At 49.0% G+C, this 70,895-nt stretch overlaps 1 protein-coding gene and 4 gene segments (V, D, J or C); all 5 read right to left on the reverse strand.

Moving 5' to 3' along the window:
• Window positions 1–1,557: 1,557 nt before the first annotated feature.
• Window positions 1,558–2,154, reverse strand: LOC115660725. The segment is given in 2 exon segments: window positions 1,558–1,911; window positions 2,078–2,154. Coding segments are annotated over 2 exon segments (372 nt in total).
• A 24,435-nt stretch (window positions 2,155–26,589) lies between these two features.
• LOC115661070 lies at window positions 26,590–27,129 on the reverse strand. The segment is given in 2 exon segments: window positions 26,590–26,915; window positions 27,047–27,129. Coding segments are annotated over 2 exon segments (372 nt in total).
• A 7,840-nt stretch (window positions 27,130–34,969) lies between these two features.
• LOC115661071 lies at window positions 34,970–35,493 on the reverse strand. The segment is given in 2 exon segments: window positions 34,970–35,319; window positions 35,434–35,493. Coding segments are annotated over 2 exon segments (396 nt in total).
• A 5,934-nt stretch (window positions 35,494–41,427) lies between these two features.
• LOC115661072 lies at window positions 41,428–56,126 on the reverse strand. The gene is made up of 6 exons (XM_030583203.1): window positions 56,044–56,126; window positions 55,589–55,929; window positions 51,911–52,068; window positions 43,825–44,107; window positions 41,898–41,994; window positions 41,428–41,753 (listed from the first exon to the last, which is right to left on the reverse strand). Exons 1-6 carry the CDS (start codon window positions 56,087–56,089, stop codon window positions 41,428–41,430), a joined length of 1,251 nt encoding a protein of 416 aa, XP_030439063.1. The 5' UTR covers window positions 56,090–56,126.
• A 3,903-nt stretch (window positions 56,127–60,029) lies between these two features.
• Window positions 60,030–60,556, reverse strand: LOC115661073. The segment is given in 2 exon segments: window positions 60,030–60,379; window positions 60,496–60,556. Coding segments are annotated over 2 exon segments (396 nt in total).
• Between the last annotated feature and the right edge of the window lie 10,339 nt (window positions 60,557–70,895).

Below are 70,895 nucleotides of genomic sequence, written 5' to 3' on the forward strand. Positions count from 1 at the left end.
TTAATCTGCAGCAGGGGAGATTTAAATTAGAAATTAAGAGCTGGAGACTCTTCAGCTGGGCTGTGGGCATGTTCAGACAGCAGGGTGCTGCCAGGCCCAGCAGCCGCACAGCAGAGGGGACTGATGCTCTGCGCTCTCTGTTCCAGTCGCACTCTGGGCACAGCTCTGACCAGCTCAGGGAAGGATCCATCTCAGGCGGGATCGCTCATGGTCCGTGTCACTATTTGAGCATGGATGGTGAGGGAAGGAGGGGGGGGCGTTGGGATGCAAGAACCATATAACTCTGATGTCTGGTGTCTTTTCCTGCTGCGACTGTTGTTCCTGCTGCTGGTACCCTCTGCTCCAAAGGCCTGATCCAATGCCTACTGAAATCAAGGGGAGACTTTCCAGTGACCTCTACAGGCTCTAGGAGCCAGTCCCAAGAGCCGAGTTCATGCCAAGCTCACAGCTTCTCTTTGCATCTCCAAAGGGTAGCCCATTTCTGCTATGTCAGGGGGAGCGACCGATTGTCACCAGCACGGAGGTCTGGAGTTACGAGTCACCCTCTGTACAGCCACATTAATAAAACTGAGCCTTCCTAATCCTCAGCTACCCTGTCCATAGCTCCTCCTTCCGCTGTGCTCACCTACGTCCTCTCATGGCCATGGCCTGCCTCACACACACCTGAGTGTACCCCTGTTCCCTGGTGCTGATCCAGGGTGTTCTCGATGCTGTGCTCTATTCAGGACCTGCTCTGGGATGGTGTCCTACTGTAGTCACACCTTATTTCATTCCACTGGCCAAGAGCTCCATATGCTTAGCTCTGAGGGTTGGTACGAATCTGCAGTGCTGACGGCATTTGCAGTTCTATGCCTGGATTAATTCTTGAAGGGGTGGGTGGAGTTGGGTTGCCCAGCACAGTTTTGAATGTTCATAGAACAATGCAGGGTCTTTCTCTCCAATGACCATTTGCAGGTCTATCAAGCATGAGGCAGAGCTAAGAAGCCCTCTCCCGTTAGCTGGGATAGTGTTAGAGCGGACAGGCCAGACTCTGATCTCACTGCAGTGTAAATCAGGAACAGCTCCAAGGAAGCCCTTTGTGAATTTGCTCACCAGTGGGAAAGGCAGGGCTGCCAAGTGTCCCACACCTCAAATGTCTGCCAGCCTTTGGCAGCCCAGCCACGCCCGCCCAACGACCAGAATCTCATACATCTGGCTGGGCTGTGGCCAGGAGATCTTTTGTGACCACCAGAGACCATTATTGTGCCTGGCACCTGAAACAGGCAGCGGCAGCTGCTAAGGGCAGGTGACTCACAAGGGGTGTCTCTACGGGTATCTGAGAAGGAGCTGAAGGGGGACTAGAGAAGGGGGCAGGAACTGAAAAGGGACAGAAAAGGAATGGGGGGAAATGAGGGAAGCCAGTGCAGGGATGGGGAAATGAGAGAGGCTGTCTCATATCCCTCATACCCCCAGCTGTCACTGCCTCGTTAGCACTGCAGGAAGTCATCCTCCCAGATCAGAGACATGCCCCGTAAACCCTGGCCTGCAGCGGCTATGCTGCCAAAAGGAAGGCTTCATTCAACAGGGAAGTTTTTGTCTCAGTTCCTCATCTGACTGTGTCACTGTGATAAGAGCTAGAGTACCACACAGCACAGTAATAATCCCCCTCGTCCTCGGCCTGGGCTCCAGTGATGTTTAACAATGCCCTGTTACCGTACGTGTCGCCAGAGAAGCGCTCGGGGATCCCCGAGGCTCTGCTCCTAGACTTATAGATCAGTAACCTAGGGGCCTTCCCCAATCTCTGCTGATACCAGGATGGGTAGTTGTCATTAATGAACTGCACCCCTTCCAACGTGCAGTGCAGCTCGGCCGTCTCCCCCAGTTTCACTGCCATGGAGCTGGTCTGAGTCAGCGTACTCTGGGAACTCCAACCTGGAGAGAGCGATAGAAATCAGCCAATCACAACCTGCCTCTCTTATCTGAGAAATGTTCTTCCCAAATCAGAGAGCAAGTCCCAGGGATTTCAACCCAAAGCCCAGTTAGTGATCAGCCCCTGGTCTTGGGATCCATTCAGAGAAACCCCACCCTCCACTCTTACCAATGCAGTAAGCGAGCAGCATAAGGAGGAGAGGGGCCCACGCCATGGTGGGAATCCAGACGAGCTTGGCTTCCTGAAGGAAATGGGTCTCTGACTGGAACCCTGTGATTCTCTCTTAATCCCCCAGTGCTGGAGAACGGCCCCTTCATGCAAATCTGCTCCCTGCTCACTGGCTAGAGATCATGTTCTAGAGAAGAAGAAAAAAAGAAATTGAGGATCAAGAGTCAGCAGAGGAACAAGGCAGCTTGAAGAATGAAGAAGAGGAGAAATTTAAGAGAAGGAAAAAGTCCCCTGAATTACTCATATTTTTCCAACCACGTACCAGACGTAACTGACGGTGGTAGTGCTCCTCCTTGTATTCTTGGAAGTCTTAATACAACCAGGATTTGAATCCAGGCCTCCAGAACACCCAATGGCACAGGAAGCCATTGTGTGCTACAGCCCAGTGATTTAATAAGAAGTCTGACAGCTACAGCTCTATGCAGCGTGATCCAGGGCTACCAACCCTGTTAGTCTTCTCAGTAATACGAGAAGTTTGCATTGCTCTTTAAAACCTGTTAGACTGATATTTAGTGATTCATTAAGGAAGCGCGGATGTTTGGTATCCATTTCAGACAGTGGAGGTTCCTTCGGTGTAAAGTACTTTCTGCTTTAAATTTGTACAACATCTACCCTATGGCCACAAAGACACTGCAAAGACAGCTGGAAGGGATCAAAGTTCTCCCAGTGAATCAGTGCGTTCATGTTTGTTTAATCAGATGCGGGTGCGAGGAATAATATGGACACAACTTGCTGCCCCAAATGGAGTTTCCCAGACACTTCAGTTAAACACACTAGACTAGATAAACAATAAAACAAGTTTATTAACAACAAAGAGAGAGATTTGGAGTACAAGTAATGAGACCTAAAAGTCAGAAATGGTTACAAGGAAAATAAAGATAAAACACTACTGGTGCCTCGCTCAACAAACTATGTTACATTCAAAGCAAACTTCTCTCATCACAGGCTTTCAGCTACCTTACTGACCAAACTTCTTAGGTCAGGAGCCTGCCCCCAGTCCAATGGCTGCTTCCTTTGTCCCTGCAGGTGCCGTAAATTGATGGGCAGAGAGAGGGGGATGGGTGCCTAGGGCTGCTTCCCCTCTTTGAGAAGCATTTCCAGCTGGGAACCAGGAGACAAACAGTATAGGGAGAAGGATGTTCCCTGCTGCTTTTTTCTCACCTGTTTGAGCTTCCTTTGTTTCCTGTCCTTCTCTGTTTACTGCTTAAATGCAAATTAAGCAGGGCAAACATTCCTTGGTTTGAGGACAGATCTGTTTGCCAATTTCTATTTGGGACACCTGTTAACACCACCATATAGTGGAATCTTGTCACTTCACATACAATGTCGCCACACATATTTTACCAAGACAATAATGAGCAGCAAATTATGAGATTTTTAGTGACACCTCCCAAGACATACTTTGTATAAATAAATAATGGAGATATACCTGTCTCCTAGAACTGGAAGGAACCCCAAAGGGTCATTAAGTCCAGCCCTCTGCCTTTAGTAAGAGGATTGAGCACTGATTTTGCCCCAGATCCCTAAGTGGCCCTCTCAAGAATTGAACTTACAAGCCTGGGTTTAGCAGGACAATGCTCAAACCACTGAGCTATCCCTCTCCCCAAATGTCTCATGGTAGTGTGCAGTGTGTGAATACAGTGGTACATTCTACTGGCTTCCCCCTGTATGCTGGGATGGAGGTACACAGGGGGTGATGAAGAATCATCCCTTCAATGAGTAAAAGCCAACTTCAATTGGGACTTGGCCACCCAGGGTCACAAACCCAGCCCCAACCAGACAGAGCTGAGAGGGGAGTCAGGGGATCACTCACTGCCTGACCTTCTTCATGAAGAAAGAACGGACATCAAGAGGGAGCGGGATGCTGCCAGCTAGCCAGCGCCCCGACAGCTGCTGTGTAGGGGGACTGCCAAGTGGAAGGGGAGAGGGAGGAGAACACTGGGGCCCTGCTCTCCAGGCTCTGTCAGTGGCCGTGTGGAAGAGTGTCATCCACATGGTATTTCTGTGTCATGGGGATGTTTGTAAGGAGAGAAACTGTCGCCCACTCAGTGCCCAGAACACCTGTGTTTGCCACTGTGACCCCCAGTGCAGAGACGAAGGGCCCAATCCAGTGTCCATGTAGTCAGTGGAACAGCTCACAGGGACTGCTCTGGGTGGTGGCTGGAGCTGGCCTTACAGGGGTGTGAGTCAATATCTTTCTCCTGTTCATCTACGTGCCTAATGCCCTCTCAGGTTCTGAGCCAGAAGTAGCGACACCGACGTGCCCAGCAAGTTTTGCACTGTTACAGCAGGAGCAGGTCCCGCAGTCACTGTAAGAGGCTCAGTCGTCCATCTGCGCAGCATATCTGGAGGGCGGGGAGAGCGCTGTCCCTGCACAGAGCGGGAGGGGCTGGATTTCACAGGGAACGATACTCAGCTCTCTGATTTGTTCTGTTCATACCCTGGGCTCTGCAGCCAGCACAGCTCCCAGCACGGCACAGGTGGGGAGGGAGGTTTTTGTATCACTTCCCCATCTGACTGTATGACTGTGACGAGCACTCCCAGTCCACACAGAACAGTAATAATCAGCATCATTCTCTGCTATGGTCCCCATGATGGTCAAGGACATGGTGTTACTCGATCTGGAGCCAGTGAAACGCTCTGGGATCCCCGAGGGCCTGGTACTCGTGCTGTGCATGATCAGACGAGGAACATTCCCCAGTCTCTGTTGAACCTAGAACGGGTAGTTGTTATCACTGATGGCCCCACTGCTCAGGCTGCAAGAGGGGTCACGGTCTCTCCAGGAGACACTAACTCGGATGCCTTCAGTGACTGGAGCTGCTGGGAACTGAAACCTGAAACATGAGAAACAAGCTCATCAGAACGCCCCCTCGCCCGGAGCAGAACCTATGTTCTCAGTGCTGCCTGCAGAAAGGGCAGCGCTACAACTTGTTAGAAATTCTTATTTTGCTTCATTCACTGGGTCAGCCCCCCCCTTACCAATGCAGTAAGTGAGCAGCCTGAGGAGCAGAGGGGCCCAGGCCATAGTGAGAATCCAGAGGATCCATGTCTCTCTTCCAGGAATCCTCTGATTCTCTTTTAAATCCCCAGACCTGAAGAATGGCCTCTTCATGCAAATCTCTTGCTCACGCAGTGGCTCCCCCTCCTTATAGCTCTGTCCTAAAGGGGCCGAGCCAACCCCAGGGAGGTTGTTTCACTGGGATGAGAGCACAGATCAGGCCAAGTTCCCTTCTGTGCGCTCTTGGGGTCACTGGGGGCCCTGTTTTAGAGAGTGACAAGCTTCCCACCCCTCTGAGGAGCTGGTGGATTCCCCTGGTTCCAGCTGTGACTCACAGCAGCTGTTAGGACACATTCCCCTGTCCAGCAGCAGGACACATTCCCCTGTCCAGCAGCAGCAAATGTTTTGACACAGAGAAGCCCTCGCTGTCATCCATTCAGCCCCCGCGGCTCAGGGCCCGCTGGGAACGAGCTCTGTGCCCCATTCCATCACCAGTCACTCCGGCTTCAGCCAGACAGGCCATAGGGCTGTTCGGTACAAAAGTCTCCCATTCCAATCCTGACCTGGGAGGCAACAGTTATCCAAGCCGCAGGCCTCTGCCCTGTTTTACTATTCCCGATCTGGAACAGCTCTGCTCTAACAGTCTGAGCCTTTCTTAGGGCAACATTTCCGTTCATTTCTAACCCTGTGGTAGGTTTGCATTTGGTGTAATGGGGACATCAGTGGAACTACCAAACAGGTTTTCAATTGTGACCTAAATCAGGATGTGAACTCATGTCTCCAGGGCCAAAAGATAAATTTTCAAATTATCAGTGTGTGTATTACAGTGACATCTAGAGGCCCTGATCAGGATTGTGGTTGCATTTTGCCAGGTGCTGTACAAAAACATATCTCCAGCTCTCCGTGCAACTAAGTTTTCCCAGCAGTAGCATGAAGAGACCCACAAGCTTTATTAATGGAAGCAGCCTGGCCTGGAGGATTTAGAACAGGTGTTGGAGTCAGGAACTTCTGGGGCTGGATTATCCCATCAGTGATGGGTTGGCAGGTCCCAGAGGAAGGAAAGAGAATTGCAAAACTGACTGGATGGGCAGGTCCTGAGTGGAGATTCAATGCATACAAATATCTGCAAATACTGCCCTGTGTGGACCCCTCCCCTTTTGCCCAGCATGCAGCCAGTTGTGAGCATTTCTCCGGTGGATTCTCCATCACAGCAGACTCCTCTTTCTCTGCCTTGCTCTGCTGAGCCCAGGAGCGGCTCTAGACATTTTGCCTCCCCAAGCACGGCAGGCAGGCTGCCTTCCGCGGCTTGCCTGCTGGAGGTCCACCGAAGCCGCAGGACCAGCAGCCCCTCCACAGGCAAGCGGCCAAAGGCAGCCCACCTGCCACCCTTGCGGCAACTGGCAGAGTGCCCCCTTGTGACTTTCCTCCCCAAGCACGTGCTTGGCGTGCTGGTGCCTGGAGCCACCCCGGCTGAGCCCACTCTGCCCCCCTTCTTCACTCATTTCGTTCTCCTGGGAGATGACAAACTCAGCCCTGGGCAATGATTTCATGCTGCCCATTTTGTATCTGCTTTGAGACACTTGGCTCTTGCATATGCCCAGGTTCCCCAGAGAGGGACCAGTTCCTTGCTGAAAATGGACGGGTAACTCCCTTCGGGGTTTGCCAGCTCCTGGAACACTGCACTGACCCGCTAGGGGTGTGTCCACACGGCATTGTGAAGTGATTCGGAGCCTCCCAGCCCAGGCTGATAGACTTGGGAGCTGGGCCTGCCCTAGCGCTCTGAATATAGCTGTGTAGACAGTGCTTTGAAGCCGAGGCTCAGGATGGAGCTCCGGCTCTGAAGCCCACTCCTCTCCCTCGGCTTCAGAGAACTACATTAGTGCCAACTCGGGACCTGTAAGTTCCCGCCTGCAGCCTCAGAGCGGGGGAGTCACAGCACAGCATATTGGTGCACCTTGCTATTCGCACCCCCAGAATCCGAGCGCCGGGCACTGTAGACATGCCCTGAGTTTAACTTAGGCTGTTTGGGTTTGGAGCTGAAAGAGAATCTGAACAGCCAAGGGAGCCTCTGGTTACTCCCACTCCCCACACAGGGATCTTTGTATGGCTGTGGAGCCAGCACATGGCCAGACAGTTCCAGCCTGCAGAAACCAGCATCCAGGGAGGCAGAGAAAAAACCTGGTACCAGCCGAGAACCTGCCAGGACCAAGCCAGGGAACCAGGAGAGGACCCTGCCCTACCAGGGGTGAAAACACTTTAAGAGGGTGTTTGTTAACCGTCCAATGGTTGCAGCACTGCTACACTCATCTCCAGAATCAGCCTAGACCTTCCATCTGCCTGGGAAGGTGCCGGTGGCAGCTGGGGGTTGTGGTACAGTTGTGAACAGGGGGAGGTGGAGATCTAGTTGTATCAATACTGCGTTAGCATTTATCAGTTAACTTCAATCCTTTCCTTCCCTTGAGCCTCTGTTTCCTGTCCCAGTGAAGTCCCCTTAGTCACCTTGTTACTTTTGGGTGTGACTTTTCTTGTGTTGGGGATTGTATTATTGTGTTTTGTTCCTTGCGTGCTGGGTCCCATTCCTGGTTAAGAGGAGTGGGGTTAGTCACTTTCCCAAGGGACAGCCCCTTCGTGTCCCAGGCAGAGATGAGTCACCTTGCGGGGCGGCACCAGGCATTGCAACAAAAGAACCCAGGACTAGCCTTGTGAGGAGGGGGGAGAAGCCGCTCCAATTAGCAACAGCAAGGACTGGGGGGTGTGAGGGGGAGGCTAGAGCCACGCCTTGGGGGAGGGGCCAGAGACGTTAAATAAAATAAGCAAAAAGAGACAAATCCCCGGAGAGAGGGGGGCAGGGGTCTGCCTGCTGGGGAGCGAGGAGGGAGGAGGGAAAAGCTCTTCCCTGAACAGCGCAAGCAGCTCTCTGCTTCCCTCCAGCTGGGCACCATGCTCTGCAGCCGGCACATTTGTCAGCCTGTCACAGCCTCTGGGGGTTTTGTGTCAGTTCCTCATCTGATCGCACCATTGTGTTGAGCTCCCCCACTCCACGCAGCACAGTAATAACCAGCATCATCCTCTGCTAGGGCCCCAGCGATGGTCAAGGACATGGTGTTACCAGACATGGAGGCAGTGAAACGCTCTGGGACACCAGCAGGTCTGGCACTAGTGCCTTGTATCAGCCGTCGGGGAACATTCCCCGGTCTCTGTTGAACCCAGTGTGGGAAGCTGTTCTCAGTGATGGCTCCACTGCTCAGGCTGCAGGACAGTGTCACGGTCCCTCCAAGAGACACCGACTCTGAGGGCTTCAGGGCAAGGAGCTGTTGGGAACTGGGACCTGAAACAATATTAGAAATAAGCTCAGGACAGCTATTCCTAAGCATCCCCAGCAATATCCCACAGGTAGGCTGGGGGTGACGAGGAGAGGATAATCTGCATGGAAAAGTCTTATTTAATTCCCCCAGCAAATAAACCTTTCTTACACATGCAGTACGTGAGCAGCGTGAGGAGCAGAGGGGCCCAGGCCATGGTGGGGAATCCAGATGAGTTTGGCTTCCTGAGGCAAACGATTCTTTGCTGAAAACCTTCTGATTCTCTCTTAAAGCCCCAGAGCTGGAGAACTGCCCCTCATGCTAATCTGCTCCCTGCTCACTGGCTGAGCTGTCTCCAGCTTCTCCTTGCTGGTCTTGTAAGTGATTTAAAGCTGATGAGGGGGAACCAGCAGTTGATTCATTTCCCAGCTCTAACTTTGCAGAGCGCCCTCCCGCCCACAAATGAACCCGGCGAAATGAATCTGGAAAACTGCCCGAAGGGATAAAGTAGCTGCAGCTTTTACAGAGTAAATGATGCTCTGATCCTGGCTCTGGTTCAGGCCAATCTCTGTTTGCAAGTCTCAGGAGTCCGGTCCCCCAGGAATACGCCTGTTCCTTTCTGTACAGGGGGAGAAGGAGCTGTAGTCGCAGACGTGCTCAGAACTGCTATTAACGTTTTAAGGCCAACATGCACCCGGAGATGGAGGGACCCTTTTCATCCATTCAGCCTTTGCCGTCACATGATCCCAGACCGGCCCTTGTTCACATGGTTTCTGCTGGTGGACAAAGCAGGTTTTAAGCATCTCCCTTCCCCACTGCCCAGCTCCCCTGAGGGCTGAAGAGAAAACGAGCAACCTGGGACTTTTCCATCTCCAGGGCCAGAAGCCTCGACTGTGAGGCTCTAGCCCCAGAGAGCTGATGTACATTCGTTAGACCAGCAGAGCCCTGGGAATGGAAGCAGCAGAGAGCGGCAGGGGTCTGCTCTTTCCATTGAGGCACCATCTGTGGGCCCTCAGTCCCCAGGGAGATCAGCAGCACAGTTCAGCAGCAGCAATCCCAGCCCACCTGCATCTGCTGACCCCACAGATACAGCTCTCAGCTTGTGCCTCAGGAACGCTGTGTCACCTGCTCTTTGTTTGCGGTTGAAATACACTCAATGAGGCCTTTTCCTCTGCCTCATCACTCTGCAGTGGAGATGTACCACAGCTTGTGTGCAGCCCAGTGGTCAAAGCACACCAGTCTGGGGCTCACAAGGTAACGCATTGACCCAGGGTCCTCCCACATTTCCCACAGCTCCTTCTTTGCCTTTGACACTGAGACGGTTGTAAAACTACAGTACAGATGGGCCATTCCATTGAGAGACTAATCGGTTACAGTCAGCAGAGAGGGAAATCCCCACCCCCCGCAGGGTTTGCAGAGTGCACCAGACGTTGTCTGTCCCAACCAGCCTCAGAACAGCTGGCAAAACTGTGGGCAAGAACGACCCCTAGCTGTCACTGGTACATTCTCATTGTTCATCACTTAGCTCTGTGGTTCTCCAATGGCTTCATCATCTGAGCCACTTTCTTACTACAGGGATCTCCCTGGGGCCACCTCCTCTCCTAATTCCCAGGTCCAATCTTCCAGGGGGTCACTGCTGGGGCAGCATTAGGGATAAAAAAAAATGAACCCACTTCATTTTAGTGGCTGGAACTTTCTGCTTGCAGCCCTGCCCCGTTCAGTATCTGTGCCATTCATGTCCTTCCCTGGGATAAGGCTTTACATTTACTGGTGTCAAGTCTCCCCTGATGTCCTGTGCCCTCCAATGATTTATTCTCCACACTCCACTTTGCAGATTGGATCTGCCCTCCCACATGCTGTATCCCTCCAAGGCGTGGGTCAGGTCAATGATATTCTCTGTAGGATTCATCCAAGTTACTCCCCCGAACAGAAAACGTGTCACTGGTGTCCTGGCACCAAGCTGGTGAGTACTTTTTACACTCCAACATCTTGTGCTCTGCAATCATGTGTTCAATCCCTGGGCATTAATAGCGCCCATGGGAGCTACATTGGCACCTAGTACAATCCACTATGACGGAGACACTGCACCCTGTCATGGGTCACGCCCTTCCGACCTTTCCTCCCCAGGTCTGCCCACCTGGGAATTCAAACAGAAGGGACTTTCTGGAACCAAACCTCAGTCACTCCCACAATCATCCCCCAGCCCCTTCCAATCTCCCTGCACCTCCCCACACCTCCAATCTCTCCCCCCTGTATACATTCTTCCCTGTCTATCTCATGTCCATGGAGTAATTCCCTGGCTGGTTCAGTGCAGGGACTGGAGGGGAGCACATGTGGCTCATTGCCCCAGCAAAGGTAAGGAGCACAACAGAGCACAGGCCTTCCCCAGCCGTCTGTCCCATGCCAGCACAATACCCCGCAGCCTGTCTCCACAGGGCGGCAGCATCCCCAGGCCTCCACCCCCATCTCCCTAAACAAGACACCAAGAAGCTACCTCACAGTTTGCACTTTATTTGGGACTTTACCACCTGTGACGGGGGACAGATAGTTCATTTCGCTCCAGGGCCTCAGGCAGGGGGAAGACGCAATGAGACCACAGCAGTGGAACGTGAGCTGCTGTGGGAGGTTTTGGTCTCAGTTCCCCATGGCTCTGTAGCACTTTGGGCTTGTTGCTGCCGTCATGTGAAGTACAGTAATAATCAGCCTCATCGTCGGCTTGGACCCCAGAGATGGTTAAGGATGCAGCACTGGTGGAGTTGTCTGCAGAGCCAGAGAATCAGTCGGAGATTCCAGAGGGTCTCTTGTTCCAGTCATATATAATTAGCTTTGGGGCACTGCCAGGCTTCTGTTGGTACCAGGATACGTAGTAGCTACTGATGCTGCTGCGGCTCCTGGCACAGGAGATCGTAACTGTTTGCTCAGGAGACTCTGATGCTGAGGGCGGCTGAGTCAACACAAACTGGGCTAAGGACCCTGATACAAAACCAGTAACAGAGAGAAGTTGTTAGATGAGCCGTTTGCATCTGTGATTGGCACACGGGGCTGGAAGGGACCTCCTGGGTCATCAACTCCTGTCCCTGCTATCACAGGTGACCCGGTCACACAATTTTGGTCATTACCTTAGCGAGCTCCAGCTTAAAACGAGTTAGGTGCTTTGTCCCTCTTGGGAGGCTGTTTCAGGCCCTCCCTCATTTGATGGTTCGAAACCATCTCATTTGCCGTTTCAGTTTTCCCATGGCTAGTTTATACCCAATTGTTCCGGTGCCAACATTGTGCTTCAGCTTAAATGGCTTTTCACACCCCCGGTGTTCACCCACTTGCTGCATTTATACAGAGCAATCCTATCCCCCCTCACCCTGCTGGAATCAAAGAGGCGATGGAAAGTGAGGATTGTTATTAGCAAAACCGTCCGACTCACCTGAGCAGTAAGTGAGCAGCGTGAGGAGCAGAGGGTCCCAGGCCATGATGGGAATCCAGATGAGCTCAGCTTCCTGAGACAAACAGGTCTCTGGCTGGGACCCTCCGATTCTCTCTTAAACCCCCAGAGCTGGAAAATAGCCCCTTCATGCAAATCTGCTCCCTGCTCCCTGGCTGCTGCTGCTGCCTTGACCTTCCCCACTCCCTCTCTGAGATGGGAGAAGGGCCATAAAGGACATGTGTCTTAGTAACTGACACCCAGCACTGACACCCAGCACTGTAGACCACGGGTTGCTCATTCACAGTACAAAGGAGAATCCTGCACAGGTGGGAGAAGTGATTTTCTGCATTGCACAGAGTCCACTTAAAGCCCTGGATTACTTGTAGGGTTTAGAGATTCAAGCTGCAGCTGTTTCCACCTAGCTGTGTGGGGAAGGAATGGGACGGTGCTGGGAAGCTCTGTGACTAATGGGCAATGAAGTCCAGACATGGCCACAGGCTGTTTGCTGATGGGAGTGTGGAAGGGAAATGTGTTTTCCACTTCACAGCCTGCAGCTGGAATATTGTCATAAGGGATCAGGGTAGGGCTTGGAGCAGTTAATCCAAATTACATGGAATTTGCAGTCTGTACAGACACCGGCCAGTGCATTGCCCTTCCCCAAAGCCAATGGGCCAAATTCTGATCTCATTTACATCACCAATGTAAACCATGAGGGAACTTCACTGACTTTAATTTAATTTCTGTGCATTTATACATAGAAGCGTAAGATCTGATGAAGGAAACTAACAGATGCAGCAATATTTGGGTACAACTGTAGATGAACATAATAGGGGTACAGAAGCCACATCTCACCCATTACAGGGATAAAGACACCTGCCCTGTATTTCCGAGATCTGTGTGTGGATAAGAGAGTCTGGTTCACACCTCCATATGCATCACTTCTGGATTTGGCCCCCACATGTGATACTGCTGTGCCATGCTTTGTATGTGAAGACCATAGGTAAAGAACCTGGGAAATGTCTGTATTATTTTTATGGAAATTAGGTGTGACTCAGGATATGTCTACACTACAGAGACTGTATCACCACAGGTAGGTCGCCGTAGCTATGTCAGCATGATCCCGCAGCGCAAACACACCTACACAGGCAGAAAGGGTGTTTCCATTGGTGTAGGAACAGCACTTTTCTGAGCGACAGGAGTATGCCAGCAGATGCATTCTTCCCTCGACATAGCTGCATCTAACTGGGGGATAGGTCAGCATACCTACGGTGTTCGGGGGGGTGTTTTGTTCACACCCTTGATCAATGTTGTTATGTCAACTTAACTTTTGAGTGTAGATCAGGCCTCAGTTTCCTCACTCACTGTTGTATTGCTATCTACTAGGTCTCAAAGCGTTAACTTCTTTCCAGAAACCCTCCTTGTGCTCAGGAGACAGGAGGGTGCAGGAATGTCCGCCTTTGAATTAGAAAGACAGGATGTGTGAGGTAAGAGCTTTTCCTGGCCCAGCCTCTGCTGCTGAGACAGATAAGCTGTGGAGCTTACACAGAGCAGACCCGAAGAAGAGCTCTGGGTAAGCTCACAAGCTTGTCTTGCCAACAGAAGCTGGTCCAGTAAATGATATTCCTGCCGCCACCTTGTCTCTAATATCCTGGGATGGACATAGCTACAAGAACACTGCCTTTGAACACAGATCGTTGTTAAGGACTTTCAGCAAGTGAACAGGCCAGGCCCTGGCAGAACAAAAGGGGAGCTTCAGCCTAGGTGAAACCAACTCTCTGCAGAGCTCTAGCAGAGGAGCAGTGGAAAATCCCCAGCAGGGGACCAAAAAGAGACCAAGTTCTATTCTACTGTATGGAGGTTCTTATTCTGCATTGTGCACAGATTTCACACACCCGGGAGAAGCTTTTAAGTCACCCTGGAACCTGCTCCATGTTCCCCGCTTAAATTTCCCTCAGCAGAACCATCCAGCGTCTTTATGTAAATCTACACGGCTGTTATTGGCTCTCTGACTAAGTGGCAGGGCATCATGGGAAAATCAAAGCCTGGCAAACTCCGTCCTGCCTTCCAGCCATCTGACCCCAATGTAGGAAGCACCTTTGTAGTCAGTGGGGGAATGGCAACAAACCCCACTGAGCCATGCCATCAGGGACGGCAGTCCCTGGCAGACACAGCTGCAGGGCCAAGGATAGGGATTTCCAAGGGTGTCACTGAGGAAAGAGCCTCTAAACAACGCCAGATTAAGGGGCAGGGCTCGGGGGGCTGTGTTTGTTGTTAGCAACAAAACAGAAAATAGAATGTTTGAAGTAAAATATTTCAGGTATTCCATATGTGGATTCATTTTTCACTGACCTCCTAAAATATCCTGGACCTTTGTAGAATCTCCTGGAACCTTCCCAGACTTTCTGAGAACTAAGAGTGTTTTCAGCCATGTCCTGGCATCTTTCCTGTACTTTGATACCATGTCTTTCCACTCATTCAGATGAGCTCTTTCATTGCGGGTATTTAAGGGGAAGGGGGTCACCAGTCAGTCAGTGAGATATAAGAACAAAGTGAGGTGAAGTTGGAGCCCAACTGCGATATTGTGAACCTTGTTTTATTATGTAATTGTGAAAGTGTACTTGTGTTTTAATACCTGAAGAGTATAAGTAGTGACTAAACAAGTACATATTTAATGAGACACCAGAGATCTCTTTCTAACCAATTTGCTTATATATGGCATCAATAAATACAGATTTACAGATCCTAGCATGCAAATTTATCGTCTTTTATGACAGGGATAATTCATGCCTGCAGATCATGCATCAAAGTCATGAAATGGGCTTCAAATGCAATACAAATACAGTAATCAAAAGTTTAACAAATGTGGGAGTGAGGGCACTGAAGACTCCCCTCACTGAGGGTGCAATTTGGTCTACGGCTGGCCCTGCCTCCAGATACTCTAGAGCAATGTATAGTCTCCAGTTCTACAGCCCTAAGGCCTTCAACTTCCCAAAGCCCTTCCATTGGTACTCAAGTTACGAGGGGGGAGGGGTTTGCTAGTGCTATTAGGAGGTCTTATACTGCCACCTGCTGGTTTGTATAGAGTCTCTGAGGGCTTAGATCCTGTGAGGTCCTAACTGCCCCTTAATTGACCTCAGTCAAGCCCCAACTCTTGTGTCTCTAAACAGCCCCAGTGCTCTCAGCCTCACTGACTCCCAAGGTATGTCTACACTATGGGATTAATCTGAATTTACAGAATTCTTTTTTGGCAACCGATTGTATAAAGTCAAGTGTATGCGACCACACTAAGCACATTAATTCGGCGGTGTGCATCCATGTACCAAGGCTAGCATCGACTTCCGGAGTGTTGCACTGTGGGTAGCTATCCCTTAGCTATCGCATAGTTCCCACAGTCTCCTCTGCCCATTGGAATTCTGGGTTGAGATCCCAGTGCCTGATGGGGCCAAAAACATTGTTGCAGGTGGTTCTGGGCAGCCAGTACACATACCGCAAAGGGTATTTTTCAATGGTGCTGCAAGCACCAGTGGATCACAAGGGACGTTTCACCAGCATCAACGTGGGATGGCTGGGAAGGGTTCATGATGCTCACAAATGGCTGCAGCAAGGGATTTACTTCCCAGACCAGAATATAACCATTGAGTATGTTGAAATGCCTATAGTTATCCTTGGGGACCCAGCCTACCCCTTAATGCCATGGCTCATGAAGCCATATACAGGCAGCCTGGACAGTGGTCAGGAGCTGTTCAACTACAGGCTGAGCAAGTGCAGAATGGTGGTAGAATGTGCATTTGGATGTTTAAAGGGTCGCTGGTGCACGTTACTGACTCGCTCAGACCTCAGCCAAACCAATATTCCCATTGTTATTGCTGCTTGCTGTGTGCTCCACAATCTCAGAGGCAGTCAAAAGAGCAAACAGGATGTTAGGAATCATTAAAAAGGGGACAGAGAATAAGATTGAGAATATATTATTGCCCTTATATAATCGATGGTATGCCCACATCTCAAATACTGCGTACAAATATGGTCTCCTCATCTCAAAAAATATATACTGGCACTAGAAAAGGTTCAGAAAAGGGCAAGTAAAATGATTAGGAGTTTGGAGAGAGTCCCATATGAGGAAGATTAAAGAGGCTAGGACTCTTCAACTTGGAAAAGAGGAGACTAAGGGGGGATATGATAGAGGTATATAAAATCATGATTGATGTGGAGAAAGTGGATAAGGAAAAGTTATTTACTTGTTCCCATAATACAAGAACTAGGGGTCACCAAATGAAATTAATAGGCAGCAGATATAAAACAAATAAAAGGAAGTTCTTCTTCACGCAGCGCACAGTCAACTTGTGGAACTCCTTACCTGAGGAGGTTGTGAAGGCTGGGACTATAACAGCATTTAAAAGGGAACTGGATAAATTCATGGAGGTTAAGTGCATAAATGGCTATTAGCCAGGATGGGTAAGGAAGGGTGTTCCTACCCTCTGTTTGTCAGAGGATGGAGATGGATGACAGGAGAGAGATCACTTGATCATTGCCTGTTAGGTTCACTCCCTCTGGGGCACCTGGCATTGGCCACTGTCGGTAGACAGGATACTGGGCTAGATGGACCTTTGGTCTGACCCGGTACGGACATTCTTATGTTCTCATGTTATGTTCTGTGAGAGTAAGGGGGAGACGTTTATGGCGGGGTGGGAGGCTGAGGAAAATCACCTGGCCACTCATTATGGGCAGCCAGACACCAGGGCGATTAGAAGAGTGCACCAGGAAGCACTGCTCATCTGAGAAGCTTTGAAAACCAGTTTCATGACTGGCCAGACTACGGTGTGAAAGTTCTGTTTGTTGAAAACCCGCCCCCTTGATTGACTCATTCCCTGTAAGCAAACCACCCTCCCTCCTTCAATCACAGCTTGCTTTCAAAGGAAATAAAGTCACTATCATTTAAAAATCATGTATTCTTTATTAATTGATTATAAACATAGGAAGAGAACTGACAAGGTAGCCTGGGTGGGGTTTGGGAAGCGGATAGAAGGGAAGGAAAAGGCCACTAAAAAAGTTCAAAATAATGACAGCCTTTTGCTTGGGCTGTCCACTGGGGTGAAGTGGGCGGACGCATGGAGCCACCCCAGCCCCCGCCCCACATTCTTACACATCTGGGTGAGGTGGCTATGGAACATGGTGAGGGGGGAGGGTGGTTATACAGGGGCTGCAGCAGCACTCTAGGATCCTGCTGCAGTTCCTGAAGCTCCACCAGATGCCGGAGCATGTCAGTTTGATCACGCAGCAGCCCTAGCATTGCAGCCTGCCACCTCTCATCTCGAGCATCCCTCATGGCCTCACGTTCCCTGGCATCTTTCCTGTACTTTGATACCATGTCCTTCCACTCATTCAGATGAGCTCTTTCATTGCAGGTCGATTTCATGATTTCCCAGAACATTTTGTCTCGCATCCTATTTTTTCACCACCTTATCTGAGATAGCCTTCAGGATGGAGGAGGGAGGCTTGAAAAATTTGCAGCTGTAGGAGGGAGGGAAAAAAGGGAGAAAAGTATTTTAAAAGATACATTTTACAGAACAATGAGTATACTCTTTCTCGGTGAACAACGCTATTCACATTACATAGCACATGTGATTTTGGTACAAGGTCGCATTTTGCATCTTAATATTGAATGCCTGCGGCTTTGGTGTTAGAGATCACAGACGCAGGTCTGGGCAACAGAATTCAGCTTGCATGAGGCCATGGTAAGCCATTGTCTTTTGGCTTCTGCAACCTTCATAAAAGCAGTGCCTCCTTTCTCACATACCAAGCAAAGCCTGTTGAGTGCTGTGTCTTTCCTGTTAACATGCAGCAGCAGAAACCAAACTAATTCCCCCCCATCCAATTCTCTGGGATGATCTCTTTACCCCTCCCCCCACCGTGTGGCTGGTATCAGGGAAGATCTCTGCTAGCCAAATGCGAAAAGCTCAGCTCCAATGACCCCACCATCCCCCACTTGGCTAACTGTAGGGAAGGATTTCTTTTCAACCACAGGCAAACAGCCCAGTAGGAACGGCCACCTCTGTACCGCTTAATTATATTCCCATATTTCAATTAGGTTATCATGAACTATATCACTCTCCTGAGGATAACACAACGAGATAAAGAATGGATGTTGCTTGAATGCCAGCAAACACCAGGACCGTACACTGCCAGGCTTTTTCATCCAATGATGCCAGATTACTTGCTACTAGCATGGCGTGGTCAAGTGTCCTACCAGGGAGGACAGAATAAGGCTGCCCTGCCCAGAAACCTTCTGCAAAGGCTTTTGGAGTACCTCCAGGAGAGCTTCATGGAGATGTCCCTGGAGGATTTCCGCTCCATCCCCAGATACATTAACAGACTTTTCCAATAGCTGTACTGGTCGCGAATGCATCCCAAGTCCTCAGGGCAAATTAATCATTAAAAAATGCTTTTAAACAATGTTTTATATTTACAAAGGTACACTCACCAAAAGTCCCTTCCATGGCCTCATTTTCTGGGATAATGCCTTGGGAGGGTTGGGAGGGTACTTCAGTCAGGCTGAGAAAAAGATCCTGGCTGTTGGGGAGAACGGAGTGCTGTGTGCTCTCCGCAAGCTCGTCGTCTTCCTTCTCTTCATCTTTCCTGTCCACAGAACTCTCAGGCATGGCTGAGATTACCCCCTCCTCGGAATCCACGGTCGGGGTGGGGTAGTGGTGACGGATCCCCCTAGAATTGCATGCAGCTCAGTGTAGAAGCGGCATGTCTGTGGCTCTGACCCAGAACAACCGTTTGCCTCCTTTGTTTTTTGATAGGCTTCTTTGAGCTACTTAACTTTCACGTGGCACTGATATGAGTTCCTATTGTGTCCTCTCTCCATTATGCCCTTGGAGATTTTTTCAAATGTTTCGGCATTTTTGGAATGTAGTTCTGCTAGCACAGAATCCTCTCCCCATATAGCGATCAGATCTAGTACCTCCCGTACGGTCCACGCTGAAGCTCTTTTTCGATTCTCGGACTGCATGGCTACCTGTGCTGATGAGCTCTGCATGTTCACCTGTGCTGATCAGCTCTCCACGCTGGGCAAACAGGAAATGAAATTCAAAAGTTTGTGGGGCTTTTCCTGTCTACCTGGCCAGTGCATCCGAGTTCAGATTGCTGTCCAGAGCAGTCACAATGGTGCACAGTGGGATAGCTCCCAGAGGACAATACCGTCGAATTGCAGTCACACTAACCTTAATTCGAAATGGCAATGTCAATTTCAGCGCTACTCCCCTCGTCAGGGATGAGTACAGAAATCGATTTTAAGAGCCCTTTATTTCTAAGTACATGGCTTCGTTGTGTGGATGGGTGCAGGGTTAATTCAATTTAACACTGATAAATTCGACCTAAACTCATAGTGTAGACCAGGCCCCAGACACGCTTCCTGTTGTTGCTTCCGTCACAGCTCAGAGGCCCGGCACTCTGCAGAGACCTGATTTCTACTGAGAAGGACTTGGGCAGTGTCGTTTCACTGGTTTGGAAAGTGTGATCCCTTGTATGGGGGGGTCCCCATTAGACGATCCCACACTCTAAGGCCCAAGCACATCGGGGCAAATCCACAGCAATGATCCCCTTGGTCATGCGCCGCAGCATCCTACCCACCTAAGCTCCATGAGCCCAGAAACCACGTGTCCTGCTGGCAATTAAAGGGAAAACTGGAAATCCAATCCCTTACTGCTCACACTGGTGTGTTATCGTAGGGTTGCTCAGGAAGGATGGCTTTGTAAAAGGAATGTTTTAATGAATATTGGGGATTATTCTGAAAATCAAAAGTGAAGCATTAAATGATCTTTACAAACAGGCATAAGAAAAAAGCAGCAGAGCCCACTGGCCTCCCGCCTTGGCATTGTTTCAAAGGAACAAAGACCAAGTAAGAACTTTGCGGCTCAGCTGGAGAGATATTGCACCTGGGCAAAAGACTCCAATGACAGCAGCTCTAGGTCCCCTTGTCTGTACTGGCTTTGCTTTACAAACATGCAGTACATGGAGCTTCGGCACTCACTGGCCCCAATCCTGGGAAGTGCTGAGCACATGCAGCTCTGGGGGAAGTCAGTGGGAGCCCTCAGCACCTGAGACATAGGTTCAATCTCTCTATTTGCAGGAGGACAGCTCCATGCAAACAGGAAACATCAGCACTAGCATCTGTGAGTGTGCTGTAGGAGAAGGAAGGAAGAGCTATGTGAATATTTCAAGGTCTGGCAAACACTAATCGTAGGCTGAGTTACTTTATCTCTCACTATTTAGCTTGTCAAAAAGAAGGTTAAGAGGTGTCTTGATCACATTGGAAGAGCAGATACTCAGGGCTTTTAAACTAGCAGAACAAGGCAGAACAAGATCCAATGCCTGGGAGCTGCAGTTAGAAAACTTCGAACAGGAAATGACATGCACAGAAATTAAGCACTGGAGCAGATTACAAAGGGCTGTGGAACATGAAGCTAGGAGGTTTTTCTAAAAGAAATGGGTGAGTTCAACCACATGTTTCTGGGCTTGAGGCAGGAATTACTGGGTGAAGTTCTATGCCCTGTCTCACACACATGGTCAGAAGGGATGATCACAATGGTCCCTTCTAGGCTGCAACTCAGCAGAACTACGATCCGGAGCTAGAAGGGTAATAACTGTACCAGCCATTAGCCAGAAGAGCTCTTCAAAAACCAGCTTCGGCTGGTCCAATATCACAGCATAATGCCTACTGGTTGGTATCTTTGAAGCTGTGATCCTTACTGCCGTGGTTTGATTCCCTTACTGCCTTTAACTCAGTCTGTGCATCAGGGCAGTGATGTTGTGTCAGAACACAGGTGAGTTCTTCTTCCAGAAAAGCCCATAGCTTTGAAACGCAACGAGGACTGACAGGAATTGGAGATCACACTTAGCAAGGAGCCAATCCACTGGGCCATCTCATAGGAACAAGAGACACGCAGGTGGGCTCCAGGTGCTGTGTCACTATGGGTGAGAGGGGTTTTTGTTCCTCTTCTCTGTGCAGCTGTATCACTGTGTACTGGTTAGCTGGGCCATCCCAGTCTGCGCAATAGTAATCAGCATCATCCTCTGCTTGAGCCCTGCTGATTGTTAAAAAGCAGGTGTGCCTGGAAGTGTCTTTAGAGGCAGTGAACCTGTCAGGGACACCAGAGCCTTTACCCTGGGTAGAGTCATCCTTGTAATACAGCAGGTATCTTGGTTTCTCCCCTTGTTTCTGCTGGTACCAGCGTATGTAGCTATCGCTGATGCTGACTTCCCTGCTCAGAACACATGCGAGTTGGACAGTTTCTCCTGGAGTCACTGACATAGCGAGTGGCTGAGTCAAAGTTAACTGGTAGCTGGAACCTGAAACAACACAGAACCACAGGTCACCATTGTGTCTGTAAATGTGGGTGTGCCCTGCACTGGGCACACTTCCTGACCTAGCTTCTGAGATCAAGCATGCAATTATATTTACCTGCCCAACAGGCTACCAGAACCAGCAGTGTGGTCACCCAAGCCATCCTAGGAACACCACACCTCAGCCACAGGGGTCTCTGAATTCAGTGGTGCCTTCTCCGCTAGCTTCTTAAATCCTGTGATTTGAGCAGACATCCTGAATGCAAATCTGGATGTCTCTGATAGGCTCCAAGTTATCCTCAGCTCACTGGCACCCACCCCACAAGCATCTGGGGACAGTTGTGTTGCTGGGCTAGGAGTAAGGGATGACGGCCTCAGCTATTTTTATCCCATGAGGACACCCTTGAAAGATTTTTCCACCAGATTCCTCCTGGGCTGTTCAATTAGTTTGTTGCACTGTACAATGGGAGGGACGGACAATGGATTCCCCTGACTCTGGAACACTGGAGTCACTGCTGAAGGCAGGACACTAGCCCAATGGGACGGATAATCTGTTCAAGGGTCATTCACTGACACAATTTATTCATGGCTCTGGTCTCCAGTGTGTTCTCTGCATTATCCCCCACAAGTGTAGACGTTCAGCACTTTGCTCTGCATGGGGTGGAGAAAGTTGTTAAGGAGCTTGAGAAAGCCATTATCTGCCTCTGCCTAATTATCTGTATAGAGCAGAGAATGATAAACTGGCCATAGAGAAGCTGCATCAGGTGCTGCTCAGCTTAACCAGCAAGGAGCAGCAAAGTAAGTAGCCACCCGTCTGCAGAAGTCTAATGAAAAGCCTGTGTTGTGGAGGCCTCCCTGCATTTCACACACATTTCCAGGGCACCATTAATAACCACTATGCTAATGAGCTCCTGGGAGGTTTTCAGGAGCAAGAGCCCTGCACAGCTGCAAAGCAGTCCTGGCTCTGCTGCCAAAGTAAAGGGATGTTTTAGGATTTCCAGGCCTGGGACATGGACAAGTCAACGTTCTACTTCTGGCAGTGTCAACATCTCAGCATTCTGGGATAGCGCTGAAAACAGAATCAACCTGCCATTACCTGGAGGTTTTTGTTCTGGATTACATGGATATTATCTAGGAAGTTTCTGACATTAACAAGATGTTGCTGCTAAGGGCATTTTTATTGCAATGAGAGGGATCTTTCAAAAATGAAAATCCATTTATTCCTTTGTTAGCTCCCGCTGAGTTCCATTGATATGGCAGGTGAAGTGACTTGCTTAGTTTAGAGAAAACAACTTTTCAGTGTGATAAGGGGATACATGGTGTCAGAGCCAACCTTTATAGGTGTTTATGACAACTATGCATCAGTTCTTGTCATCAGCTTCAGCATTTCTGACTTCCCCTGTAACAACACCTATTATTAGGCTTGGCACCATTCAGTTTTTTAATATAATTTCAGCAGATAACATCAATGTTTATTTTTAAACTTTTTTCTATTTTTATCAATTTAAATTTTCACAGTTGCGGGAAAGTCTGGGTGGGTCAGACAACAATTATTCAGTGACAGTAGATGTTGAGATTCAAAATGCTAAAGCTTTATAACCATTAAAACAGAAATGATCAACACCACATGCCAAAATACACAAAGTACATATCCTATAACCAAACTTTCATAAGTTCTCAAGTAGCATTTTCTTGCTTTGCCTATCTGTAAAATTTGATTATTACTCTTGGAAATATTTTTTGTTGTTTTTGGTGTATGCTCTGAAATCGACATTTACCACTAAAAATCAAATCCTTCCAAGCCTACTCCATTTCTAACAACTGCTTTCAATCTTTTTAGTGTGTGTACCTTTCAGTATCGCCAGCCACAAGTGTTCAAAAGTCAGCAGTCAGACATTAAAAATCCTGAAACTGGCTTAAAAATCATGATTTTTTATTTTTTTTTTAAATGTGGGGTACTTTTTATTTGCTTTCTGGTTCCTGAGTCTTTAGGATTCCCATTTGCTAGCTTTTCTCCAAAGGATGAGGACTAGAAAGTTATTTTTAAAAAATAGTAAACGCTGAGATTCTCAGGTGATCAGTTGTCTCCAGAAGCTCGGGCTTCAAGGAAAATTCCAAATATCATGAGATTTGCAATAAAATCATAAGTTGGTAACAACACTGATCTTTTTTATTTTTGTAGTGATTTCACTCCTTTTATTTTTATTTCATCTGCATAATGTGTCTGATATGTTTTCTTTTATCAAAGTCCTAAACATAGCAGTGCTTCAAGTAAGAACCTCTTCTGTTATGGGAACTGATCACATACTACTGCATTCCTAGTCTGAAACCCCCCCCATCTCATTAAACAGATTCTATGTTATTTATTGTTAACGTGGGACTCATTTCACTGAATCAGGAAAAAAAAGCACTGTAAGCAGAGACTCTAGATCAATGAACTAATAATTCAGACTGAGCATTATGCACCTCCATCCCAGGGCAGGACAATATGCATCCTGCCATTTGATGTGAAACCAGCCAAGTGCCAGGCGTGGCATGTACGGTGCATGAAAGGAGAACAGCACCTACTCCCATGGACATCTAATATAGTAAGGAAGTTACCACTGGGGATAATGGGCTCTGGTAGATTTGCCATTTTGAGTGGGGGTGGAGGGTGGTAGTATATTAGGTGACTGACCATTGAGGCCGTTCTGCTTCCCCTCTGCTCTGAGGCTATTGCAGCAAAGCTCCCTTCACTTAGCAGGTTGTTTTACCGTCTCTCTCCCCTCCATTCACCTCCAGGAGAAGAAAGTGTTGGGCTTGGACAGAGCTTTGTTTTTAATACACCCCCATGGAATGGATGGTTTGAACCTGTTTATCTCTGGATTTATAGTTTTTGGTCAAAATCCGGCCCAAGGGAGCTTCCCCCCTTCTGATAATTGCACACACAGGAATGCTGCTGTCTTGGAACAATAGAATAGATGTGGATTGTTTTTAAGCAAATGGGTAAAAAATTCAACACTGTCTGTGTGTGTGTGTGTGTATGTATAAAGGTGTAGCACGATCAATTGCTTTACACCGCACAGACTCACTCCCAGTAACCCACTAATCCAGGGGTAGGCAACCTATGACACGTGTGCCAAAGGCAGCACACGAGCTGATTTTCAGTGGCACTCACACTGCCTGGGCCCTGGCCACCGGTCCAGGGGGGGCTTTGCATTTTAATTTCATTTAAAATGAAGCTTCTTTTACATTTTAAAAACCTTATTTACTTTACATAGAACAATAGTTTAGTTCTCTATTATAGACTTATAGAAAGAGACCTTCTAAAAATGTTAAAATGTATTACTGGCACGGGAAACCTTAAATTAGAATGAATAAATAACGACTCAGCACACCACTTCTGAAAGGTTGCCGACCCCTGCACTAATCCCTCTATTGTTTTGCTGGCCATTTACCACTGATTCTGCTTTATACTTTTGCAAGCAATTTTTGTTATTGTTGTTGTTGCCCTGGTGCTGCAGCAAGCCAAGGAAGAGCAGAGAAGATGAAATGCCCTGTAATAGGGAGGACAGTCCTCCTGTGGGAAAGTTATTGGTGGAAAAGCAAAAATAGCAATTTACAAACAAAACACAGAGATGAAGAGCAACAGCCACTACACTGAGCTCAGCTACGACTAGATTAGAACTAGACCAATCTCAACATCTGGAAATATTTCACTCATGGTGGTGAGTGAATGTTCTTGTCTGTGAACTCGCAAACTTGCTCACTCAGTTACCTATTTGAGATTGCTCTGGTGGGGGTTTAGCCCCATAATGGTTTGTCTCTTACATACCTGACAGGCCAAGCTCTGGCACAGGGACAGCCTCACCTCTGAGACCAGAGATCTGGACCCACTAAACCAAGCCAGAAGGCTCTATCCTTTTCTAGCTCTCCCTCCTCCCAGAATGCACAGGGCCCCTCACTCAGCCTAACCCTCATAACAGACTGACCCACCCCTGTTCCCCCTTCTTACAGTGCCTGGTTTCCCCAGTAACGAGCAATTAGCTCCAGCTGAACCCAGCCCCTGACTGGGCTCCTTAGCAATCACTGCAGTGAAACCAGACACCTGCTGAAGATTCTCTGCTCAGGGAGAGGGTTTTAATCCTCTCCAGGTATGCTGGGGCGGCTCCAGGCACCAGCACGCCAACTGCGTGCCTGGGGCTGCAAGCCACGGGGGGCACTCTGCCAGTCACCGTGAGGGCGGCAGACAGGTTGCCTTCCGAGGCATGCCTGCGGAGGGTCCGCTGGTCCTGCAGCTTCGGCGGACCTCCCGCAGGCTGCCACCAAATCTGCAGGACCGGGGACCTCCCTCAGGCAAGCCACTGAAGGCAGCCTGTCTGCTGTGCTCAGGGTGGCAAAATACCTAGAGCCGCCCCTGCAGGTATGGCCAGTGCTTCTCCCCAACCCAGGCCTCTCCACTGCCCCTAAAAAGGCAGTTTGGATACAGGTCAATAGCTATCAAAACTACCAAAGCACAGATGGGGTGGTCCAAGTTCACGCTGTCCAAGAGCTCCCTTAGAAGTGACTGGTCCCCACTGCTCACAACAATGGACCCAGGGCTTTGTCGCTGGCTTTCCTCACTTAAGGACACCTCCAAACCTCACTGAGTATCATCGGCACACGGCCTGACAGGCTGTACTCGGTATTGGGGCACAACTGTGCAAAAAGCCCCACGAGCGCTGGGAAAGCCCCTGGGGGATGAGGAATTTCTCTGCACTCACGCGTGTCATGCACAGCTGCAGGGGAATGTGGGAGATTCTGCAGAGAGGAGCATTGTCCTGTCACACAAACCACTGCATGGGCCTGATCCTGTTTTCTAAATTGTAACTTGGCCAAATCAAAGCACTGAAAGCCACGTGTCTGACCAGGGGATCCTGCTCTTTGTGATGCACTTTACTTAATGGGATGGGAACAGATCCCTCTCCTAATCCCCCGCCATCCCACCCCTCTCTCCATGGGGCAGGCTGGCGGGAGGAGGTTGGCGAACCAGCTGATGGACTCTCACAGAGAGAAAAGGACGTCACTCCCCACACAATGGAGATGGGGGAATGGGTTCCCCAGACTGGTTTGACTGAAGGGGAAGCTGGTCAGTCCCAAACTAGGAGAGGAGGCCAAGTGCACAGCTCAACCTCTGCCCCTCCACCAGGTCAGAGTGACAGAGTGGGAGGGAAGGAGCTGCCTTTCCCACACACACACCTCACGCACCCCCTCACAGGGAGTGAAGGGCACAAACCCCACTGAGGATTAGTCAGGCTGCAGGGGGAAGTCTGAGGCCAAACTGCAGCCTGGGCAGGTCCCAGCAGGGCACAGGCTGCAGAGCAGAGCAGATGGGAGGCAGGTTTGGGTCTCAGTTCCCCATCTGAGTGTCTCACTGTGTAGCCTTAAAAGCCCCTCCTTGATAGTAGTGAGTGAGGCAGTAATAATCAGCGTCGTCCTCCGCCAGGGCCCCACTGATGGTTAAATAGGCCGTGTTACCAGAGCTGGACCCAGAGAACCGCTCGGGGGTCCCTGACACTTTCACGTTAGCGTCGTAGATGAGGAGGCGAGGCACCCCGCCCCCCCGCTGCTGGATCCAGTACGGGTAGATGCTGCTGATGTCAGATACGATGCTCACCCGACAGGAGAGTTTGACAGTCGCTCCAGGAGACACCAGCAAGGAGGGCTCCTGAGTCACCACGTACTGGGAGCGGGTACCTGGAAAGCACAGTACAAACAAAGCCATGAGACCCGCCCTGCGGCATGACATGTTTGTGTGAAATTCCTGATAGAGGGGGAAGGTGAAACCCAGTCAAGGGCTGCCCTAGCGCCATGGGCCCCTCTCTCACCTGAGCAGTAAGTGAGCAGCGTGAGGAGCAGAGGGGCCCAGGCCATGGTGGGAATCCAGACGAGCTTGGCTTCCTGAGGCAAATGGGTCTGTGACTGGGACCCTCCAATTCTCTCTTAAGCCCCCAGTGCTGGAGAACGGCCCCTTCATGCAAATTTGCCCCTTGCTCACTGGCTGCTGCTCTGGGCACCTGCATCACCCCAGGACAGGGCAGAGACATACAGAGGATCTTTCTTACATTTGCTCTGACTGTAAAGTACTGAGCTATACAGGATAAAATATCAATAAACTCCAGGAATCTGCTGGATTAGGAGGAGCCCTGCCTAGTTCCCTCTCCCCCCAGCTTCAGGGCTATTCCCAGTCCCATGTTGGTACCGCAGGTTTGCTGATGAGTTTGTTTGTGATGCAATACAGAAGGGATGATCCTCACACTGCCTTCCCCTGAGCAGTACCTCCCTGAGCCCAGTGCCAAGTTCAGCTCTGCTGAGGGAGGCCCGTGTCCAAGGATGGGAAGCAGAGCTGTAATGATCTGATTCCTCCATTCTCGGCTGCAGTCAGCCTGTCTCATTGGGATGATCCTGTTCTTTTCTCACCTGGGAGCCAGTTTGGATAATTCTGGGGCTCTCGCGCTGCCTGCTTTGACGTTTCCACACACACACAAAGCCAAACACGTATTTGGCCGTCTAGATGACTTATTTGAAGGAAAACAGCAAAGAAAGAACAAATGCCAAGTCTCCAGGAGAGAGCGCATGCACTCGAGAGCGAGTGAGCGTGCACAACGCTTCCCTCTACAACTGGAACACAAAAGGCTGCTGATGCACCGCTGCCATGGCAACAGCAGGGAGTCCATATTTAATGGTGCAAAGCCCAGAGAACAGACTGATGATGTCTGCGTTTAGTTACAAGGCCACATTGGTCGCATCTGTCTCCTGTGCCTTGCTCTGCTGTAGTTTGTGTCCTTCTGCCCCAGTATGGGCTGCGTCTCCCTCCCACCAGCCCTCGGCTCAGACCAGCAGGGCTTGTGGGCCTGATCCGGTGAGGTGTGGAACATCCCCAGTTCTCACTGGCTTCAGGTGGGAGACGAAGTGCTCGGCCCCTCCGGGAGGCCCTCAGAGTCACACAGGTTCAGGCCGTAGGTCGGTGGACAGGTTTCATTTACTGGAGTTCCTAAGAGCACTTGGACATTTATCAGCAGCCCAGTGGGCCAGAAGCTGAGTGTGGTGTGTGGCCCATCTGTGCACTATTAGAGCCCCTGTGTGAAGCCCTGGCACGTCTGGTTCTCTGCCATAGGGAGGCTGCATGTGCAGATGGGCCTGTGTCTGAACCAGAATATCGCAGCCAGGGCTTCATTTGTAATAAAAGACAAGCCAGTGTTCAAGCCTTTTTTTTTACTTTCATAACTGACGTGGCAAGCTCAGAGGTTCCGGGGCTACGAACTGCCAATCCCAGAGGGGCCGGGGCTAGGTACTGCTGAGCCCAGAGGTGCTGGAGCAATGAACTACCAGGCCCAGAGGTGCCGGGGCTATGAACTGCCAGGATCAGAGTTTCTGGGGCTATGAACTGCTGATCCCAGAGGTGCCAGGGCTCAGCCCTGGCAGGGCCTGGCACAAATTAAGCACTGATTAGATCCAAGGCACACTTCTTTCCACTGTTCTCCCAACACTCACCGAGCTCGCAACCCCTTTAGCAAGACACCCTTCCCCCCTGTGGATGTTCAGGGTAACAGGGGGTTGTGCCATATTACAACCCACATAAAGTTCCTTGTGGCCTGGCAGACAGCTTCTAATTATGGAGGCATTCCAGGCCATGAAACTTCCCTCCTGAGCAAAACAGAGTCTTATTCAGTATGTCCACACAGCATTTGGACAGACTCAGGTGAGTGGAACTCACGCTAATGCTTTAAAACCAGCTGTATACACAGCGCTTTGAAGTTGCAGCTTGGGCTAGGGCTCAAAAATAGTCTCCTCTTGAGCCTTTTCGCACCCTGCGCACGACATCCACTGAGCACTAAGGTATCCCAATAAACAGATAAAGCCCAGTTTGGCCCTGGCCCCTGCCTCCAGCTCCAGGGGAGAAGAAAGGTGGCTGCTGTTCTCTGTCAGCGTCAGGAGGATAAAACATACACGAGCCCCATCCAGTGGAATCAGACCGAAATCACCCCTCTTGCTCGCTGTGGTGTCCTGCTCTCTCAGTTTGCACAAGTCAATGTTCATTAGGTCACGCGGTCTCCCATGGGGGCAGCCCAGCTGCAGAGAAATAACTGACTTGGGTTTCCAGGTGCCCGAGCTAGAGTCACAGTCACACTCTGCTGGGTTTTGCGGCTTAGAGTGAATGGAGAGTTACCAGGGACAGGAACACTACTCTGTCCCCCTCTCCTGACTGCAGTGACCTCTCCCTGCATGGATTAGCTCTGAAGCAGAAGGGTTTGGTCTTTGCTGCATCTGCCAGGGGATTTCAGCTCCCAATTTGCCTTGGAAAGAGAGTTGTGCATTGCATCCCAGGGGAGCCCCTCCTCTGCAGCAACCCTGCAGAATGCAGCCAACATGCTAGTGTTGGCTGTCCCATGACCAGACACTCCTGCAGCACAATTAAAACAACAACATAAAAAAATAGGATTAGAAGGCAAATCAGGATTATAATCATGACATGCTCTGTACCACAGAACATCAGGAATGTGGGGAGAGCTCTACAGACAGGCACCAAGGCTCCGGAAGGCTCTGAGAAGAGAGCGCTGAGATGTGGGAAGTTCTTATTTAATTCTTTTTGGCCATTTGATATTGCTTTCTCCAGAGTCTGTGGCATCTGGTTCCTTGAAGCGTTTGCTATGATTTATGTATTACTGCATAGCACCAGCAGTGCACTAGACTGTAGCCACATCTCAGAGATTTTCCCCTCCCACATTCTCTGACTGCTCTTTCAGGCCTGGTCCACACTAAGCAGTTCAACTGATTTTAACAGCTTTAAATCGATTTAACGCTGTACCCATTGTGACAAAGTTTCTCCTCTACTTTAGTGGGTCCTGCGCTTATTGGCGGATTTGTTCACCATAGTGATCTTCCCCTCTTGTGGAACCCACAGTCTGGGTCAGCTCCTCCTGTATCTGATCAGGAGTTGGGAGGTTTGGGGAAAATCTGGGCCCGCCCTCTACTCCGGGTTCCAGCCCAGGGCCCTGTGGATTGCAGCTGTCTATAGTGCCTCCTGTACCAGCTGCATGACAGCTACAACTCCCTGGGCTACTTCCTCATGGCCTCCTCCAAACACCTTTTTTATCCTCCCCACAGGAACCTTCCTGCTGGTGTCTGATAACACTTGTCCTCCTCAATCCTCCAGCAGTACACTCTCTCACTCTCAGCTCCTTGTTCTCTTGCTCCCAGCTTCTCACACACGCTCCTTCTCCTCTGGCTCCTCCCTGCCTGACTGGAGTGAGCTCCTTTTTAAACCCAGGTGCCCTGATTAGCCTGCCTTGATTGGCTGCAGGTGTTCTAATTAAAGTAGCTATCTCTACTGCCTTCTAGAAAGATCTTAATTGGCCCCAGGTGCCTTGATTAACCTGGAGCAACTGCCATTTGGTTACCAGGGTACTAGGGATTTGTTTAGACTGGGGCTAACATACCTGTTTCTCAGTACTTTACTGTAGCCATCTGGCCTTGCCTCATCACACTGTCCACACTACAATGCACTTTATATCTATTTAAAGGGCTCTTTAAATCGATTTCTGTACTCCTCCCCAACGAGAGAAGTAACACTAACATTGATATTAACATATCAGTTTAGGGTTAGTGTGGCCGCAAATCGAAGTTATTGGCCTCCGGGCTGTATCCCACAGTGCACCTCTGACTGCTCTGGACAGGTATCTGAACTCGGATACACTGGCCAGGTATACAGGAAAAGCCCCGCGAACTTTTGAATTGCATTTCCTGTTTGGCCAGTGTGGGGCTCTCATCAGCACAGGTGACCATGCAGAGCTCATCAGCACAGGTAACAATGCAGTCTCTTGAGAACAGAAAAAGGGCACCAGCATGGACCGCACGAGAGGTACTGGATCTTATCGCTATATGGGGAGAGGATTCAGTGCTAACAGAACTCCGTTCCAAAAGACAAAATGAAAAAATATTTGAAAAAATTTCCAAGGCCATGATGGGAAAAGGCCACACCAGGGACTCAGTGCAATGCAGAGTGAAAGTGAAGGAGCTCAGACAAGCCTACCAGAAAACCAAAGCAGCAAACGGAAGATCTGGGTCAGGGCCGAAAACATGCCGCTTCTACGCTGAGCTGCATGCAACTTTAGGGGTCTGTGCCACCACTACCCCCCTTGTCCGTGGATTCTGAAGTGGCGGTTATAATCTCAACCATGGCTGAGGATTCAGCGGAGGGGGAAGATGAGGAGGAGGATGAGGAAGAAGAGGACGACCTTGCAGCGAGCACACAGCACTCCGTTAGCCCCAACAGTCAGGAGCTTTTTGTGACCCAGACAGAATTACCCTCCCAGCCCTCCCAAGCCACTAGCCCAGATAGTGAAGCCATGGAAGCGACCTCTGGTGAGTGCACCTTTGTAAATATAAAACACGGTTTAAAAGCAAGTGTTTTTTAATGATTGATTTGCCATGAGGGCTTGGGATGCATTCACAGCCAGTAAAATTACTGCAAAAATTTGTTAACATGTCTGGGGACGGAGCGGAAGGATAGCGCTGAGCTTTTTAGCGTTTGGCCAGCAGGAATCTTCCCAGCTACCAGCCACACGGTGGGAGGGGGGAAGGGGGCTGATTAGCAGTGATCTTCCATGATACCAGCCATGCGGTGGGGGGAGGGGTAAAGCAATCCTAGAGAATTGGATTGGGGAGGGGAGGGGTTGGCGTCTGCTGCTGCTTGTTAACAGGAAAGAAGCATCAGAGGGCACTGTGTATATGAAGGCTGGAGAAGCTATGGCTTACCATGACCGCATGCAAGCTGAATTGTGATGCCCAGATCAGAGAGTGTGAGATCTGTAACACCAGAGCCACAGGCACTCAATATTAAAAGTTTCCAAATGCGACCTTGTAGTGAAATCACATGTGCTATGTAAGGTGAATAGTATTGTTCACTGTGAAAGAGTATAACCATTATTCTGTAAAATGTATCTTTTTAAATACTTCTCTCCCTATTTTCCCTCCCTCATGCAGCTGCACATTTTTCAAGCCTCCCTCCTCCATCCCAAAGGCTAGCTCAGATAAGCGGAGGAAGAAGAGGACGCGAGATGAAATGTTCTCGGAAATCATGGAAGTAACCTGCAATGAAAGAGCTCATCTGAAGGAGTGGAAGGACTTGGTAGCAAAATACAGGAAAGATGCCAGTGAACATGAGGATAGGAGAGACGCTCGAGATGAGAGGTGTAGGCAGGAAAATCAGCAGTGGCGGGATGCAACGCTGGAGCTGCTGCATGATCAAACTGATATCCTCCAACGTCTGGTGGACCTTCAGGAAGAGCAGCGGGGTCACAGAGTGCCCCTGCAGCCCATGTTTAACCACCCTCAGTACTCACCATGTTCCATATCTTCCACACCCAGACGTGTAAGAACGCGTGGGGGAAGGCTTTGCGCACTCCCCCACTCCACCCCCGTGGACAGTCCAACCAAAAGGCTGTCATTACATTGAAATGTGCTTAATGGCCTTTTCCTTCCCTCCTATCCTCCTCCCAAACCACACCCGGGATACCTTGTTAATTCTCTTCCTCTTTTTATAATTACATGCTTTTTAAACAATAGTGACTTTATTTCCTTAAGCAAGCTGTAATCGAAGGGGGAGGGTGGGTTGCTTACAGGGAATGACTTTTAATAAAGAATACATGCTTTTTAAACGATAGTGACTTTATTTTCCTAAGCAAGCTGTAATCGAAGGGGGAGGATGGGTTGCTTACAGGGAAGGAGTCAATAAAGAGGGGGAGGTTCATGAAGTGGAAACAAACACAGAAGTCACACCATACCCTGGCCCGTGATGAAACTCATTTTCAAGGCTTCTCTGATGGGTACTGCTTCCTGGTGTGATCTTCTAATTGTCCTGGTGTCTGGCTGCGTGTAATCAGTGGCCAGGTGATTTGCCTCAGCCTCCCACTCCACCATAAAGGTCTCCCCCTTACTTTCACAGAGATTGTGGAGCACACAGCAAGCAGCAATAACAAAGGGGACATTGGTTTGGCTGAGGTCTGAGCGAGTGAGTAATGTGAGCCAGCGCGCCTTTAAACATCCAAATGCACATTCTACCACCATCCTGCACTTGCTCAGCCTGTAGTTGAACAGCTTCTGACCACTGTCCAGGCTGCCTGTGTATAGCTTCATGAGCCATGGCATCAAGGGGTAGGCTGGGTCACCCAGGATAACGACAGGCATTTCAACATCCCCAACTGTTATTTTCTGGTCCGGGAAGTAAGTCCCTTGCTGCAGCCGTTTAAACAGAGCAGTGCTTCTGAAGACGCGAGTGTCATGAACCCTTCCCGGCCATCCCACTTGGATGTTGGTGAAATGTCCTTTGTGATCCACCAGTGCTTGCAGCACCATTGAAAAGTACCCCTTGCGGTTTATGTACTGGGTGCCCTGGTGCTCCGGTGCCAAGATAGGGATATGGATTCCATCTATCTCCCCCCCACAGTTAGGGAATCCCATTGCAGCAAAGCCATCTACTATGACCTGCACGTTTCCCAGAGTCACAACCTTTCGTAGCAGCAGCTCAGTGATTGCTTTGGCTACTTGCAGCACAGCAGCCCCCACAGTAGATTTTCCCACTCCAAACTGATTCCCGACTGATCGGTAGCTGTCTGACGTTGCAAGCTTCCAGAGGGCTATTGCCACTTGCTTCTCCACTGTGAGGGCTGCTCTCATCTTGGTATTATGGCATTTCAGGGCAGGGGAAAGCAAGTCACAAAGTTCAAAGAAAGTGCTCTTACGCATGCGAATTGTCCCACACCTGCAAAACTATGCGGTCCCACCAGTCTGTGCTTGTTTCCCTGGCCCAAAATCGGCGTTCAATGGGTAGAACCTCCCCCACTACCAGAAAGAGCTCCAAAGCGCAGGGGCCCGCTGTTAGGGAGAATTCAGTGTCCATGTCCTCATCACTCTTGTTTCCGCGCTGCTGTAGCTGCCTCCTCCTGGCCTGCCTTTGCAGTTCATGGTTCACTATAGACAGCACGAGAATGCGCGAGGTGTTTACAAGGTCCATGATTGCTCTATTGATCTGAGCAGAGTCCATGCTTGCAGTGCTATGGCGTTTGCTCAGTTCGCCAAGGCAAAAGGTGCTAAATGGTTGTCTGCTGCTTTCAGGAAGGGAGGGGTGAGGCTGTACCCAGAACCACCCGCAACAATGATTTTTGCCCCATCAGGCACTGGGATCTCAACCCAGAATTCCAAGGGGCAGGAGAGACTGCGGGAACTATGGGATAGCTACGGAATAGCTACCCACAGTGCAATGCTCCGGAAATCGATGCTAGCCTCGGACCATGGATGCACACAACCGAATTAATGTGCCTAGTGTGGCCGCGTGCAATCGACTTTATAATATCTGTTTTATAAAACCAGTTTATGTTAAATCGAAATTATCCTATAGTGTAGACATAGCCTTAGATACTCTTCCTGTAAAGAGCTGATTACAACTGACATTGCCCCAGCACTTCAAACCAACCTGGGTCAACACTTACCAGCCCCTCATTCAACAGGGTTTGCAAGAGAAGAGGGCAATGTAGAGATCACCGTGAAGCAGGCCCCAGAGCAGGGCAGACAGACAGTGCCTGGGTTCAGGGGACAATGATTCCCCAAGGAATGATCAAAGGCATCTCTCTGGGTTTGTTGGCTTGTCTTTTTCTCTATTGTCTGTGTCGGTGTCTCTAGGAAGTTCATGGTCTGACCCTCACGTGGGAACAGGCAAACGGGCTGTGACAGAGAGTTTAGGTCTTGCTTCTCTATCTCACTGTATCACTGTGATGAGTCTTACTACGACCATCCCATGTGGCACAGTAATAATCAGCCTCATCCTCTGCTTGGACCCCAGAGATGACTAAATTCCAGAGGTTGTTGGAGGTTTCAGGGGAGACCGTGAATCGTGCTGGGATCCCTGTGCCCCTGCCCTGGCTATTGCTAGCTTGATAGAGGTACACGAACCATGGGGCTCTGCCTGACTTCTGCTGGAGCCGTTCCACCCTGTAGCTGGGACTGCTGTACCCTGAGGGCATGGTGCAGGCCAGTCTCACATTCTCTCCGGGGGACACGGATATCGAGGGCGGTTGAGTCAGCACAGGCTGCGAGCTGGAACCTGGAATGAGATAGGAAAGAACTGAAATGTGGCTCTGCCTGTGTGAAACCTGTGAGACTGAACCATCGTCAGCATCTCAGAGCAGAGAGAGTCAAGTGCATCTTTCTACCGTACCTGAGCAGTAAGTGAGCAGCGTGAGGAGCAGAGGGGCCCAGGCCATGGTGGGAATCCAGCTGAGCTCGGCTTCCTGAGGCAAACAGGTCTGTGGTTGGGACCCTCCAATTCCCTCTTAAACCCCCAGAGCTCAAAAACGGACCCTCCATGCAAATCAGCGCCCTGCTCATTGGCTGCTAAATGCACCACAGCACATGGGAGAAAGGCAGAGACACCATAAATTGGAAGAGTTCCCAAAGGGCTTATAAAAAATGCTAATTACCCCACTGAGATTGTCAGGGTCTCTGGGTAGGAGTCAGCCCCCAACTCTCCCTCATAGCCCCATCCAACCCTGTCATAAATAGATAGCTAAGGGTTAATGTCTCTTTCATCTATAAAGAGTTAACAAACGGTGACCTGCAAACACCTGACCAGAGGACCAATCAGGAGACAAGATACTTTCAAATCTCGTGGAGGGAAGCCTTTGTTTGTGGGTTTTGGGTTTGGCTTTGTTCTCTCTGGGTCCTGGATGGGGCTAGAGGTGCAACCAGGTTTCTGCCAATCTCCCTGCTACAGTCTCTTATCTATTCAGAATTGTAAGTAAGAAAAGGCGGTCAGAATCTTTTAATTTGTTTTTTTTTTCATTTGCATATGTGTACTTGCTGGAAGTAGCTTAAATTGTGTTTCTGCTGGAGAAAGTTTCTTTCTATTGATTATAAGTTGAAAGACTCTGTAACTGTTTACCATCTAAAGTGCAGAGATAAACCTTTTACTTTTTTCTTTCTTTTTTATTAAAAGTTTTGCTTGTAAGACCTGTTGATTTTTTTCTCCTAGTTAAGGTTCAAGGGAATTGGTGGGGAGAAGGGAAGGATAATTTTTTTCTTTGTGTTAGATTCACGCAGCTTGAATCTGTAGTGCCTCTGGGTGAGGGGGAAGGTAACACTACTTCTCCCAAGAAGTTGAATCAGGTAATTCAGGTGTTGAATCTCCTAGTATTCCCAGGGCAGGAAGGAGCTGGGAGGAAGAACGGAGGGGGAAGGGAATGGTTTATTCCCCTTTGTTGTGATACTCAGAGAATCTGGGTCTTGGGGTCCCCAGGGAAGGTAGTGGGGGAGACCAGAGTCTATCAGGCGCTCTACTCTAAGTCCTGATTGGTGGCAGCCTATCAGATCTAAGCTGGTAATTAAGCTTAGGGGAATTCATGCTAGTACCCATATTTTGGACGCTAAGGTACAGATTTGGGAATTATACTATGACAAACCCACACAAAATCCTGAAACTAAAGTTAATTCTCTGCCTCCCATCTTGACACCACCTTCGTCCTGGTATCCCTCTTCTCTGCCTCTTCAAGTGTAGTCTGCTTGTTCTTTCCCACAAAGCCCTACAGAACTTCTCTCAGCTTCAATATCTGTCATAGCCTCTTGTATCTCCCTCCCAGCAGTTCCACTCTGCCAGTAGTACCAGCCTCGGTGACCCCTCTCTGTCCACTCCTCCCACAACCGTCTCTGTGCTGTCTGCCAAGTTCCTCCCCCTATGCAGGGAATGCCCTGGCAATTCTGGGCTGCCAAGCCATCCCCTCACCTCACTCCAGCCCCTCCTGGAGACCCGTTTCTTCCACAGAATGACCCCCCGGCAGAGCCAACCCCCGTTGTCTATCCATTTACAAAACCTTTAAACCAGGACCTGCGCTGGCTGCCCATTGGCTCCTGAGCAGAGTCTAAGGTGAGATTTCCCTTGTCTGTGCTACTCAAGGGACCACTCGATAGTGTGTCCAGGTCTGGGGTATGCAATTGTAAAAGGCCGTTCACAAGTAACAAAGGGTTCAGAGAAGAGCTACTTGGATATTTCAGTGTCTGGCAAACACTAATCGTCGGCTGAGTTACTTTATCCCTCACTATTTAGCTTGTCAAAGAGAAGGTTAAGAGGTGACTTAGCTGCGTTCAGAGTCAACCGAAAGACACTGAACTCTGCGCTGGGCTGTGCACTGAAAGGCAGAGGTGCTGGAGCCAGGAGGGCTGGGGGGGGCTGTCACACCCCCTGACTTGAAGTGGTTCCATTCTATGCAGGGTTTATAGTTTGGTTCAGTGGCTCTCAGCGCCCCCCACTATAAGAATTGTTCCAGTGCCCCTGCTGAGAGGAAGCCGGGCCTGGCAAACTAGCCACCGGTACCACCAGACACCAGGGGATTTCTGCAGCTCTAGTAACCTCTTCTGGCCAACCAACAGATCTGTGAGCTGGGCAAAAGTTTCCTTTGCCTCAGGTTCCTCCTAGGGGAACGTTAGGGGCTCAGCCCAGAGCACAGGGGCTGCGCTCCCAGGGCTCTATCAGTGGCCGTGTGGAAGACCTGCTCAGGAAATGCAGTAAGAGAGAGGCCCCTCTCACCATGAACATTATTATTGGTTACCTGCACTGGGTAGCACCTAAGAGCTTCTGGCATGAACAGGATCCCGTTGTGCCAGGCTCTGTACAAACCCAGAACAACATGACAGAGCAGCGTGAGGAGCAGAGGGGCCCAAGCAACGATGAGGAATCCAGACAAGCTCGGCTTCCTGAGGGAAATAGGCCTGTGACTGGAAACCTCTGATTCTTTCTTAAACCCTCAGAGATTGAGAGTAGTCTCCTCATGCAAATCTGCTTCCAGCTCCGTGGGTGCACATTATGTTCTAGGGAAGGGAACGTTTTATATAAAAAAAAACGCTGAGGATGAAGAGGAGTCAGAGGAACAAGGAGCATGAAGAAAAGGAGAAATCTGAAGAACGGAAAGGAAAAGGACCTGAATTACTAATATTTTTCTAGCCAAGCACGAGACTGAATTGACAATAGTACAGATCCTAACGGCAATATTTCAAGGCCTGATGCAGATCTGAATCCAAGTCTTTAGAAAATATATTAGCACATTAACTCATCATCTGATACAGCCCAGTGTATTTATATTAAGAGATTTGACAAGTACAACACAGTGTGCCACTATCCGGGGGAATTGGCCATGTTTCTTTTTTTGGCAACAAATGAAGTTTGTCTTGTTTTTTGAAATCCTTGCACTGATATATAGGGATTCACTAATGTTACACAGCTTGGAAGATGTTTGGTGTCTATTTCAGGCAGTTTCGTCTCCTTCAGTTTGAAGGACTTTGCACTTTCAATTTGTACAAACATCTAACCTGTGTCCACAAGGCTTTTCAAAGACGGCTGGAAGGGACGGAACTTTTCCCAGTGAATCAGTGAGTTCCTTTGTTTAAATGGACTCGTTTGCAAATTCTGCTGTTGCTGAAGAATCCTTCCTGCAATTCAGGCTTCGCAGGGTCTGCATGTTCCTTTCCCCTCCCCTTTGCAGGGGTCAGGGCAGGAAGAGCCCAGGGGCTCCCTGGGTACATGTACTTGGCACCACAGAGGGTAGGGGATGGGCTGCAGCACAAGGCTAAATATGGAGAGTGGGGAAGTCCTTTGGGGGTGTAGAACGTACATTGCTCAGTGTCCAGGAAAGGCTGCTCCGACTGATTCCATCTGCAAATGCACTACAAGGAGTGTCTCCCCCTTTGGCCTCTGCAGCCCAGTCACTCCCTCATTCCTCTTATGGGAAATGCCTGGCCCCGAATACAGCCTGAGCAAATGGACAATGTGCAGGAGGGACATGGAACTTTCTCCACCCCTCACCTGCAACAGAAGAAGGGCAGCAGAACTGCTCCATCGTCCCCCGTGTGGATCTGCATAGCCTGACATACCCAGGTACAATCCAGAGTAATGAGCAGCTGTGTCACCCTTGCCCTTCAGGCTTGGGTGCCTGACAATGCCTTGCTGAAGGAGCTCCCGGCTGGGCCACACACAAACAGTCTTCCAGCCTGCTAGCTGCACCCTGAGTGTCTGTATGTAACTGCAGCCTGCCAGCCATGCCCAGGTTACATTCAGTCTCTCCCCAGCCTTGGTTATCCCGCAGGGTGACCGCAACACACCCCCGCTCTTAGATTTAACCCCGGAAATGTATATCCTGTACTGCCCAGCCCTCTCCTGCACTGTACAAGCTGTACCAGGTCTGTCATTTCTTTAAAAGGAATAATATGGACACAATTTGCTGCCCCAAATGGAGTTTCCCAGACACTTCAGTTAAACACACTGGACTAGATATAACAATAAAACAAGTTTATTAAAGACAAAGAGAGAGATTTGAAATGATGATTACAAGGCAAATAAAGATAAAACACTACTGATGCCTCACTCAACAAACTATGTTACATTCAAAGCAAAGTTATCTCACCACAGGCTTTCAGCTGCGTTACTGACCAAACTTCTTAGGTCAGGAGCCTGCCCCCAGTCCAACGGCTGCTTCCTTTGTCCCTGCAGGTGCAGTAAATAGATGGGCAGAGAGAGGGGGATGGGTGCCTAGGGCTGTTTGCCCCTCGTTTTTATAGCTTCGCCTCTTTGAGAAACATTTCCAGCTGGGAACCAGGAGACAAACAGTCTAGAGGGAAGGATGTTCCCTGCTGCTTTTTTCTCACCTGTTTGAGTTGCCTTTGTTTTCCATCCTTCTCTGTTTACTTCTTAAATGCAAATTAAGCATTTAATTAGGGCACATATTCCTTGATTTGAGGACAGACCTGTTTGCCAGCTTCTGTTTGGGACACCTGTTAATACCATCATATAGTGGAATCTTATCATTTCACATACAATGTTGCCACACATATTTTTCCAAGACAATAATAAGCAGCAAATTATGAGTTTTTAATGACACCTCCCAAGACATACTTTGTACAAAGATTCTCACAGTAGTGTGCAGGGTGTGAATACAGAAGTGCATTCTGTCACACAGAGCCACGGATCCACTGGCTTCCTCATGTACCTGAAACTCCCCTGCATGCCGGGATGGAGGTACACAGGAGATGTGGGGAACGTATCTGTGCAGGCTCCCTGTGCCCTGCCACCTACATGCAACAGGGTCTCTCTGGGTTTCCTATCAGGACTCTGCACCCCTCTGCAGGTGATGAAGAATCATCCCTTCAATGAGTAAAAGCCAACGTCAGTTGGGACTTGGCCACCCAGCATCACAAACCCAGCCTGAACCAGAGAGAGCTGAGATGGGAGTCAGGGCATCACTGTGATGGAGTAGATGGAGTAAGGTCTGTCTGTGTGGGGGATGGGAGCACTGGGGGTGTCTTTAGGTGAGGGACAGGTTCTTTAAGCCTGTAACCTGAGCCAGGTAGAGGGGAGAGGGTTAGCACCTTGGCCCGGGAAGCTGGACAAAGGAATCGGCTGGCTGGAGGAGGGGCAGTTCAGTTTCGGTTTTGGGCTGGGTGAGGGGAATTCAGGGGATCCTATGCTGGACCCAAGTATCCTGAAACTCCAGAAGGACTCTATTGAGGGGTCCTGACTGTGCATACAAGCTCTGCTGTAACCTGCCTTCCTGTTGTCCAATAAACCTTCTGTTTTACTGGCTGGCTAAAAGTCACTGTGGGTCCCAGGAAGAGGGGTTCAGGACCGGACTCCCCCACACTCCGTGACAATCATTCACTGCCTGGCCTTCTTCATGAAGAAAGAAAGGATGTCAAGAGGGAGCGGGATGCTGCCAACTAGCCAGCGCCCCGACAGCTGCTGTGTAGGGGGATGGCCAAGTGGAGGAGGAGAAGGAGGAGAAGGGTGAGGAGTGAAGAAACTGGAGCTGCCCCAGAGATGGAATTTCATCTAACGGCTCCTGCTCCTAGTTTCTTCTCTTCCCTTTTAGGTTTCTCTTTCCTCTCTGTCACTCCACCTGTCTGCTTCTTCTAATTGTTGTTTGCCATGTCGTAGCCATGTTGGTCCCAGGATATTAGGGAGACAAGGTGAATGAGACAATATCTTATCCTTTCTAGCTAACTGTGGCAATCAGCTGGGATGATGCTGGGCAACCCTGCAGAGAGGGAAGAGATGGAATTCACAGGGAGAGATGCTCATCTTTGCAAAATACCTCACTTATATCCTAGGATCTGCAGCCACCACAGCTCCCAAGAGGGCACAAGTGGGGAGGGAGGTTTTTGTATCACTTCCTCATCTGATTGTACTGCTGTGACGAGCACTCCCTGTCCACACAGAACAGTAATAATCAGCATCATCCTCTGCTATGGTCCCCGTGATGGTCAAGGACATGGTGTTACCCGATCTGGAGCCAGTGAAACGCTCAGGGATCCCCGAGGGCCTGGTACTGGTGCTATGCATGATCAGCCGAGGAACATTCCCCAGTCTCTGTTGAACCCAGAAGGGGTGGTTGTGATCAGTGAGGGCCCCACTGCTCAGGCTGCAGGAGAGGGTCACGGTCCCTCCAGGAGACACTAACTCGGATGCCTTCAGCGACTGGAGCTGCTGAGAACTGAAATCTGAAACATGAGAAACAAGCTCATCAGAACGCCCCCTCACGGAGCAAAACCGATGTTCTTGGCGCTGCCTGCAGAGAAAGCAGCTACAGCTTGTTAGAAATTCTTATTTTGCTTCATTCAATAGATCAACTCCCCACCTCTTACCAATGCAGTAAGTGAGCAGTGTGAGAAGCAGAGGGGCCCAGGCCATGGTGAGAATCCAGAGGATCACGTCTCTCTTCCAAGAACCATCCGATTCTCTCTTAAATCCCCAGAGCTGAAGAATGGCCCCTTCATGCAAATCTCTTGCTCACACAGTGGGTCCCCCTCTTTATAGCTCTGAGTTGCTGGTGGATTCCCCTGGTTCCAGCTGTGACTCACAGCAGCTGCTAGGACACATTGCCCCATCCAGAAACAGCAAATGTTTTGACACAGTCCTGACCTGGGAGGCATCAGTTATCTCAGCTGCAGGCTGCCCTGTTTTACCATCCCCGATCTGGAACAGCTCTGCTTCAACAATCTGAACCTTTCTTATGGCAACATTTCCCTCATTTCTAATCCTGTGGTAGGTTTATATTGAGCAGAACTGGGGTCGCTGGTGGAACCACCAAACAGGTTTTCAGTTGTGACCTAAATTGGGATTTGAACTTGTGTCTCCAAGGGTGAAAGAAAAATTGTCAGATTATCAGTGTGTGTGTTACAGTGACATCTAGAGGCCCTGATCAGGATTGTGGTTACATTGTGCCAGGTGCTGTACAAACACATATCTCCAACTCTCTATGCAACTAAGTTTTCCCAGCAGTAGCATGAAGAGACCCACAAGTTTATTAATGGAAGCAGCCTGGCCTGGAGGATTTAGAACAGGTGTTGGAGCCAAAAACTTCTGGGGCTGAATTATCCCATCAGTGGTGGGTTGGCAGGTCCCGGAGGAAGGAAAGAGAATTGCAAAACTGACTGGATGGGCAGGTCCTGAGTGGAAACGTCTTCGTCCAGTAGTTTTGACTAATACAGATATCTGCAAATGTTTCCCTGTGTGGACCCCTCCCCTTTTGCCCAACATGCAGCCAGTTGTGAGCATTTCTCCGGTGGGATTCTCCATCACAGCAGACTCTTCTTCTCTGCCTTGCTTTTCTGAGCCCACTCTGCCCCCCCTTCTCCACTCATTTCGTTCCCCTGGGAGCTCACAAAGTCAGCCCTGGGCAATGATTTCTTGCTGCCCGTTTTGTATCTGCTTTGAGCGATGTGGCTCTTGTAGATGCCCAGGTTCCCTGGAGAGGGAACATTTCCTCTCTAAAATTGGATGAGTAACTTCCATAGGGGTCTGCCAACTCCTGGAACACTGCACTGATCCGCTAGGGGTGTGTCCACATGGCATTGTGAAGCGATTTGGAGCCTCCCAACCCGAGCTGATAGATTGGGAGCTGGGCTTGTCCTAATGCTCTAAAAATAGCTGTGTAGACAGAGCTTTGAAGCTGTAGCTCAGGCTGGAGCTCGGACTCTGAAGTCCACCTCCCGCCTCGGCTTCAGAGAACTACATTAGTGTCAACTTGGGGCCTGGAAGTTCCCACACACAGCCTCAGCACGGTGGAGTCACAGTGCAGCATGTTGGTGCCCCCTGCTGTTCACACCCCCAGAGTCCGATCACCAGGCACTGTAGACATGCCCTGATTTTAACTTGGGCTGTTTGGGTTTGGAGCAGAGAAGCAGAACAGCTGTGTTATCAAAGAGAAGGTTAAGAGGTGACTTTATCACGGCAGAAGAGCAGGTACTCTGGGGCTATTTAATCTAGCAGACAAAGGTAGACCAAGATCAAATGTCTGGGAGCTGCAGTTAGAAAAATTCAAACTGGAAATGACATGCACAGGAATTAAGCACTGGAGCAGATTACAAAGGGCTGTGGAACATTCTCCATGAGTTAGGGTCTATACATCGAGCCTGGGGGTCTTTCTAAAAGAGATGGGCGAGTCTAACCATGGTTTGGGCTTTAGCCAGGAGTTACTGGGTGAAGTTCTATGGCCTGTCTGCAGAGGGAGCGTTTTGTATCACTTCTCCATCTGAGTGTAGTGCTGTGCTGAATGCACACAGCCCACACAGAGCAGTAATAATCAGCATCATCCTCTGCCAGGGTCCCCGTGATGGTCAAGGACATGGTGTTACCCGATCTGGAGCCAATGAAACGCTCTGGGATCCCCGAGGGCCTGGTACTGGTGCTGTGCATGATCAGCCGAGGAACATTCCCCAGTCTCTGTTGAACCCAGAAGGGGTGGTTGTGATCAGCGAGGGCCCCACTGCTCAGGCTGCAAGAGGGGTCACGGTCCCTCCAGGAGACACTAACTCGGACGCCTTCAGTGACTGGAGCTGCTGGGAACTGAAACCTGAAACATGAGAAACAAGCTCATCAGAACGCCCCCTCGCCCGGAGCAGAACCTACGTTCTCAGTGCTGCCTGCAGAGAGAGCAGCACTACAGCTTGTTAGAAATTCTTATTTTGCTTCATTCACCAGACCAACCTCCCTTACCAATGCAGTAGGTGAGCAGCGTGAGGAGCAGAAGGGCCCAGGCCATGGTGGGAATCCAGATGAGCTCGGCTTCCTGAGGCAAACTGGTCTGTGGCTGGGACCATCCGATTCTCTTAAACCCCCAGTGCTGGAGAACGGCCCCTTCATGCAAATCTGTGGCTCACTCCAAGGTTCCTGCCTCTCTAATCCTAGCTCTGTTGTAAGGGGGCAGAGCCAACCCAAGGGAGGTTGTTTCAATGGCCTGAGCTCACAGAGCAGGCAGAGTCCCGCTCTGTGCTCTCCGGATAACCTTGTGCTCTCTGATCACTCTGGCTGCAGTAAGATACATAGTGGGGATGTCCTGACCCTGCTTCTCCCATTCCAATCCTGTCCTCTCAGGCCTCTGTTGTTCTAGCCACAGAGTTCCCTGGACATCTGCAGCATTTTTGCTTTTCCAGTCCTGAGCCTCTGTTGGGTCAAGATTTCCAGTCATTTGTACTGGGCATAAAAGGGGACACTGGTGGAACCACCAAACGGATTTTTCACTTTGACATCAGTCACACTTTGAACTCCGTTCTCCAGAGGGTAATGAAAATGGGTCAGATTATTCCAACGTGTGTTACGGTGATACCCAGAGACCCAGACAGAACCATGGTTCCATTGTGCCAGGTGCTTTACAGACTCCTGTCTTCAGCTCTCTTTGTCATCAAGTTTTATACTAGTGGCACAAACAAATCCCCAAGTTGATTCCTGCACACTCTGGACGAGTTAGCACAGGTTTGGGAGCCAGGAACTCCTGAGACCAGATTATCCCAGAGATGCCAAAGGGAGTTACAAACCAGCATGGTCCCGAATCCTAATATCCAGTTCTCCCATTGTCTCAATGTCAGTTCATGTGCACAGCAAACAGAAACCAGCTGACCCTTGCCAGCCAACTCAGGCTCACAGAGCTCAGGCTGCAGGGCTGTTTCATTGCTGTATAGGGCTCGGGCTGGAGACCAAGCTCTGAGACCCTCCCACCCCACAGGATCCTAGAACTGGGGCTCCAGCTTGAGAACGGAAATCTACATAGCAATGAAACAGCCCTGCGAGCCCTTGTCAGTCGGCATTAGCCACAACCAGTGTCTAGTTGCTGTGTAGACACACTTTGTGTGGCATTAGATAAATCACTTAACTTCATTGTGCCTTATTTTTCCCAGCTGTAAAATGGAGGTAATAAAATACTACCTAACCTCCCACTGGTGTGGTGACAATTCATCTGTCACTGTTTGCAAAATGCTTTGAGGCTCTACAGTGCTCTCAGAGCACCAGATACCAATAATGTTCATTCCTCTCTAGTCCATTCTTATGTCATGTTTCCTGCTCTGTATGATTGAAACCTCACAAAAAATAAATGTGAAATCAATGTTCTCTGAAATTGTCTTGGTCTATGTCAGTGGTTCCCAGTCTGAGGTCTGTGAGGCACAAGCTGGTGATCTGTGGAGAGCGGTTTGGTCACATGGTCCTGCTGCCAAACTGTATCAGAGGAGGCTAAGAATGCTTGAGCTCTTCCCAATGTTGGTATTCATGTAAGCAGGTGGTGGTGTTGCCAGGGAGATGTGATGTCATGGACAATGGAAGTCACCATGGGCCATATGATTGTGAATGGGAGGCAGGTCTCATCATACAATTCTAAGTAAAGGTAGTTTATTAAACTTCTGATCATTGGGTAGAGGAGAGGCTGAATCTGTCCATTCCAGTAGCCTTGACTTCCACATATTGTCCCAGAGCTTCAGGGCTTGCTTAGGGTCCCTCAGTTTTGAGACTGGAGACACTTTCATCCAGCAGATGCAACACATGAAAATATCTGCAAAGACAGCCCCATGCGGATTCCTCTCCTCCAGCCCAGCAGGCAGCCAGTCATGAGCCTTTCCTGCATAGAAATCTCCAACACAGGTGATTCCTCTTTCCCGTCACATGTCTCTTCCACCCGACATTTCTATGATTCTCCCACTCCATTATTTTCCTTTATCGGATGACAAAGTCAGCCTGGGCAATGATTTCGGTGCCCTCTGATTGGTCCAGAATCTGCTATAAGCTCCTCAGTCTCCGAAGAGGGAACAATTCCTTGCTCAAAATGAGAGTTAATTCAAAGTTGAACAAAAAATAAAGCAAGTAATCCCAGGAAGGAGCAGGGAAGGGCAGTTCCTCCCCAGAGAGGATGAAGGGGGGAAGGAAAACCTTCACCTCTGCACACAGAAGCAGCTCTCTGGTTTGCTCACCTAGGAACTGTACTTGGCAGCCAAAAAGTCTGCCAGCCCGTCACAGCCTATGGGGTGTTTTCCTCTGTTCCTCATCTGATCACATCATTGAGTTGAGCACTCCCACTCCAGCAGCACAGTAATAACCAGCATCATCCTCTGCTACGGCCCCACTTCCTGACCTATCTTCTGAGATCAAGCATGCAGTTATATTTACCTGCTCAACAGGCTACCAGAACCAGCAGTGTGGTCACCCAAGACATCCTAGGAACACCACACTCAGCCACATCAGTCTCTGAATTCAGTGGTGCCTTCTCCGCTAGCTTCTTAAACCCTGTGATGTGAGCAGACATCCTGAATGCAAATCTGGATCTCTCTGATAGGCTCCAAGTTATCCTCAGCTCACTGGCACCCACCCCACAAGCATCCGGGGTAGTCAGTGCATTGCTGGGCTAGGAGTAAGGGATGACGGCCTCAGCTATTTTTATCCCATGAGGACACCTTTGAAACATTTTTCCACCAGATCCCTCGTGGGCTGTTCAATTGGTTTGTTGCACTGTACAGTGGGAGGGATGGACAATGGATTCCCCTGACTCTGGCTACGTCTGCACTACAGGATAAATTCGAATTAGCTTAAACCGATTTTATAAAACAGATATTATAAAGTCGATTGTGCGCGTCCACACTAGGCACATTAATTCGGGTGGTGTGCGTCCATGGTCCAAGGCTAGCATCGATTTCTGGAGCGGTGCACTGTGGGTAGCTACTGTAAAATAAGGAGGCCAATAACGTCAATTTGTGTCCACACTAACCCTAATCCGATATAGTAATATCGATTTTAGCCTTACTCCTCTCATTTTGTAGGAGTACAGAAATCGATTTAAAGAGCCCTTTAAATCAATATAAAGAGCAGTGTAGTGTGGACAGGTGCAGCGTTAAATTGATTTAACGCTGTTAAAATCGGTTTAACAGCATAGTGTAGACCAGGCCTCTGAAACACTGGAGTCACAGCTGAAGGCAGGACACCAGCCTAAGGGGATGGATAATCTGTTCAAGTGTGGCAGGGTCATTCCCTGACACAGTTTATTCATGGCTCCGTTCTCCAATGTGTTCTCTACATTATCCCCCACAAGTGTAGAAGCTCAGCACCTTGCACTGCATGGGATGGAGAAGGGGAGGTGATTAAGGAGCTTGGGAAAGCCATTATCTGACTCTATTTATCTGTATAGAGCAGAGAATGATAAACTAGCCATAGAGAAGCTGCATCAGGTGCTGTTCAGCTTAACCAGCAAGGAGCAGCAAAGTAAGTAGCCCTCACAGACTTACAGGGAGAAGTAGCCACCCTTCTGCAGAAGTCTAATTAAGCCTGTGTTGTGGAGGCCTCCCTGCATTTCACACACATTTCCAGGGCACCATTAATAATCACTTTGCTAATGAGCTCCTGGGAGGTTTTCAGGAACAAGAGCCCTGCACAGCTGCAAAGCAGTCCTGGCTCTGCTGCCAGAGTAAAGGGATGTTTTAGGATTTCCAGGCCTGGGACTTAGCCCTCGTCCAGACTAACCCGTGGCATCGGCAGGTTAAAATCGATTGCTCGGGGATCGATATATCGCGTCTAGTCTGGACGCGGTGTATCGATCCCCGAGCGCGCTTACATCGATTCCGGAACTCCATCAATCCGAACGGAGTTCCGGAATCGACACGGAGAGCCGCGGACATCGATGCAGCGCCGTCCAGACTGGTGAGTACCTCGATTTTAGAAATTCGACTTCAGCTACGTTATTCTCGTAGCTGAAGTTGCGTATCTAAAATCGATTTTAATCCCTAGTCTGGACGTGGCCTTAGACAAGCCAATGTTCTACTTCTGGCAGTGTCAACATCTCAGCATTCTGGGATAGCACTGAAAACAGAATCAACCTGCCATTACCTGGAGGTTTTTGTTCTGGATTACATGGATATTATCTAGGAAGTTTCTGACATTAACAAGATGTTGCTGCTGTGAAAGTAGAATGAATTAAATTGTAAAAATAAGAATGGATTAAAGAAATGCTGTATGTACCTTTCAGCAGAAATAAGAAATGTTGACATACAGGTGCCAGGAAAAGAAACATTAGGCATAAACAAGGGTGCTAATGGCGAAACATTAACAGAGGATCGGTAATAGTTAGTAAGGAAATAAGATATGCATGCCTAGCCCAGGTAAACATATGAGATTCTGCTTCCTTTGTTATCTTGTTAAGTGCTCGCCCTTTTATCTGTATAAATAAGATAATGTGAGCACCAGGCAAGGCACAAACTATCTGGGTGTTATTAGCAGAGCGCTGTGCTAATAAAACAGAGTGGTCCGACAAACTGTGAGTCCTGAGTCTAACTTTGACACTGCTACAAGCATTTTTATTGCAATGAGAGGGATCTTTCAAAAATGAAAATCCATCAATTACTCTGTTAACTCCAGCTGAGTCCCACTGATATCGCAAGTGAAGAGACTTCCTTAGTTTAGAGAACACAACTTTTCAGTGGGATAAGGGGATACATGGTGTCAGAGCCAACTTTTATAGGTGTTCATGACAACTATGCATCAGTTCTTGTCATCAGCTTCAGCATTTCTGACTTTCCCTATAACAACACTAATTATTAGGCTGGGCAACATTCAATTTTTAATATAATTTCAGCAGATAATATCAATGTTAATTTTTAAACATTTTTTCTATTTTTATCTACTTAAATTTTCACAGTTGCAGGATTTATGGGTGGGTCAGACAACAATTAATCAATGACAGTCAATGATGAGATTCAAAATGCTAAAGCTTCATAACCATTAAAACAGAAATTATCAACACCATGTGTCAAAATACACACAGTACATATCCTGAAATCAAACCCTCATATAAAAATAAAAGCTGAGATTCTCAGGTGATAAGCTGTCTCCAGAAGCTCGGGCTTCAAGGAAAACTCTAGATATCATGAGATTTGCAATAAAATCATGGGTTGGTGTCAACACTGATCTTTTTGCTTTTTGTAGTGATTTCACTCCTTTTATTTTTATTTTATTTGCATAATGTGTCTGATATCTTTAATTTTATAAAAGCCCTAAACATAGCAGTGCTTCAGAAGAGAACCACTTCTGCTATGAGAACTGATCACGTACTTTGACTAATCTTACTGCATTCCTAAGGACACTGAAAAAAAACCTCATTAAACTGTTTCTATCTATTCTATCTCACTGATCAGGAAAAAGGCACCGTAAGCAATGACACTAGATCAATGAACTAATAATTCAGCCTGAGGTTTATGCACCTCCATCCCAGTGCAGGACAATATGCATCCTGCCATTTGATTTGAAACCAGAAGTAAGCCAAGTGCAAGGACGTGGTGTGTATGGTGAATGCAAGGAGAACAGCACCTACTCCCGTGGGCTTCTAATACAATAGGTTTGTTATTCACACATCCTATGGAATGGATGGTATGAACCCATTTATCTTAAACAGAATGTGCTAAATCCAGGAAAACGCTGGGATTAGCTGAATGGAACAGATCACTGTTCTAAATTCTCTTCCTCTTTGAGCATTACTTCACTAGCAGCCTGCTGCCTCACCTCGCTGCCAGTGAGAGGTGGAGATGGAAATCTAGACAAGTCCTTTGCTGATGAAACTAAGATCAGGTCTGTGCAGTTTAGGGGCAAATCCTCAGATTTCTGAGCTGGCTACTCTGGATTTATAGTTTTTGGTCAAATTCCTGCCCAAGGAAGTTTTCCCCCTTCTAATAATTACACACATAGGAACACTGCTGTCTTGAAACAATAGAATAGATGTGGATTGTTTTTAATAAAACAGCTAAGAAAATCAACTCTGTGTGTGTGTGTATAAAAAGGTGCTTTACACTGCACAGACTCACTCCCAGTAACACACAAATCCCCTTTAATGTTTTGCTGGCTGTTCACCACTGATTCTGCTTTATCCTTTTGCAAGCAATTGTTGTTGATGTTGCCCTGGTGCTGCAGCAAGCCAAGGAAGAGCAGAGAAGATGAAATACCCTGTAATAGGGAGGCACAATCCTCCTGTGGGAAAGTTATTGGTGGAGAAGCCAAAATATCAACTTACACACAAAACACAGAGTTGGACAGCAACAGCTCCTGCTCTGGGTTCAGCTACTAGCAGCTGAGATTAGACCAGAACTAGAGTAAACTCATCATCTGGAAATATTTCACTCATTGTGGTGTCCGAATGTTCCTGTCTGTGAACTCACAAACCTACTCACTCAGTTACCTATTTCGGATTGCTCTGGTGGGGGTTTAGCCCCATAATGGTTTGTCTCTTACATACCTGACAGGTCAGGTAAACCAAGCTCTGGCACAGGGACAGCCTCACCTCTGAGACCAGAGAGCTGGACCCACTAAACCAAGCCAGAGGGCTCTATCCTTTTCTGGCTCTCCCTCATCCCAGAATGCACAGGGCCCCTCACTCAGCCTAACCCTCATAACAGACTGACCTACCCCTGTTCCCCCTTCTTATAGTGCCTGGTTTCCCCAGTAATGAGCAATTAGCTCCAGCTGAACCCAGCCCCTGACTGCGCTCCTTAGCAATCACTGCAATGAAGCCAGACACCTGCTGAAGATTCCCTGCTCAGGGAGAGGGTTTTAACTCTCTCCAGGTATGGCCAGTGCTTCCCCCCGATCCAAGCCTCCCCACTGCCCCTAAAAAGGCAAATTGGATACAAGTCAATAGCTATCAAGACTGTCAGTGCACAGACGGGGTGGTTTGAGTTCACGCTGTCCAAGAGCTCCCTTAGAGGTGATTGGTCCCCACTGCTCACAACAATGGATCCAGGGCTTTGTCTCTGGCTTTCCTCACTTAAGGACACCTCCAACCCTCACTGAGTATCATCAGCACACGGCCTGACAGCATCTACTCGGTATTGGGGCACAACTGTGCAAAAAGCCCCACGACTGCCAGAAGAGCCCCTGGGGGATGAGGAATTTCTCTGCACTCACGCGTGTCATGCACAGCTCCAGGGGAATGTGGGAGATTCTGCAGAGAGGAGCATTGTCCTGTCACACAAACCACTGCATGGGCCTGAGTCCTGTTTTCTAAATCGCAACTTGGCTAAATCAAACCACTGAAAGCCACGTGTCTGACCGGGGGATCCTGCCCCTAGATGCACTTTAACTAATGGGATGGGGACAGATCCCTCTCCTAATCCCCTGCCATCCCACCTCTTTCTCCATGGGGCAGGCTGATGGGAGGAGGTCTTTCCCCTACACATACACCCCCAATGCGTCCCCTTGCAGGGAACGAAGGGCACACACCCCACTGAGGATTAGTCAGGCTGCAGGGGGAAGTCTGAGGCCAACCTGTAGCCTGGAAAGGTCCCAGCAGGGCACAGGCTGCAAAGCAGAGCAGATGGGAGGCAGGTTTGGGTGTCAGTTCCCCATCTGAGTGTCTCACTGTGTAGCCTTAAAAGCCCCTCCTTGATAGTAGTGAGTGAGGCAGTAATAATCAGCGTCGTCCTCCGCCAGGGCCCCGCTGATGGTTAAATAGGCCGTGTTACCAGAGCTGGACCCAGAGAACCACCCAGGGGTCCCTGACACTTTCACGTTAGTGTTCTAGATGAGGAGGCGCTGATGATGTCAGATACGATGCTCACGAGACAGGAGAGTTTGACAGTCCCTCCAGGAGACACCAGCAAGGAGGGCTCCTGAGTCACAACGTACTGGGAGCGGGTACCTGGAAAGCACAGTACAAACAAAGCCATGAGACCCGCCCTGCGGCATGACGTGTTTGTGTGAAATTCCCGATAGAGGGGGAAAGTGAAACCCATTCAAGGGCTGCCCTAGCGCCATGGGCCCCTCTCTCACCTGAGCAGTAAGTGAGCAGCGTGAGGAGCAGAGGGGCCCAGGCCATGGTGGGAATCCAGACGAGCTCGGCTTCCTGAGGCAAACGGGTCTGTGGCTGGAACCCTCCAATTCTTTCTTAAGCCCCCAGTGCTGGAGAACGGCCCCTTCATGCAAATCTGCTCCCTGCTCACTGGCTGCTGCTCTGGACACCTGCGTCACCCCAGGACAGGGCAGAGACATACAGAGGATCTTTCTTACATTTGCTCTGACTGTAAAGTACTGAGCTATACAGGATAAAATATCAATAAACTCCAGGAATCTGCTGGATTAGGAGGAGCCCTGCCTAGTTCCCTCTCCCCGCAGCTTCAGGGCTATTCCCAGTCCCATGTTGGTACCGCAGGTTTGCTGATGAGTTTGTTTGTGATGCAATACAGAAGGGATGATCCTCACACTGCCTTCCCCTGAGCAGTACCTCCCTGAGCCCAGTGCCAAGTTCAGCTCTGCTGAGGGTGACCTGTGTCCAAGGATGGGAAGCAGAGCTGTAATGATCTGATTCCTCCATTCTCGGCTGCAGTCAGCCTGTCTCACTGGGATGATCCTGTTCTTTTCTCACCCGGGAGCCAGTTTGGATAATTCTGGGGCTCTCGCGCTGGCTGCTTTGACGTTTCCACACACACACAAAGCCAAACACGTATTTGGCCGTCTAGATGACTTATTTGAAGGAAAACAGCAAAGAAAGAACAAATGCCAAGTCTCCAGGAGAGAGCACATGCACTCGAGAGCGAGTGAGCGTGCACAGCGCTACCCTCTACAACTGGAACACAAAAGGCTGCTGATGCACCGCTGCCATGGCAACAGCAGGGAGTCCATATTTAATGGTGCAAAGCCCAGAGAACAGACTGATGATGTCTGCGTTTAGTTACAAGGCCACATTGGTCGCATCTGTCTCCTGTGCCTTGCTCTGCTGTAGTTTGTGTCCTTCTGCCCCAGTAAGGGCTGCGTCTCCCTCCCACCAGTCCTCGGCTCAGACCAGCAGGGCTTGTGGTCCTGATCCGGTGATGTGTGGAACATCCCCAGTTCTCACTGGCTTCAGGTGGGAGACAAAGTGCACAGCCCCTCCAGGAGGCCCTCAGAGTCACACAGGTTCAGGCCGTACGTCGGTGGACAGGTTTCTTTTACTGGAGTCCCTAAGAGCACTTGGACATTTATCAGCAGCCCACTGGGCCAGAAACTTAGCGTGGTGTGTGGCCCATCTGTGCACTATTAGAGCCCCTGTGTGAAGCCCTGGCATATCTGGTTCTCTGCCATAGGGAGGCTGCATATGCAGATGAGCCTGAGTTTGAACCAGAATATCGCAGCCAGGGCTTCATTTGTAATAAAAGATGAGCCAGGGTTCAAGCCTTTTTTTTACTTTCATAACTGATGTGGCAAGCTCAGAGGTGCCGGGGCTATGAACTGCTGAGCCCAGAGGTGCTGGAGCAATGAACTACCAGGCCCAGAAGTGCCGGGGCTATGAACTACCAGGACCAGAGTTTCTGGGGCTATGAACTGCCAGTACCAGAGGTGCTGGGGCTATGAACTGCTGATCCCAGAGGTGCCAGGGCTCAGCCCTGGCAGGGCCTGGCACAAATTAAGCACTGATTAGATCCAAGGGATACTTCTTTCCACTGTTCTCCCAACACCCACCGAGCTTGCAGCCCCTTTAGCAAGACACCCTTCCCCCCTGTGATGTTTGGAGTAACAGGGGGTTGTGCCAGGATTACAACTCACATAAAGTTCCTTGTGGCCTGGCAGACAGCTCCAAATTATGGAGGCATTCCAGGCCATGAAGAAACTTCCCTCCTGAGCAAAACAGAGTCTTATTCAGTATGTCCACACAGCATTTGGACAGACTCGGGCGAGTGGAACTCACGCTAATGCTTTAAAACCAGCTGTATACACAGCGCTTTGAAGTTGCAGCTTGGGCTAGGGCCCAAAAATAGTCTCCTCTTTAGCCTTTTCGCACCCTGCGCACGGCATCCACTGAGCACTAAGTTATCCCAACAAACAGATAAAGCCCAGTTTGGCCCTGGCCCCTGCTTCCAGCTCCAGGGGAGAAGAAACGTGGCTGCTGTTCCCTATCGGTGTCAGGAGGATAAAACATACACAAGCCCCATCCAGTGGAATCAGACTGAAATCACCCCTCTTGCTCGCTGTGGTGTCCTGCTCTCTCAGTTTGCACAAGTCAATGTTCATTAGGTCACGCGGTCTCCCATGGAGGCAGCCCAGCTGCAGAGAAATAACTGACTTGGGTTTCCAGGTGCCCGAGCTAGAGTCACAGTCACACTCTGCTGGGTTTTGCGGCTTACAGCGAATGGAGAGTTACCGTGGACAGAAACGCTGCTCTGTCCCCCGCCCTGACTGCAGTGACCTCTCCCTGCATGGATTAGCTCTGAGGCAGAAGGGTTTGGTCTTTGCTGTGGCTGACAGGGGATTTCAGCTCCCAATTTGCCTTGGAAAGAGATTTGTGCATTGCATCCCAGGGGAGCCCCTCCTCTACAGCCACCCTGCAGAATGCAGCTAACATGCTAATGTTGGCTGTCCCATGACCAGACACTCCTGCAGCACAATTAAAATAACAAGAAGTTAATAAAAAATAGGATTAGAAGGCAAATCAGGATTATAATCATGACATGCTCTGTACCACAGAACATCAGGAATGTGGGGAGAGCTCTACAGACAGGCACCAAGGCTCCGGAAGGCTCTGAGAAGAGAGCGCTGAGATGTGGGAAGTTCTTATTTAATTCTTTTTGGCCATTTGATATTGCTTTCTCCAGAGTCTGTGGCATCTGGTTCCTTGAAGCGTTTGCTATGATTTATGTATTACTGCATAGCACCAGCAGTGCACTAGACTGTAGCCACATCTCAGAGGTTTTCCCTCCCCCATTCTCTGACTGCTCTCTCAGATACTGTTCCTGTGAAGAGCTGAGTACAACTGACATAGCCCCAGCACTTCGAACCAACCTGGGTAAACACCTACCAGCTCCTCACTCAACAGGGTTTGCAAGAGAAGAGGGCAATGTAGAGATCACTGTGAAGCAGGCCCCAGAGCAGGGCAGACAGACAGTGTCTGGGTTCAGGGGACAATGATTCCCCAAGGAATGATCAAAGGCATCTCTCTGGGTTTGTTGGCTTGTCTTTTTCTCTATTGTCTGTGTCGGTGTCTCTAGGAAGTTCATGGTCTGACCCTCACGTGGGAACAGGCAAACGGGCTGTGACAGAGAGTTTAGGTCTCGCTTCTCTATCTCACTGTATCACTGTGATGAGTCTTACTACGACCATCCCATGTGGCACAGTAATAATCAGCCTCATCCTCTGCTTGGACCCCAGAGATGACTAAATTCCAGAGGTTGTTGGAGGTGTCAGGGGAGACCGTGAATCGTGCTGGGATCCCTGTGCCCCTGCCCTGGCTATTGCTAGCTTGATAGTGGTACACGAACCGCGGGGCACTGCCTGGCTTCTGCTGGAGCCATTGCACCCTGTAGCTGGGATTGCTGTACCCTGAGGGCATGGTGCAGGCCAGTCTCACATTCTCTCCGGGGGACACGGATATCGAGGGCGGTTGAGTCAGCACAGGCTGTGAGCTGGAACCTGGAACGAGATAGGAAAGAACTGAAATGTGGCTCTGCCTGTGTGAAACCTGTGAGACTGAACCATCGTCAGCATCTCAGAGCAGAGAGAGTCAAGTGCATCTTTCTACCATACCTGAGCAGTAAGTGAGCAGTGTGAGGAGCAGAGGGGCCCAGGCCATGGTGGGAATCCAGATGAGCTCGGCTTCCTGAGGCAAACGGGTCTGTGGCTGGGACCATCCGATTCTCTCTTAAACCCCCAGAGCTGGAGAACGGCCCCTTCATGCAAATCAGCTTCCTGCTCACTGGCTGCTGAAGGCACCGCAGCCCACTGGCAAGGGCAGAGTCCTCCTCACCCTTGTGTGCTGCCCCGACATCAAGTGGTACCTGCTGCCACCTGGTGGGCCAGCCATTACTCTACTCTGGTTTCACAGCCCACCAGGGAGATCTGCTGGCAGCTCCTTGGCAGAGCCGCAAGCCTGGTTGTGTAATGGGTACGGATCACAACTTGCCTGAAAGCTGTCCTTTCTGCTGTGTGAGGGAGACCCCGGCACACATCTATGTATGACGTGTCAGGTTGCAGCCCCTGTTCCAGCTCCACTTCCCCACACTGAGGTTCTGGCTGATCTTTCTCCCCGCACATCCTGATTTCCCCACAACCCAACCATAGTTGTGAAACCTCCTTGTCAACCTCCTCCTCACACTGGCCAAGATGGCATCCAGCACAGCAGGAGGAGGAAAGACAGCGAGTAAGGGGATGAGAAAAAGTCTTTAGCTCTCAGAACCCAACAAGAAACACTAGAACAGTTCTCTTGAGAGGTAACTACAGAAAGCAGTTGCATTAGCATCCTTTTCCATAATGCTCAGTTGCTGACCAAGAATGCAGGCCCAGTCTTCTAGCCAAGGGTAGGCTGGTGCACCCAGCTGGGGTTTGGGCTGCAGGCATCTCATCCCTTGTAAAATCTCACAGACAACAGCAAGAGTGCACTGGTCACTTTGCAGGGTGGGAATCTGCTGAGAGATCAGGCTCTGTACTGAAGGCAGCTTGGTGGTACAAACACCTGACCATCATGCCCATTCCCTGGCTGGATTCAACCCCCTCCTCACACAGCTGGCTTGTCTGTAACACAGAACTTCATCTTCTTGGCAAACTCAATACACAGGGGGCATCAGGCGTCACAGAGGGATGGGAAGAAAATTATGTTACTATTGATGAAGTTCCCATTTGCAATGATTCTGGGCCACTTTATCGCTTCTTACTGGTGTATTGGAGTCCTTGAAGTTATTCACTGTTCATTACTGCGGCTTTCACCGTTTATTACCAGCAGTTATCACCTTGTATCACCCACCAATCTGCTAGACTGTACCCAACAGAAAGAGATTTCTCACCGTCCACCCAGCCTGCCCTGGTCAATTCCATGAGGATTTATGTGCACCAGACCTGTGCAGCTCAAAGGGTATTTAATCCAGTCCTGAAACAACCCACAAGGAATGTAAATATTGTTCCCCTGGCTCTGAACTGCCCCATTCCATTGGGTCATTAATGCACATGCGATGGGAGGGCTCAATGGAATCACTTTATTGGCCTAAAGTCGTGAATCATTGAAATAGTCACCACCTGAATGGCCCTTATTCCCCGCATCCTGCCGGCTGCTCCATTTCACCGCACAAAGAACGTGAAACACAAAGTTAGTGGATGTGCTTTTCCTTTCTGCAGATCACAGAACCGGTTTACAGTGGAAATGCAGGATATTCCCCTCCACACCTGACTTGACTTCGGAATCTAATGCCAGCCAAGAATGCTAATTACCAGCTGAAATGAGACCAACTGAATACAGAACTGACAAGTCTGTACCCATAATGATTTGTATTATAGCAGTGTCATACTCCCCCCCTGCCCTTAGGGGCCCTGACTCCCTGCCGCACTGGCCCCCTGCTCACACACTCAAGTGTCACAAAACCTTCTCCCCACCAGCCCACTGGGGCTGATCAGCAAGGGGAGATTCATCCCCACTGACAGGCCATGAGGAATCGAGATAAAATCAGCTCAGTCCCTGCTCCAGGACAGGGATTTCCTTCTACCGTTTAACCACCACCACAAAATCTCACAGAGAAGCAGAGGATTAACCCCCTATTTGAAAGGGCCTCTAGCCCTGGGATCTCCTCTAGCCAGCCCCCTGCTTTCCTGATGACCAGGGGGAGGCCTCTTTCACATAGAACTGAGCTGTATCAGGCTACTGAGCCCACCTGACTGGATCGCAGGGTCACTAGGAAACTCTCATTTCCCTTCATCCTTGAAAAACCAGAGAGGGAGGAACTTCTGCCGACCCTACTTGCTGCAGGCCTCTCTCACAGACCAGATCATGGTTGAGATCCAAGACAAATCCCCTGGGAGCAGGCCTTGGCTTCCTGGGGAAACATCAAGGCGCTGTAAATACCTCACCATCATGTACAATGATGGTGGGAGTTGGTGGTGTGTAGAAATTGAGGTGGCTTATGTCCGGCATGAGTGGCAGTGTTACCCACTCTCATGATACTCTCATGAATCTCCTGATATTTGGTGTGTATCTTAACGCTCCAGTTCCTGGAGTCATAGCAATCTCAGCTTTCATTAAAAAAATGAAAGTAAGGTGTCATAAACAGATAGTTAAGGGTTAATGTCTCTTTTACCTTTAAAGGGTTAACAAACAGTGAACCTGAAACACCTGACCAGAGGACCAATCAGGAGACAAGATACTTTCAAATCTCAGTGGAGGGAAGCCTTTGTTTGTGTTTTTTGGGTTTTGTTTTGTTCTCTCTGGGTCCTGAAAGGGACCAGATGTGCAACCAGGTTTCTTGCCAATCTCCCTGCTACAGTCTCTTATATATTCAGAATAGTGAGTATTAAGTAGAAAAGGCGGTTATAGTCTTTTGATTGTTTTCTGTATTTGCAAATGTGTATTTTGCTGGACGGATTTTGATTGGTATTTGTGCTGGGGGGGAGACTTCTTTCTAGTGTTTATAAGCTGAAAGACCCTGTAATATTCCATCTTGATTTTACAGAGATTTCTTACTTTTTTCTTTCTTTTATTAAAAGCTTTTCTTTTTAAAAGACCTGATTATTTTTTTCCCTTGTTAAGGCTCAAAGGAACTGAGTCTGTACTCACTAGGGAATTGGTGGGAGAAGGCAAGGCGTGGGGAAGGAAAGGTGAATTTCCTCTGTGTTTTAGATTCACGGAGCTTGAATCTGTCTATCTCTCCAGGATAGCCCAGGGAGGGAAAGCCTGGGAGCGGGAGAGAAGGGGGAGAAAAAACTTGATTTCTCTGTGTTGTGATTCAAGGAGTTTGAATCACGGTGATCTCCTAGTGTACCCAGGGCGGGAAAGATCTGGGAGGAAGAAAGGAGGGGGAGGGGAAATGGTTTATTCCCCTTTGTTGTAAGACTCAAGGAATTTGGGTCTTGGGGTCCCCAGGGAAGGTTTTTGGGGGGACCAGAGTGCCCCAAAACACTATATTTTGGGGTGGTGGCAGCCTATCAGATCTAAGCTGGTAATTAAGCTTAGAGGAATTCATGCTGGTACCCCATCTTTTGGACTCTAAGGTTCAGACTGGGGAATTATACCATGACAAGGTTTTTGGCTTCATGACTGTGGAGAAGAACTGAAAACATGAGCCCTCATGTGATCCACCTGGTCATGAAGCAGAAGGCAAAGAAAAAGGAGCAAATTCTGGTTTATGTTTTAAACCAATCTGATAATTTTGGGGGGCCTGACTCATGAATTTTGAACATCTGGGGTTGGTAGTGCTGTGAGCACAGGAGACATGATGAGACATGGTGCTGGCAGAGGTCAGGCCTGTCAGTGATAAAAGACACTGACCCAGCTCTCAGATGCTCTTTCTGTTCAGATTCCAGCCATAACTCACCTACCCCAGCATTTAAAGCAAACCTGCATCACTGTCTACCAGCCTCTGCAGCACTCTCCAGAGCAGAACAGACAGCTGGTGCCTGGGTGTAGTGGACAGTGATTGTTCAAGTAATCTCCAATGGCGTCTCTCTCTGTTCGTCAGTGTATGTTTAGGGATGTCATGGTCTGACCTTCAGGGGTGCAAAGAGCTGTGACAGAGAGTTTAGGTCTTGCTTCTCTATCTCACTGTATCACTGTGATGAGTCTTACTACGACCATCCCATGTGGCACAGTAATACTCATCCTCATCCTCTGCTTGGACCCCAGAGATGACTAAATTCCAGAGGTTGTTGGAGGTGTCAGGGGAGACGGTGAATCGTGCTGGGATCCCTGTGCCCCTGCCCTGGCTACTGCTAGTATGATAGTGGTACACGAACCGCAGGGCACTGCCTGGCTTCTGCTGGTACCATTCCACTCTGTAGCTGGGACTGCTGTAACCTGAGGGCATGGTGCAGGCCAGTCTCACATTCTCTCCGGGGGACACGGATACCGAGGGCGTCTGAGTCAGCACAGGCTGAGAGCTGGAATCTGGAACGAGATAGAAAAAAACTGAAATGTGGCTCTGCCTGTGTGAAACCTGTGAGAGGGGCTGAGCTGCTGGCAGCATCTTAGAGCAGAAAATCAGAGGCAATTTTCTACCCTACCTGAGCAGTAAGTGAGCAGCGTGAGCAGCAGAAGGGCCCAGGCCATGGTAGGAATCCAGACTAGCTCGGCTTCCTTAGGGAAATGAGTCTCTGGTTGGAACTCTCCAATTCCCTCTTAAACCATCAGAGTTCAAAAACGGACCCTTCATGCAAATCAGCTCCCTGCTCACTGGCTGCTAAATGCACCACAGCCCATAGGAGAAAGGCAGAGACACCATAAATTGAAGGGGTTCTCAAAGGACTTATAAAAAAGGTTAACTACCCCACTGAGATTGTCAGGGTCTCTGGGTAGGAGTCAGCTTCCAAATCTCCCTCATAGCCCCATCCAACCCGCAGAAAACCTTGAAACTAAAGTTATTTCCCTGCCTCCCATCCTGACACTACGTCTCTCTTGGTATCCCTCTTCTCTGCCTCTTCAACTGTAATCTGCTTGTTCTTGCCCACAAAGCCCTACAGAACTTCTCTCAGCCTCAATATCTGTCACAGTCTCTTGTGTCTCCCCCCAGCACCTCCACTCAGCCAGTGGTACCGGCCTCGGTGACCCCTCTGTCCACTCCTCCCACAACAGTCTCTGTGCCATCTTCCAAGTTCCCCCCATGCAGGGAATGCACTGGCAATTCTGGGCTGCCAAGCCATCCCCTCACCTCACTCCAGCCTCTCCTGGAGACCCGCTTCTTCCACAGAACGACTCCCGAGCTGAGCCAACCCACATTGTCTATCTATTTACAAAATCTTTAAACCAGGCTCTGCGCTGGCTGCCCATTGGCTCCTGAGCAGAGTCTAAGGTGAGATTTCCCTTGTCTGTGTTACTCAAGGGACCACTCAATAGTGTGTCCAGGTCTGGGGTCTTCAATTTTAAAAGGCACTTGACAAGTTACAGAGGGTTCAGAGAAGAGCTACGTGGATATTTCAATGTCTGGCAAACACTAATCATCGGCTAAGTTACTTTATCCCTCACTATTTAGCTTGTCAAAGAGAAGGTTAAGAGGTGACTTAGGTGTGTTCAGAGTCAACCGAAAGCCACTGAACTCTGCACTGGGCTGTGCACTGAAAGGCAGAGGTGCTGGAGCTAAGGGGACTGGGGGGGCGGCCGCACCCCCTGGCTTGAAGTGCTTCCATTCTATGCAGAGTTTACAGTTTGGTTCAATGGCTCTCAGCCCCTAGACTATAAGAATTGTTCCAGCACCCCTGCTGAGAGGGAGCCGGGCCTGGCAAACTAGCCACCGGTACCACCAGACTCCAGGGGATTTCTGCAGCTCTAGTGACCTCTTCTGGCCAAATGGCAGATCTGTGAGCTGGGCAAAAGCTTTTCCTTTGCCTCAGATTCCTCCCAGGGGAACGTTAGGGGCTCAGCCCAGAACACAGGGGCTGCACTCCCAGGGCTCTGTCAGTGGCCGTGTGGAAGACCTGCTCAGGAAATGCAGTAAGAGAGAAGCCCCTCACGCTATGAACATTATTATTGGTTACCTGCACTGGGTAGCACCTAAGAGCCTCTGGCATGAACAGGACCCCGTTGTGCCAGGCTCTGAACATCATGATAGAGCAACGTGAGGAACAGAGGGGCCCAAGCAGTGATGAGGAATCTAGATGAGCTCGGTTTCCTGAGGGAAATAGGTCTGTGACTGGAAACCTCTGATTCTTTCTTAAACCCTCAGAGATTGAGAGTAGCCCCCTCATGCAAATCTGCTTCCTGCTCCCTGGGTGCACATTACATTCTAGAGAAGGGAAAGTTTTATAAAAGGAAGCTAGCATGAAGAGGAGTCAGAGGAACAAGGAGCACGAAGAACAGGAGTAATCTGAAGAATAGAAAGAAAAAGGACCCGAATTACTAATATTTTTCTAGCCAAGTACGAGACTGAATTGATGATAGTACAGATCCTAACGGCAATATTTCAAGCTCAGATGCAGATTTGAATCCAAGTCTTTAGAAAATACATTAGCACATTAACTCATCGTGTGATACAGCCCAGTGTATTGTTTTTTGAAATCCTTGCACTGATATATAGGGATTCACTAATGTAACACGGCTTGGAAAATGTTTGGTGTCTATTTCAGGCAATCTCGTTTCCTTCAGTTTGAAGGAATTTGCACTTTCAATGTGTATGAACGTCTAACCTATGGCCACAAGGCTTTTCAAAGACAGCTGGAAGGGATGGAACTTTTCCCAGTGAATCAGTGAGTTCATTTGTTTTAATGGACTCATGTGCGAATTCTACTGTTGCTGAGGATTCCTTCCTGCAATTCAGGCTTCGCAGGGTCTGCACATTCCTTTCCCCTCCCCTTTGCGGGGGCCAGGGCAGTAATGTGCAGGCTGTGAATACAGGGGTGCATTCTGTCACACAGAGCCACAGATCCACCGGCTTCCTCATGTACCTGAAACTCCCCTGCATGCTGGGATGGAAGTACACAGAGGGTGTGGGGAATGTATCTGTGCAGGCTCCCTGCATCCTGCCACCTCCATGCAACAGTATCTCTCTGGCTCTCCTGCCAGGACTCTGCACCCCTCTGGGGGTGACGAAGAATCATCCCTTCCATGAGTAAAAGACAACTTCGAAGTGGGACTTGGCCACCCAGCGTCACAAACCCAGCCCCAACCAGAGAGAGCTGAGGGAGGAGCCAGGGCATCACTCACTGCCTGGCCTTCTTCATGAAGAAAGAACAGACGTCAAGAGGGAGCGGACCCAAGGCAAAGAAGCCCTTGAGGAATTCCACCATGATTTCAATAATTTCCATCCCACCATCAGCCTCAGCCTAGACCAATCCACACAAGCGGTCCATTTCCTGGACACTACTGTGCTAATAAGCGATGGTCAAATAAATACTACCCTATACCAGACCTACTGACTGCTATACTTACCTACATGCCTCCAGCTTCCATCCAGGATACACCACATGATCCATTGTCTACAGCCAAGATACAACTGCATTTGATCCAATCCCTCAGACAGAGACAAGCACCTACAAGATCTCTATTAAGCATTCTTAAAACTACAACACCCACCTGCTGAAGTGAAAAAACAGATTGACAGAGCCAGACGAATACCCAGAAGTCACCTCCTACAAAGCAGGCCCAACAAAGAAAATAACAGAACACCACTAGCTGTTACCTTCAACCCCCAACTAAAACCTCTCCAGCGCATTATCAAAGATCTACAACCTATCCTGAAAGATGATCCCTCACTCTCACAGATCTTGGGGGACAGATCTGTCCTCGCTTACAGATAACCCCCCAACCTGAAGCAAATACTCACCAGCAACCGCACATCACTGAACAAAAACACTAACCCAAGAACCTACCCTTGCAACAAAGCCCGATGCCAATTCTGTCCACATATCTATTCAAGTGACATCCTCATAGGACCTAATCACATCAGCCATACCATCAAGGGCTCATTCACCTGCACATCTACAAATATGATATATGCCATCATGTGCCAGCAATGCCCCTCTGCCATGTACATTGGTCAAACAGGACAGTCTCTATGCAAAAGAATTAATGGACACAAGTCTGACATCAGGAATCATAACACTCAAAAACCAGTAGGAGAACACTTCAATCTCTGTGGTCATTCAATGACAGACCTGCGGGTGGCAATTTTGCAACCAAAAAGCTTCAAAAACAGACTCCAACGAGAAACTGCTGAGCTGGAATTGATATGCAAGCTAGATACAATCACCTTAGGTTTAAATAGGGACTGGGAATGGCTGAGCCATTACAAACATTGAATCTATCTCCCCTTGTAAGTATTCTCACACTTCTTATCAAACTGTCTGTACTGGGCTATCTTGATTATAATTTCAAAAGTTTTTTTCTTACTTATTTGGCCTCTCAGAGTTGGTAAGACAACTCCCACCTTTTCATGTTCTCTCTATGTGTACATGTATCTCCTCAATATATGTTCCATTCCATGCATCTGAAGAAGTGGGCTGTAGCCCACGAAAGCTTATGCTCAAATAAATTTGTTAGTCTCTAAGGTGCCACAAGTACTCATGTTCTTTTTACATAGTCTCAAGTTCTAAGGCCCTAAGGTCTTCATCTTCCCAAAGCCCTTCCCTTGGGAGTCAAGTTACAGAGGTGTGGGTGATGCTAATGCTATTCTGCCACCTGCTGGTCCGTATAGAGTCTCTGAGGGCTTAGATCCTGTGAGGTCCTGACTGCCCCTTAATTGACCTCAGTCAAGCTCCAACTCTTGTGTCTCTAAACAGCTCCAGTACTCTCAGCTCACCGACTCCCAGACACGCTTCCTGTTATTGCTTCAGTCACAGTTCAGAGCCCCGGCACTCTGCAGAGACCTGATTTCTACTGAGAAGGACGTGGGCAGTGTCGTTTCACAGGTCTGGAAAGTGTGATCCCTTGTATGCCTGGGCCCCATTAGACGGTCCAACACTTTAGGGCCCAGGAACATCGGAGCAAATCCACAGCAATGATCCCTTGGTCATGCGCCACAGCATCCGACTCATCCAAGCTCCATGAGCCCAGAAACCACCTGCCCTGCAGGCAATTGAAGGGCAAAACCGGAAATCCAATCCCTTACTGCTCACACTGGTTTGTTATCATAGGGTTGCTCGGGAAGGACAGCTTTGTATAAGGAATGTTTTAATGAATATTGGGGATTATTCTGAAAATCAAAAGCGAAGCATTAAATGATCTTTACAAACAGGCATAAGGAAAAAGTGGCAGAGCCCACTGGCCTCCCGCTTTGGCATTGTTTCAAAGGAACAAAGACCAAGTCAGAACTTTGCAGCTCAGCTGGAGAGAAATTGCACCTGGGCAAAAGACTCCAATGGCAGCAGCTCTAGGTCCCCTTGTCTGTACTGGCTTTGCTTTATGAACATGCAATACATGGAGCTTGGGCACCCCCGGGCCCGATCCTGGGAAGTGCTGAGCACATGCAGCTCTGGTGGAAGTCAGTGGGAGTTGGGAGCCCTCAGCACCTGAGACATAGGCTCAATCTCTCTATTTGCAGGACAGCTCCATGCAAACAGGAACATCAGCACTGGCGTCTGTGAGTGTGCTGTAGGAGAAGGAAGGTGAGATCACCCTGGTCTGTGTCACTCAAGAGACCACGACTGGAACAGTGTGTCCATGTCTGGGGTCTGCAATTTTAAAAGGCCGTTGACAAGTTAGAGAGGGTTCAGAGAAGAGCTACGTGAATATTTCAAGGTCTGGGAACACTAATCGTAGGCTGAGTTACTTTCTATCTCTCTATTTAGCTTGTCAAAGAGAAGGTTAAGAGGTGACCTGATCACGGTGGAAGAGCAGGTACTCAGGGGATGTTTAATCTAGCAGACAAAGGTAGACCAAGATCAAATGTCTGCGAGCTGCAGTTTGAAAAATTCAAACTGGAAATGACATGCACAGAAATTAAGCACTGGAGCAGATTACAAAGGGCTGTGGAACATGAAGCCTGGGGGTCTTTCTAAAAGAGATGGGCAAGTTACACCACATGTTTCTGGGCGTGAGGCAGGAATTACTGGGTGAAGTTCTGTGCCCGTTTCACACAGGAGGTCAGACTGGATGGTCACAATTGTCCCTTCTAGGCTGCAACTCAGCAGAACTATGATCCGGAGCTAGAAGTGTAATAACTGTACCAGCCACTAGCCAGAAGAGCTCTTTAAAACCCAGTTTCGGCTGGTCCAATATCACAGCATAATGCCTACTGTGGGATGGTCCCTTCTTGTATCCTTGGGGCGGTGATCCCTAGTGCCCTGGTTTGATCTCCTTACTGCTTTTAACTCAGTCTGTGCATCAGGCCAGTGATGTTGTGTCAGAACACAGATGAGTTCTTCAACCAGAAAAGCCCGTAGCTTTGAAAGGCAACGAGGACTGACAGCAATTGGAAATCACAGTGACCCAGGAGCCAATCCACCAGGCCATCTCATAGGAACAAGAAACACGCAGGTGGGCTCCAGGTGCAGTGTCACTGTGGGTGAGAGGGATTTTTGTTCCTCTTCTCTGTGCAGCTGTATCACTGTGTACTGGTTAGCTGGGCCATCCCAGTCTGCGCAATAGTAATCAGCATCATCCTCTGCTTGAGCCCGGCTGATAGTTAAAAAGCAGGTGTGCGTGGAAGTGTCTTTAGAGGCAGTGAATCTGTCAAGGACACCAGAGCCTTTATCCTGGGTAGAGTCATCCTTGTAATACAGCAGGTATCTTGGTTTCTCCCCTTGCTTCTGCTGGTACCAGCGTATGTAGCTATCGCTGATGCTGACTTCACTGCTCAGAACACATGCGAGTTGGACAGTTTCTCCTGGAGTCACTGACATAGTGAGTGGCTGAGTCAAAGTTAACTGGTAGCTGGAACCTGAAACAACACAGAACCACAGGTCATCAAAGTGTCTGCACATGTGGGTGTGCCCTGCACCGGGCACACTTCCTGACCTAGCGTCTGAGATCAAGAATGCAGTAATATTTACCTGCCCAACAGGCTACCAGAACCAGCAATGTGGTCACCCAAGCCATCCTAGGAAGACCACACTCAGCCACAGCAGTCTCTGAATTCAGTTGTGCCTTGTGCTCCTCTTGCTTCTTAAACCTTGTGATGTGAGCAGACATCCTGAATGCAAATCTGGATGTCTCTGATAGGCTCCAAGTTATCCTGAGCTCACTGGCACCCACCCCACAAGCACCTGGGGACAGTCGGTGCATTGCTGGGCTAGGAGTAAGGGATGACGGCCTCAGCTATTTTTATCCCATGAGGACACCCTTGAAAAATTATTCTGCCAGATTCCTCCCGGGCTGTTCAATTGGTTTGTTGCACTGTACAATGGGAGGATCAGACAATGGATTACCCTGACTCTGAAACACTGGAGTCACTGCTAAAGGCCACCAGCCTAATGGGATGGATAATCTGTTCAAGTGTGGCAGGGTCATTCCCTGACACAGTTTATTCGTGGCTCTGGTCTTCAGTGCCTTCTCTGCATTATCCCCCACAAGTGTAGAAGTTCAGCACCTTGCACTGCAAGAGGTGGAGAAAGTTGTTAAGGAGCTTGAAAAAGCTATTATCTGCCTCTGCCTAATTATCTGTATAGAGCAGAGAATGATAAACTGGCCCTAGAGAAGTTGCATCAGGTGCTGTTCAGCTTAACCAGCAAGGAGCAGCAAAGTAAGTAGCCCTCACAGCCTTACAGGGAGAAGTAGCCACCCTTCTGCAGAAGTCTAATTAAAAGCCTGTGTTGTGGAGGCCTCCCGGCATTTCACACACATTTCCAGGGCACCATTAATAAGCACTTTGCAAATGAGCTCCTGGGAGGTTTTCAGGAGCAAGAGCCCCGCACAGCTGTAAAACGGTCCTGGCTCTGCTGCCAAAGTAAAGGGATGTTTTAGGATTTCCAGGCCTAGAACATAGACAAGGCAAAGTTCTACTTCTGGCAGTGTCAACATCTCAGCATTCTGGGATAGCACAGAAAACAGAATTAACCTGCCATTACCTGGAGGTTTTTGTTCTGAGTTACATGGATATTATCTAGGAAGTTTCTGACATTAACAAGATGTTGCTGCTAAGGGCATTTTTATTGCAATGAGAGGGATCTTTCAAAAATGAAAATCCATTAATTCCTTTGTTAGCTCCCGCTGAGTTCCATTGATATCGCAGGTGAAGTGACTTCCTTAGTTTAGAGAAAACAACTTTTCAGTGTGATAAGGGGATACATGGTGTCAGAGCCAACTTTTATAGGTGTTTATGACAACTATGCATCAGTTCTTGTCATCAGCTTCAGCATTTCTGACTTCCCCTATAACATCACTAATTATTAGACTTGGCAACATTCAATTTTAAATATAATTTCAGCAGATAATATCAATGTTAATTTTTAAAACTTTTTTTCTATTTTTATCTACTTAAATTTTCACAGTTGCAGGATTTGTGGGTGGGTCAGACAACAATTAATCAATGACTGTAGATGTTGAGATTCAAAATGCTAAAGCTTTATAACCATTAAAACAGAAATTATCAACAACATGTGTCAAAATACACACAGTACATATCCTGAAATCAAACCCTCATATAAAAATAAAAGCTGAGATTCTCAGTGATCAGCTGTCTCCAGAAGCTTGGGCTTCGAGGAAACTCCAGATATGATGAGATTTGCAATAAAATCATGAGTTGGTGACAACACTGATCTTTTTGCTTGTTGTAGTGATTTCACTCTTTATTTTTATTTCATCTGCATAATGTGCCTGCTGTCTTTAATTTTATCAAAGCCCTAAACATAGCAGTGCTTCAAAAGAGAACCACTTCTGCTATGAGAACTGATCACGTACTTTGACTAATCTTACTGCATTCCTAAGGACACTGAAAAAAAACCTCATTACACTGTTTCTATCTATTCTATCTCACTGAATCAGGAAAAAGGCACCATAAGCAATGACACTAGATCAATGAACTAATAATTTAACCTGAGGTTTATGCACCTCCATCCCAGTGCAGGACAATATGCATCCTGCCATTTGATTTGAAACCAGAAGTAAGCCAAGTGCAAGGACATGGTGTGTATGATGAATGCAAGGAGAATAGCATCTACTCCCATGGGCTTCCAATACAATACATTTGTTATTCACACTCCTCTATGGAATGGATGGTATGAACCCATTTATCTTAAACAGAATGTGCTAAACCCCAGGAAAACACTGAGATTAGCTGAATGGAACAGGTCACTGTTCTGAATTCTCTTCCTCTTTGAGCATTACTTCATTAGCAGGCTGCTGCCTCACCTCGCTGCCAGTGAGAGGTGGAGATGGAAATCTAGACAAGTCCTTTGCTGATGAAACTAAGATCAGGTCTGTGCAGTTTGGGGGCAAATCCTCAGATTTCTGAGCTGGCTACTCTGGATTTATAGTTTTTGGTCAAATTCCTGCCCAAGGGAGCTTCCCACCTTCTAATAATTACACACATAGAAACACTGCTGTCTTGAAACAATAGAACAGATGTGGATTGTTTTTTAAGAAAACATAAGAAAATCAACTCTGTGTGTGTATATAAAGGTGTTTTACCCTTCACAGACTCACTCCCAGTAACACACGAATCCCCTTTAATGTTTTGCTGGCTGTTCACCACTGATTCTGCTTTATCCTTTTGCAAGCAATGCTTGTGTTGTTGCCCTGGTGCTGGTTTCCTTCAAGTGAAGGAAGAGCAGAGAAGATGAAATGCCTTGTAACAGGGAGGCACAATCTTCCTGTGGGAAAGTTATTGATGGAGAAGCCAAAATACCAACTTACAAACAAAACATAGAGTTGGAGAGCAGTAGCCCCTGCTCTGGGTTCAGATACTAGCAGCTAGGACTAGACCAGAACTAGACCAGTCTCAACATCTGGAAATATTTCACTCATTGTGATGTCTGAAGGTTCCTGTCTGTGAATTCACAAACCTACTCACTCAGTTACCTATTTGGGATTGCTCTGGTGGGGGTTTAACCCCATAATGGTTTGTCTCTTACATACCTGACAGGTCAGGTAAGCCAAGCTCTGGGACAGCCTCACCTCTGAGACCAGAGAGCTGGACCCACTAAACCAAGCCAAAGGGCCCTATCCTTTTCTAGCTCCCCCTCATCCCAGAATGCACAGGGCCCCTCACTCAGCCTAACCCTCATAACAGACTGACCCACCACTGTTACCCCTTCTTATAGTGCCTGGTTTCCCCAGTAACGAGCAATTAGCTCCAGCTGAACCTAGCCCCTGACTGGGCTCCTCAGCAATCACTGCAGTGAAGCCAGACACCTGCTGAAGATTCCCTGCTCAGAGAGAGGGTTTTAACTCTCTCCAGGTATGGCCAGTGCTTCCACCCCCCCCCCCCAATCCAAGCCTCTCCACTGCCCCTAAAAAGGCAAATTGGATACGGGTCAATAGCTATCAACTGTCAGTGCACAGATGGGATGGTTTGAGCTGATACTGTCCAAGAGCTCCCTTAGAAGTGACTGGTCCCCACTGCTCACAACAATGGATCCAGGGCTTTGTCACTGACTTTCCTCACTTAAGGACACCTCCAAACCTCACTGAGTGTTGTCGGGCCATGTGTCGATGATCTACTCAGTATTGGGGCGCAACTGTGCAAAAAGCCCCATGACTGCCAGAAGAGCCCCTGCGAGATGAGGAATTTCTCTGCACTCACGCGTGTCATGCACAACTCCAGGGGAATGTGGGAGATTCTGCAGAGAGGAGCATTGTCCTGTCACACAAACCGCTGCATGGGCTTGAGTCCTGTTTTCTAAATCGTAACTTGGCCAAATCAAACCACTGAAAGCCACATGTCTGACCAGGCGATCCTGCCCCTAGATGCACTTTTTACCTAATGAGATGGGGACAGACTCCTCTCCTAATCCCCTGCCATCCCACCCCTCTCTCCATGGGGCAGGCTGATGGGAGGAGGTCTTTCCCCTACACACACACCCCCAACATGTCCCCT

Source organism: Gopherus evgoodei, chromosome 13 (genome assembly GCF_007399415.2).
Source record: "Gopherus evgoodei ecotype Sinaloan lineage chromosome 13, rGopEvg1_v1.p, whole genome shotgun sequence".
NCBI lineage: Eukaryota > Metazoa > Chordata > Testudines > Testudinidae > Gopherus > Gopherus evgoodei.

Excerpts from the sequence above, each read along its gene's own strand:
- LOC115661072 (XM_030583203.1), bottom strand. The coding sequence starts at position 56,089 with ATGGCCTGGGCCCCTCTGCTCCTCACACTGCTCACTTACTGCTCAG. Across the intron at positions 44,108-51,910 it reads GGGGCTTTTAAGGCTACACA|GTTTCAGTTCCCAGCAGCTC; the intron begins GTGAGACACTCA and ends CTCATGTTTCAG. Across the intron at positions 41,754-41,897 it reads ACTGCTCACTTACTGCATTG|ATTTCAGTTCTCAGCAGCTC; the intron begins GTAAGAGGTGGG and ends CTCATGTTTCAG.